Here is a 56,601-nt window from a genome sequence, read left to right on the forward strand (position 1 = left end):
ACCAGAGAGTCTATTAAAGAGCTTATATCCCATAGAAGCCACTGACAAGAAAAAAGTCCCCATATGCTCCAAAATATTTATAGCAACTTTTTTGGTGATAGCTAAAGAATTTGAAATAAAGTAGATTCCCATCATTTGGAGAATGGTCAAATAAACTGCAGCATATGAATATAATGGAATATTTCTGTACAGTAAGAAATGATATATGTGATGAATTCAAGGAAGCTTAGAAAGATTTTCATGAAAGGATGCTGAGTGAAATAAGCAGAGAACAAGAAAATAATATACACAAGAGCTGTAACAATATAAATGGAAAGAACAATGATTAGGGAAAGGAGGGAAAGGGATACCATGGAATCCTGTGATAGTATAAGAAATACAAAAAAAAAAAAGAAAATAATTCTGACCTTGTAGACCCCATCCTCTCCCAAAAAAAGGGATCTCAGTCCCACTCTCCCAGGAATCTATGGACTACACTTTAGAGAACTGCTGATATAATTGTTATTTTTAGTCCCAAGTAATTATGTGGAAGCTTGGAGCACAGGGGATAGGGCTTGCTTCTGGTAATGTGTGACTCATTGATGATTGGCTTGTATTGTGATATAACAAAAAGTCCCATTTTTTGCTGTGGAACCAGATAAGCTGGTGATTCAGTACATGTAATAAAGGGAATGAACAAAAATTTAGAATAATTTCCTGTTGGACATTTCCACATAGAAATCTGAGATATCTCAAACTTACATAATGATGCTTACATGTGGTGAGACCCTATATGTAGTGAAAGATGTCCCCTCATTTGTGGCAAAATGGAAATTATAGAATACACACTAGACACAAACTTTTTTTTTATTATAACTTTTCATTTACACGATATATGCATGGGTAATTTTTCAGAATTGACAATTGCAAAACCTTTGTTTCAATTTTTCCCCTCCTTCTCCCACTCCCTCCCCCAGATGGCAGTTAGAACGATACATGTTAAATATGTTAAAGTATATGTTAAATATAATATATGTATAAATGTCCATACAGTTATTTTTCTGTACAAAAAGAATCGGACTTTGAAATAGTGTACAATTAACCTGTGAAGGAAATCAAAAATGCAGACAGACAAAAATAGAGAGATTGGGAATTCTATGTAGGGGTTCATAGTCATCTCCCAGAGTTCTTTCGCTGGGTGTAGCTGGTTCAATTCATTACTGCTCTGTTGGAAGTGATTTGGTTCATCTCATTGTTGAAGAGGACCACGTACATCAGAATTGATCATCATATAGTATTGTTGTTGAAGTATATAATGATCTCCTGGTACTGCTCATTTCACTCAGCATCAGTTCATGTAAGTCTCTCCAGGACTTTCTGAAATAATCCTGCTGGTCATTTCTTATAGAACAATAATATTCTATAACATTCATGTACCACAATTTATTTAGCATTCTCCAATTGATGGGCATCCACTCAGTTTCCAATTCTTGCCACTACAAAGAGGGCTGCCACAAACATTCTTGCTCATACAGCCCTTTCCCTTCTTTAGTATCTCTTTGGGGTATAAGCCCAGTAGAAACACTGCTGGTTCAAAGGGTATGCACAGTTTGATAATTTTTTGAGCATAGTTCCAAATTGCTTTCCAGAATGGCTGGATGGATTCACAATTCCATCAACAATGTATTAGTATCCCAGTTTTTCCACATCCCCTCCAACATTCCACATGATCTTTCCCTGTCATTCTAACCAATCTGATAGGTATGTAGTGGTATCTCAGAGTTGTCTTAATTTGCATTTCTCTGATTAATAATGACTTGGAGCACCTTTTCATATGATAAGAAATAGTTCAATTTCTTTATCTGAGAATTGTCTGTTCATATCCTTTGACCATTTGTCAATTGGAAAATGGCTTGATTTCTTATAAATTAGAGTCAATTCTCTATATATTTTGGAAAGGAGGCTTTTATCAGAACCTTTGACTGTAAAAATGTTTTCCCAGTGTATTGTTTCCCTTCTAATCTTGTCTGCATTAGTTACAAAAACTTTTCAATTTGATATAATCAAAATTTTCTATTTTGTGATCAATAATGATCTCTAGTTCTTCTTTAGTCATAAATTCCTTCCTCCTACACAAGTCTGAGAGGTAAACTACCATAAAAATTTCTTAGGCAAAAAGGGGTCATGAGTAGAAAATGTTTAAGAAACCTTGTACTAGACCAGGGGTTCTCAAACTTTTTAAATAGGGGGCCAGTTCACTATCCTTCAGACTGTTGGAGGGCTGGACTATAGTAAAAACAAAAACTTTGTTTTGTGGGCCTTTAAATAAAGAAACTTCATAGCCCTGGGTGAGAGGGATAAACATCCTCAGTTGCTGCATCTAGCCCGCGGGCCATAGTTTGAAGACCCCTGTGACAATACAGAATGAAAGCTCTTCCATTGAGAATGAGATAGCTTAGTTAAGAGAAAAATTCTGGATCTTTCATCCAAGGTGAATTTTCCTAAAGTCTCTAGTATAGCAAGTTAGAGATAGAAAACAAAGACTGTCTGCTCTTATCATGTTTCCCCAGAATCTTCCTTAAGTAACCTAAAGTTGGATTGGTCTCTTCTATCTTCCATCCCCAAAATGGAAACTAGAAGAATCTGTTGTGACTTGAGACTCAAAGAGGACTTTAAAGAACACTACAAAAGGTTGGAGTTTTCTTAATTTCATTAACTCTATCTCACCCCTCATGTAGAGAAGGGCATTCATCTCCACTAAGGAAGAGTGTCCCATATCACTGAGCTTTGGAACTGGGCATAACTTAACACATCCAAAATGGCACTCATTTTTCTGTTCCCTTTTTATATCACTAATCAACCATTCTCTCAGTCAGGCTTCAAATTCCCCAGTTCGAATCAGCCAGACCATTACAATTTTTCTTGCTCATAATTGTTTTTTCTACTTCTCATTTCTGCCACTTCTACTCTCGTCTGTATTTGATCATGTCACTGGTTTACAGTGGTCCTGTGACTACTTTTCTTTTCAAATTAATTTTCTTTTCTCCCTCCCTTCTAGCCAAACTTTTTGGGGGCAGCCATTAAACTGGCTCACTCAGGGTTTCCTAAAAGTCTTTTCTACTCCTGTATGTTTGCTGGTAGTGGTCTCTGTCTATCATGCTCACATCTGCCTATCAAAATCCTACTTGTCTTTCAAGTTTTAAGCTCAAAGTCACCTTTTTTCTATGTAATGCTTCCCCACCTCAGCTAGAAGTCACTTGGGATTTCAGAGAAGAGCAGAATATTCCATATGAAGAGATCAGCACTAATCAAATTGGGAATTAGAGAACAAGAAACTGGCCTGACTTGAGTACAGGCTTCTTATTATGAGGTACAAAAGGAAATAGAGGAGAATGAGTAAAAGTGGGCTCAAATTATTATTATCATTAATAATAACTTCTCATATTTGTGGATCACTGTAAGTTTTATATAATACTTTCCTCACAATGACCCAGGGAAGTAAGTTGGATAACTATTTTTACCATCCTCATTTTTCAGATGAAAAAACTGACCCTCATGCTATAGATGTTCTTGCCATTTTGCTCCTGAAACTGACTTTGGGATAGGGAAGGGACAGGGGATTGATAGGGTTGGTTTGTGACAGAAGCAGTGGACAGAGATCTGATAATGAGAATTAAAACAAGGACTAGAACCAGGTACAGTTTATCCTAAGCCTGACCAGCACTGGAAGGTGAATTCAGACAGAATGGTTTAAAAAATATGGTTTATTACTTTAGATTGGAAATCTCAATAGCTGGTGAGGAGACCAGTAGTTGTATTCTTTTCTTTTCCTTGCCTACTCCATTTTCCCTTTGCTTTCAGTTTCAGTCCAGGACCCAGGATTGGATTCTGGACATTAACAACCACCTCCCTTTCCACAAGCTGAGAGCATGGGAGGAAGTTATGGGACTCCAAAAAGAGACAGTCAATGTAGGCAGTTTTGAAGAGAATGATTTTTGGCAGCAGAAAAAAAGAATTAACCATGGGTTCAATAATAAGCGTTTCAATTAGGAAGTATAGCTATGGAGCCAAGGAACAAGGCCAAGAAGGCTAGCTATGGAATATTGAAGGAATACTATACTAAAGGGGGAATAGCATGAGGATATCATGAAAAGGAAAGGACATGGGGCCCCATATTACCTGAGGCATGAATTGCATTAACTACATATATTCCTTATCTCTGTGTTCACTATTAGTGTATTCTATGTAAGGGCCTATTCTGTATATGTGGGAATGTATCCCAGTTTTATGGAGTAGTGTTTTATAGCTGCTGTTCCTACTTAATGCCTTTGTTTTGAGCTAATTAAGTTTGTTGGCTGCTTAGTAAAACTAAGTAGATTCTACAGAGTACTTTTGAACCAATTACCCATCCAAGGGACTCAATCTTTGTATATGAGTTGAGGGAATGGTTCCCAAAGTGGGTGTCACATATAAATATAGAATAGGGCTTATGAGTTAAGAATGACTTTTACATTTTTAATACAATAAAATTTTACTTAAAAATTTAAAAAAAAATTGCTCTCAGGGCCTACAAAAGTAAGCAGGAGACTATTTGGTTCAGAGGCCATAATTTGCTGATCAAAACCTGATAAAAGAGACGTGTAGATTTGTGATTTTAGGTAATACAATGGACTTGGTATGGGAGACTTGAAGTAAGAAAGACCTAAGTTCAAATCTAGCTTTAGATACTTAGCTGTGCTGCCTCAAGTTTCCTCATTTGTAAAATGAGGGTAATTATAGCATCTACCTCACAGGATTGTTGTGAAAAAACAAATGAGTTAATAGAGTAATAAAGCCCTTTATAAGCCTTAAAACTACTACATAAATGTTAGCTATGTCTATATGTTTGAAAGGGATTTTAAAAACCATTTACTCCAATCTCTTCCTTTTAGAAATGAAGAGGTAAAATTATTTGCTCAAGGTCACATAACAGTACAGTCAGTACTCAAAGCTAGATCCTTTTACTTATAGTACAGCATCATTTCCCTGTACCAAGTTGTCACTTAAGAGTATGCTGCCTGGATGATTTCAGAAAGGCCTGGAGAGACTTGCATGAAAATGAAATGAGCAGGAGATCATTATATACTTCAACAACAATACTATATGATGATCAATTCTTTTTTTAATTTAAATTTAATTTTATTTAATAATAACTTTGTATTGACAGAATCCATGCCAGGGTAATTTTTTACAACATTATCCCTTGCACTCGCTTATGTTTTGTTTTTTCCCCTCCCTCCCTCCACCCCCCTCCCCAAGATGGCAAGCAGTCCTATATATGTTAAATATGTTGCAGTATATCCTAGATACAATACATATTTGCAGAACCGAACAGTTCTCCTGTTGCACAGGGAGAATTGGATTCAGAAGGTAAAAATAACTCGGGAAGAAAATCAAAAATGCAAATAGTTCACATTCGTTTCCCAATGTTCCTTCTTTGGGTGTAGCTGTTTCTATCCATCATTTATCCATTGAAACTCAGTTAGGTCTCTTTGTCATAGAAATCCACTTCCATCAGAATACATCCTCATACAATATCTTTGTCGAAGTGTATAATGATCTCCTGGTTCTGCTCATATGATGATCAATTCTAATGGACATGGCCATCTCCAGCAATGAGATGAACCAAATCAGTTCCAATAGAGCAGTAATGAATTGAACCAGCTACACCCAGTGAAAGAACTCTGGGAGATGACTAAGAACCATTACATTGAATTCCCAATCCCTCTATTTTTGTCCGCCTGCATTTTTGATTTCCTTCACAGGCTAATAGTACACTATTTCAAAGTCCAATTCTTTTTGTACAGCAAAATAACTGTTAGGACATGTATATTTATATTGTGTTTAATTTATACTTTAACATATTTAACATGTATTAGTTAACCTGCCATGGGGGGAGGGGATAGGGGAAGGAGGAGAAAAATTGAAACAAAAAGTTTGGTAATTGTCAATGTTGTAAAATTACCCATGCATATAACTTGTAAATAAAAAGCTATAATAAATAAATAAATCAAATAAATAAATAATGATTTAAAAAAAGAGTATGCTGCCTGAGGTAGTTTCTAAACACTTGTGGCCAACCCTGTTGGTTTAGGGGATTACTTTGAAGGAATTATGTCAATGGGAAATTGTGGTAGTTTAAGGCAATTCCTGTTACTTTGTGAAAAATTATGCTAAGAAATTTCTCAGATAGGGAGTGGGGCCCTAGAGCTACAGGTTTTCCTATTTTTGATAATTCTGAGCAATAAGAAATTAGTCTAGAGTTTGCAACCCAGTCAGCAAAATTTTTTTTTTTTTTTTTGCTCTATGTGTAATTTTATCATTTACTAAAGATAAAAGCAAATATGCATGATAATGAGATGGATGTACTTATTTTGACATAAAAAATTAAATCGTGGCAGTAAAAGATAATTTGATATCTTTTACTATTGCCAAACTTTTCACAACCCCCACATTCAGTTACCCACAATTTAAGAAATTTTGAGTTAAACTATCATCATCACTTTGACTACAATATCCCCTTGTTCACTGATGGAGGTATCAGGAACAGAAAAGACTTGGGAATAGTAGTGACCTCCATTACCATCTGCTCTGCTACCCTAAGGACCATGGGACCTTTTCATCTGACTTCCCTCTAAAACCTTCCATATGTGCTGTCTCCCTCATTAAAATGTGAACTCCTTGAGGGCAGGAAATGTCTTACTTTTCTATTTGTATCTCCACCTATTAGTTAGTACTTTGCACATACTATGTGCTTAATTAATGCTTCATTCATTTATTTCTAGAGTTCTTAAAACCATTTCATTCAAGTTTTAATTATCAATGTTTTCATAAATCAGTAACTTAAAAACAATCAAAAATACTCTATGTAACAAATAAAGATAGTGTAACAGATATGTGCAGATAATCAGCACTATATAGTTCCATAGCAAAGTAACATTCTCATGTAAATGAAAATGTCAATAACTGTACAATGCACACCAATAATGAACATACAAAAAAGTTAAGTAATATTCGGGAACTCTATCTGACATGCAAATCAGCAACACATCACTAATTATATGCAGCTTACTGGATTATTAACAAAAAACATTCACAAGCATCCTAACAGTATAGGCATCTGACAGAAGAAATGCCAAATTTCTTTTTCTAAATTTTTTTCTAAAAATATATTAAAAATCTGAAGAGAGAGAAAGTTTCCAGAAAAATTACAAAAATTAAAAGTAACATTCAGTTTATGTTGGTCATGTCATTCACAACCTACTCAAAACTAAAATCAAAATATATCTGGCAAGATAGAGGTTATAAAGGAATATAATATTTGTTTTGTCCACTAGATGGAGATCTATGCATCACAAGGGCAAATTAACATGCAATTTATCACCAACCAAATGGTTTCATCAGCTGTGTCTTAAAAGATATTTTAAAAAATCTTCCTCTCTACATGCCAGCTTGCCACCCTGCCACCCTGCCAAGAGTCAAGGCATTAGGTAGCAGGTTAAAAACCACAGTGACTAGATTTTGACTCTAAACTAAGGACTGATCAATCAAGACACATTTATTTTTTTTTTTTTTAATTTTTTTATTTAATAATTACATTATATTTACACTCATTTCTGTTCCGATTTTTTTTTCCCCTCCCTCCCTCCACCCCCTCCCCTAGATGGCAAGCAGTCCTTTATATGTTGGATATGTTGCAGTATATCCTAGATACAATATATGTTTGCAGAACCGAACTGTTCTCTTGTTGCGTAGGGAGAATTGGATTCAGAAGGTATAAATAATCCGGGAAGAGAAACAAAAATGCAGATAGTTCACATTCGTTTCCCAGTGTTCTTTCTTTGGGTGTAGCTGCTTTTGTCCGTCATTTATCAATTGAAACTCAGGTCTCTTTGTCAAAGAAATCCACTTCCATCAAAATATGTCCTCATACAATATCGTTGTCGAAGTGTATAATGATCTCCTGGTTCTGCTCATTTCACTTAGCATCAGTTCATGTAGGTCTCTCCAAGCCTCTCTGTATTCATCCTGCTGGTCATTTCTTACAGAACAATAATATTCCATAACATTCATATACCACAATTTACCCAGCCATTCTCCAATTGATGGGCATCCATTCATTTTCCAGTTTCTAGCCACTACAAACAGGGCTGCTACAAACATTTTGGCACATACAGGTCCCTTTCCCTTCTTTAGTATTTCTTTGGGATATAAGCCCAATAGAAACACTGCTGGATCAAAGGATATGCACATTTTGATAATTTTTTGGGCATAATTCCAGATTGCTCTCCAGAATGGTTGGATTCGTTCACAACTCCACCAACAATGCATCAATGTCCCCGTTTTCCCGCATCCCCTCCAACATTCATCATTGTTTTTTCCTGTCATCTTAGCCAATCTGACAGGTGTGTAGTGGTATCTCAGAGTTGTCTTAATTTGCATTTCTCTGATCAATAATGATTTGGAACACTCTTTCATATGAGTGGTAATAGTTTCAATCTCATCCTCTGAAAATTGTCTGTTCATATCCTTTGACCATTTATCAATTGGAGAATGGCTTGATTTCTTATAAATTTGAGTCAGTTCTCTATATATTTTGGAAATGAGGCCTTTATCAGAACCTTTAACTGTGAAAATGTTTTCCCAGTTTGTTGCTTCCCTTCTAATCTTGTTTGCATTAGTTTTATTTGTACAAAGGCTTTTTAATTTGATGTAATCGAAATTTTCTATTCTGTGGTCAGTAATGGTCTCTAGTTCATCTTTGGTCACAAATTTCTTTCTCCTCCACAAGTCTGAGAGATAAACTATTCTATGTTCCTCTAATTTATTTATAGTCTCGTTCTTTATGCCTAGGTCATAGACCCATTTTGATCTTATCTTGGTATATGGTGTTAAGTGTGGGTCCATGCCTAATTTCTGCCATACTAATTTCCAATTATCCCAGCAGTTTTTATCAAATATTGAATTCTTTTCCCAGAAGTTAGGGGCTTTGGGTTTGTCAAACACTAGATTGCTATAGTTGACTATTCTGTTCAAGACACATTTATTAAGTGATACCATGTTCAAAGAGGAAATGCTAGCCACTGGGTAAAATAATAATCCAAATAGATAAGAGGCAATGCATACAATAAAAAAAAATTTTGATAAAAAAAAGAAAAATTCATATAAGAAACCTACAGGTTTTAGTGGGATAAGCTTGCAATATGTATTAATAATGCTATATATTTCTAGTATAGCCTGTCACTAGATATCTGTATCTACTGAAGACCAATCCATTTATTCCTTTGCTTTTTAATGTTTTTAAACATAAACGAATACTATATTTTGTCAAATGCCTTTTTTTGTATGTTGACACAATCATTTAATTTGTATCGCTTTGTTATTAATATGGTCTATTATGCCCATAATTGTCCTAATAATATTGAACTAGCCTTGCATCCTTAGTACAAATCTAATTAAAATAATCCTTTTAATATGTTGTGGGAGCCTCTTTGCTAATATTTTATTCAATATTTTTGCATTAATATTAATACATATGTGCTGCTGAATAATGGTAGAAAGAATATATGCATCAGTTCTGATTAGGTCCACCTCAAACTCATATTTCATAACCTCAATTGCTGCCAGGCAATCCTACTTATCAACTTTCTATTCCACTCCCTTTAGTTGCTCTTCCAAACCTTTTCCTCCCATTTCAAACCTAAATGGCTCTTCCCCATTCTCTCAGTTGAGAATTTTGCTTCATATTTTACAGAAAAAAATTGCGGCCATTTGCTGTGAATGCTCTTTTCTCCCCACTTCCCAATCTCCTATCATTCAGGTGCCTTCTGCCATTTTCTCTTTCACCTGTCTCATATGATGAAGTAGCCTTTCTTCTTATCAAGGCTAATCCCATTCCATCTGATAGCCTCCAACAGTATCTTCCAACAGATTGCCCCCTCATTCATCCCTACTCTTTCATTTATGTTCAATCTCTCCCTCTTTACTCATTTCCTGCTGCCTGGAAGCATGCCCATGTCTTTTGTGGTGGTGGTTGTTCTTTTTAAAAACTTTTAAATAGTATTTTATTTTTTCAAATACACCTAGAAGATAGTTTTCAACATTCGTTTTTGTAAGACTTTGTGTTCCAAATTTTTCTTCCTCCTTCCCTTATCTCCTCCCATCCCAAGACAGCAAGCAATCTGATAGATGTAAATATGTGCAATTCTTTTCAGTAGTGCAAGAAAAATCAGACCAAAAGGGGAAAAAACCATCAAAGAAAAGAAACCAACCAACCAACAAGGTGAAAAGGTATGTTTCAATCCACATTCAGTCTCTCTTGTTCTTTCTCTGAATGCAGATAGTATTTTCCACCCCAAATCTATTGTTATTGCACTTTTGAGAAGAGCCCAGTTGATCATCACATAATCTTACTATTACTATGAATAATTTTCTCTTGGTTCTGTTCACTTCACCCAACATCAATTCATGTAAGTCTCCAGGCTTTTCTGAAATCAGTCTGCTCAGGGGCATCTAGATGGCACAGTGGATAGAGCACTAGCCCTGAATTCAGGAGAACCTGAGTTCAAATGTGGCCTCAGATGCCAAATATGTTCTAATTGTGTGACCCTGGGCAAGTCACTTAACCCCAATTGCTTCAGCAAAAAAAAAAAAAAAAAAAAAGGAGAGAGAGAGAGAAAGCAATTCGGACTGTTCTTCATTTCTTGTAGAATAATATTTCATAATATTTATATACCATAACTTATTCAGCCATTCCCAACTGGTGGGCATCCACTCAGTTTCCAGTGCCTTGCTATCCCAAAAAAGATTGACACAAACATTTTTGCACATGTGGGTCCCTTTACCTCTTTTATGATCTCTTTAGCATACAGACCCAGTAGTGAGAGTACTGTATTAAAAGATATGCAAAGTTTTATAAAATCCTTTAGACAGAGTTCCAAATTAAACATGCCCAAGTCTTGAAAAAAACCTTCACTTGATCCTTACATCTACTCTATTAGTTCTATACCTTTTCTGCTCTTTGTAGCAAACTCCTCAAAGAGATCATCTATAATAGTTGCCTCCACTTACTCTTTTTTCACTCTCTCCTTAACCCTTTTCAATCTGACTTCTGATCTTACCATTCCACTGAAATCACTTTCAACAAAGTTATCAATGATCTTTTAGTTTCCAAATCTAATGTATTATTAATTATGGAGAAAGCACCTTTCCAGTTAATAAAGTTATTATGGATCTTAGAACACCTGCTTTGACTGCTCAGAAGCTTTTCCACCCCATCCCTTTTTCTGGCTTACTACTAGGTTCTCAGTGCTTCAAATTGTTGAGTTTGTCACATAAGCAATAAATTTGTACTATATTCACGTGAGCAAAGCAATGTTAACTGGCCAGGATGTGGAACTATCCCCTTTTATTATATTGTTCAATCATATCCAACTCTTTGTGACCCCATAGACCATACTGTTTATGGAATTTTATTGTCAAAGCTAGTAGAGGGGTTTGCCATTTAGAAAGTATCTGAGGCTGCTATAACCCAGGTCTTCCTGACTCCTGACCTAGCATTCTATCCATCAAACTATCTAGCTGCCCTCTCTTCTCATGATTTAGAAATATGCATTAAGATAGAGTCAGAATCAATAAACATTTATTATAAACCATTATATGCTGTAGATACAAAGAAAGGCAAAAAAAACTGTATCCACCCTCAAGGAGCTACCAGTCTAATGGTATCCATTAAACTGAGGTCCTATGTGCTCCTAATTCCTGGAGTTTTCACTGGCTGGCCCATGTGTCTAGAACATTCTCTCTCCTCATCTCTATCTTGCAACTTCTCTGTCTTCCTTCAATAATTAACTAAAATTCCACCTTCTATAAGAAGCCTTTCCTAGTCCTCCTTAATATTCATCCTTTCCTTCTGAGATCACCCTGCCATTTATCCTCTTGTATACCTTGTTTGTACAAAGTTGTTTGCATATTATCTACTTCCACTATTCTGAAGTCCTTGTTGCCTTTTTTTGTATCCCTAACATTTAACACAGTACCTGGCATGTAATAGGTACTTAATAAATGCTAGTTGATTGACTGTAAAGTTTATTAGGTAATGTCAGATTGTTACCAATATCACTGCCTCTCTCTCTTTTTTAAGAGATTCGTTTTTTCCTTTTTTTTTATTTAATAGTATTTTTTTCCAGTTACATGTAAAGATAATTTTCAACATTCAGCTTTGTAAGATTTTGAATTCCAATTTTTTTTTCTCTCCCTTCTTTCCTGCCCAAGACAACAAGCAATTTGGTATGTTATACATATACCTCCTGAAAGAGACCCCAAAATTAAAACCCCAAGCAATACTGGCAAAACTGTTGGACCAAGGAAAAAAATATTACAAGCAGCCAAAAACAAGCAATTCAAATGTCAAGGAGCCACAATAAGGATTATTCAGGACTTAGCAGCCCTGGAATCTAATGTTCCAAAAGGAGAAGGAACTTGTAATGTAGCCAAGAATAAATTAGCCTGCTAAACTGAGCATTTTCTTTCAAGGAAGAAGATGGACATTCAATGAAACTGATAAATTCTATTTATTTTTGATGAAAAGACCAGAGCTAAACAAAAAAAAAATTGACCTCCAAATACAAAACTCAAGAGAAGCATAAAAAATGTTAAACATATTTATATTGGTCATGTTGTAAAAAAAGAATCAGAACAAAAGGGGAAAACCACAAGAAAGGATAAAAACTAAAAACAAAACAAAAAAGGTAAAAATAGTATGCTTTGATCTGAATTCAGACTTTAGAGTTCTTTCTTTGTATGTGGATAGAATTTTCCATCACTAGTCTCTTGGAATTGGAACAGTGCATTGTTGAGAAGAATTAAATCTATCATAGCTGATCATCACATAATACAATGTTCTCCTGATTCTTTTCACTTTATTCAGCATCAGTTCATGTAAGTCTTTCCAGGATTTTCTGAAATCCTCCTTCCAACAGGGATTCTTAACTTAGAGATCCACAAGCTTTTTTTTTTTTTAATTTATTTTGTTAACTATAATTCAGTATCATTGGTTTCCTTTGGATTCTGACGTGTTTTATTTAAAAACATTGTTTGGAGAAAAGGTCTGTAGGCTTCAACAGACTTCCAGAGAAATTTAGGATGTGCAAAAAGCTCAAGAACTCTCAATTCACTGTTTTTCATGATGCTTTCTCTTCCTTGGGAGACTTAGTAGAGACAGGTTCCTGAACTACTGCAAATGCAGTTGGAAGCTCAACCCAAAGCAGAGGATGAGATTGGGGATTGAGTTTAATTGCTGCAATAGATGAAGCCATTCCAGGGGACTGTGGCAGGGTTTGATTGTGGAGCTGGAGCTGAAGTGGCTCTGCTTTAAGTTGTCATTTTTAATCCATCCCATCCTCCTCCCCAAGTTCTTCTCATCAACTTTATATCCTTGAGAGCAAGATCATGGTTAAGGACTTTGCCCATCTAAATACACATTTTTGGCTCACCATCAGGAAGATATGCTTCCTTTTTTCAATTCAGTTTTCTCTTTCAGTGCCTTAACCATGTGCCTTAACCATGTCCTCAAGGGTTCTGGCAGTCTTTTAGCCCTACTGATAGGGTAGTAATTTGCAGATAGGATTGGTAACAGTCTCCCTGAAGATCAGCCTCTTCATGAGGCTGCTCAGGCTTTCTCCCCAAGGCACAGAGCATACCAGGCAGATATGAGTGAGCATCCTTTCACCAGGACAGAAAGCAGGTGCTCACTGATCCAATGAAATTAGTCCAGTGGTTGCAATAGAGCAGGGATTCTTGACTGGGAGTTTGTAAACTTTTTTTTTTTTCCCTGAGGCAGTTGGGATTAAGTGACTTGCCAGGGTCACACAGCCAGAAAGTATTATATGTCTGAGACCAGATTTGAACTCAGTTCCTCCTGATTTCAGGACTGGTGCTCTATCCACTACACCAAGTAGCTGCCCCAAACTTTTTTTTTTTTAATTTAATGAAGTGATGCAAAGCAATTCCAATAGACTTGTGATGGAGAGAGCCATCCGTATCCAGAGAGAGAACTATGAAGAATGAATGTGGCTCAAAGCAGAGTATTTTCTCTTTAAAAAAAAAAAAACCCACCAACAAAAATTAAAAATAAAAAAAATTTGGAAAATCGTATTTTAATATGAGTGTTTTTTTATGTTTTATCTTATGTATTTGAAAACATTATTCTGAAAAGGCATCCATAGGTTTCATTGGATTCTCAAAGTTCTGTAGCACAAAAACAGGGTGAAAAACTTGAGACATAAAAGTCTTCTTTTTCCAGGATGATATGGAAAACTCCTCAGAAAAGACTTGGGGATCAAGAGGAATAACTGTTTAAAAGTTCTTTTTTAAATTTGTTTTTATTCTGAAATTAACAAACAGGCATTTCCATAAATAGAAAAAAAAGGTTATACATGAAATAATCTTTATAATATACATTAGTTTACACTTATTTTTAAGTCTATAATAAGTTCTACTTGTAATTGTCCTGTTTATATTGTGTTTTCCTTTCTAAGGATATCACAGTAACAAGTCAATTTCTGCTTGGTTTTTGAGTTTGAGTACACTAAGTTCAAAACCAGCCTGAGATACTTACTAATTCTGAAACTTTGGGCAAATTGCTTAACCTCTGACCTCTTTCCTTATCCAAAAAATGAGATAAAATAGCACCTATCAATCTTGGTATAAAAATACAGTGAGATATTTGTAAGTTCTATGTAAACCATAAAGTTCTGTACAAATGCTAGTTTGTTGTTGTTCAGTCATTTTTTTCAGTCACATCCAACTCTTCATAACTCCATTTAGACTTTGCTTGGTAAAGATACTGGAATGATTTGTCATTTCCTTCTCCAGCTCATTTCACAGATGAGGAAACTAAGGGAAACAGGTTAAGTGACTTGCCTAGTATTATATAACTAGTGTCAGATTTGAATATAGGAAAATGAATCTCCTGGACTCTAGCACCCGCACTCTCTCTACTGCATCACCCTACTGCCTCCAAACCTATAATCTTACTATTACTATTATTATTATATCACCCTCCTGTGCTTCCTTGTCATTGTACTTTCTTTTGGCTAGCAGGCTAGGGAACATCTACCTGGGTAGAAGATGAATGTCAATATCAAGGTAATAATCTTCTAGCTATCTTACTACAGAAGATACTGATCTGTGATGAAGACTGGTGACTACTTCAGAAATGTCATCAATTATACTATGGTCCTGGCTAATTTTTGTCTTTCTCAAAACAGGTGCCTCCCCCCAAAAATGTATTCTTATTTCTAGTTATTCTGAACATTAGATATTCCTGGTGCTATTATTACTAATTTCACCAACTTACCACTGTAAATTGCCCTTTGACAACACTGCCACATAAACCAAATTGTTAAGATCTTGAGGCTCAGATCCCAAAAGAAGGAGGCAAAGTCTGAGATTTCTGATCTTTGTTCTCTCTTCTATATTTGATCAGTTCAGTACTAGAATCCATCAAGAGATCATTACATTGCTTATTATCTTTTTTTGCTATCTTTTTGGTTTTATTATTCTTTTACCTATACTAATGTCCTCTGCCTATGTCAGGTTTTTCACATCCCTCACACTGGGATTGATTTGCAATGGCCCTATGGCCATTTATGTGATGGAAAATTCTTGAAAAGAGTTTTAACCTCTTGCCACCAAGGGGTGGGATGTGATAGGAACAGCATCTATTCTACATAGGTTAGGCTAATTTTTTTCATGAAAAAAATGATTTTTGACACTTTTTAAGATTTGGGAACTAAGGTTTGAACCTTATTGCAGCTACCTGGTTACATATATCTAAAAGCCCAGCACACAAGGAGTTGGAAATGCCTCTAACTTGACAGACTTCCCATTGCCATGCAACTCAACATATTCAACATACCCTTCTGACTGAATATGTCACTTGTGACAAATGTGGATAGCTATGCCTATTTGTACCAATGCTATGTCCTTGCTGAATATTCTTTTTAATCCTGAATATAAAACACTGAACTAGCCTGAATAAGATATGGTCCAGAGTATTCCACTATTAGAATATTAATTTCAGTTAGAATCTCCCCACAGTACTCAGCATAGTTCTCTGAATACAAGTAAAACATTTAAACATTTGATGCTGTTAGTACAATGAATAGGATCCTAATAGGTAAGAAGTTAAAAGTAAGAGCATAATGTGAAAGAATACTTTACAGAGAGAGAAACAGCACTCAAACTTCCCCAAACAACTCTGGGGCACAGGGTAAAAATTCAGGGTAGCAAAAGCTGGGGAATATCTATAAATGTTGTTCCCTTCCAACCTGAGTTATTCCCTCATAACATGTAGCCTGGAGATTGTTCTGGACTTTGCCAGCAGTCAGCAAAGCATCATCAGAGAAAGGGAAAAGAGAAAGGAGGTGACCCAGAGTTACTAGGAAGGCCAGGGTTGATCCGCGTTGGACAGATACTAAATTGGGGCCTTTGTCCCACTAAAGCCATTCACACAATGGGATTATGTTGCTATGCTGAGCTGGCATCCCATGGACCCAGAGCTGAGCTGCAGATCATAGGGGAGGGAACCTGGTATGGACAGAGGGTCCCTTTATTCAAGAACTATCCCACTGGCTCTTGTCCTTCCCATCTCTGGCTTCTCTGAAGGATGTAGATTATATTCCTTGCTGTAAATTGGTTTTTAAGGAGGCATCAGCCTCAGATAGACTATTCTGCCCTTTGAAACTAATGGGGTCATTTGCATAAAGTGGGATACTCTGTACTTTGGGGGATATCCTGACCCACTTTATCAAGCAACGTAAAAGAAATTTTCCTAATCTGCTTGGTGGATATAGTCTAACCAATTTATACACTCACTCTCACTTATACCCCCATATCAACTCCTAAAACAAATGAATCGAGAACTAGAGATATTTTTAAAAGGGTTTTAGAAAGCATTTTGCTTAATCCTTTTAGAGATTAAATAATGGCCAGAGAGGCCCAAGGTTGTCCATCTCTGAAATGATAGAAATAGGTCTTTTGATTTCAAGTCCAGCACTCTTGTCATGACAGCATCAGTTCATGCTTGTTCTGCCTTATTTAAAGCTTGCTAGGAAGGATGATCAGATCATGGAATCAGTAGATTCCGGGTTTGAATCTTGCCTCTTCCACTTAATACAATTACCTTAATCTTCCTGACCCTCAGTATTCTTAACTATAAAAAAGGAATGATATATTTAATTCACATTGGATTACTTGCTGTCTAAGAGAGGGAGAAAAATATAAAATATAAGATTTTGCAAGAATAAATCTTAAAAGCTATCTTTGCATGTATTGAAGTTAGGAAGACCTGATTTCAAATCCAGTTTCAGATATTTACTCAATGTGTGATCCTGAACAAATTACTTAACACCAATTACATACAAAACGACTTATAATACCTGTATAACCTACCTAATCAATTAAGGTAACAAATCTAATGTTCTTGGGAAACTTTGAAGTACTATGCATATAAATGTTAAGTTCCTATAATCATTCATCTGGGCACTGGGGAGATTCACACAGACACACTACTCATCTCTCATCTATTCCCTACTTCTGCAATGGTTTTTCAGTCTTTTATGGGGTGAAAAAGAAATTACTTTGGCAAGCTTTATAGACCATGGACTTATGACCTCTATTGCTTTTTTTAACCTTTTCACTTTTAGATTCAGGGGGCTAGTCAGTTACCAATGTGGCCCTGGGACTTACTCAGATCCAGGTTGTTGGTGAGAAGAGATGGCCCTTCAAGGTCTATTTTATCACCAAGTAATCAGCTTCAAAAAAGGGATAGAGAAGATTAGGTAGAGCTCTCTTTCCAATTCTCCCTTAGAGACCATTCTTCAAATTCTCCCAGGAGAGTAGGGGGCTGACAGAGTAAAGGAGGGAGGGGTAAGATTGGGGAAAGAAGCAATAGTGTCCTGGGGAAGTAAAAATCCAAGCCAGAGGAAAGAGGAGGGGGCTAAGAGATTGTGATGAAGGGGGAGAATATGGTTCTTTTCTATTGGCTGAAGGAAAAGAGATAAATTAGTGTCAGAGATTAGCTCAGACTTGTCTGTCTACCCCTCTGTCTCTGACTGTAGTATCTGAAGTACTTGGCTTCCAATTTCCCCAATCCATTGATCGCTAGACCATCTACACATAAAAGAAGATTCTTTGATTTGGAGAGGAGAGACCAACAGAGAGACCCCAAACCTCAAAGGCAGAATGATAATCTGGGAGGTAAGATGAGTGTGTTGGGGGAATGAGACCCAATAATTCTATCTTTCTCATAAAGCAAAGACTCTTAACTTGGGGTCTGTAAACTTGTTTTTGTTTTAATAGTCTGATAATTATATTTTAATAGAATTAATTTTCTTTGAAATTTTATATATTTTATATGGTTAAAAACATTACTTCAGGTAGGAGTCCATAGAATTCCCTAGAGTGTCAAACACAAAAGGCTTGTTTTAGAGAGCACAAATATCCCTGGTTTTCTCCATTTTTAAGTTTGGATCCAGCATGGTGATATCACTTTCTCTGGCCACCCACCATAATGCATTAACTAAATAGCTATACATCTCTTTCCAGATCTGAGAAGCCAGAAGTTCTGCAAGGCAGTGTTGGCTGAAAGCCTGGGAACCCTAATCTTTGCAGGGGTAGTGCTTGGGGCCTCTTGCCCTAGCAGGGGGTCTGTTCCCCAGATCCCTTACAGTCAGTCATGGCAGGAGAGCTGGTGGTAGTGGCCCTAGTGCAGATTTTGGGGGAGGTCAGTGGAGCTCAAACGAACCCAGCTCTGACCTTGGCACTACTTTGTGCCCTCCGGCTTGATCTGTTTCAGGGAGCTGCCTTCATACTGGCACAAAGCATAGGTGCCATTCTGGCCTATTCCATTTTCTACCTGGCACTGCCTCAGACTGCTGTAATTCAGCTTGTAACCAGGGTGAGTTGCAGTCTCTTCCCTGCTCCATTTCCGATTAACTAGTAACAAGCAGGGCAGAAGGGATGTGCAGGGCTTGAGAGACCTGGATGGGGAAAAAGGGAAGAGAGAAAGGAATAAGAAAAGATCTTTTAAAAAATTATTAAACAGCATATTAATGCATAAATAAATATTTATATAAAAATTTATGTAGTCAACGTCTTTGACAAATTAGCTTCAGGTTGTCTACGGAGGGCTCTTTGGAGCACAAAATTTGGAATTTAGGATAAAGAAACCATATACCCAAATACATACATACACAAATATGTCCTAGTTTCCTAATTCTAAACATTCTTGGTCTCCTCCAAGTAAGCAGTGGAAATCATGTAGGCCAAGCCCTGGGTATGGAATTTTTCTTCACTTTCCAGCTAATTCTCACTATATTTGCTGTTACTGACCAAGAATAACAGAGAGAGACAGCTGGGCTGGGCAGTCTGGCTGTGGGGTTTTCAGTGGCAGCGCACATTAGCTGTGGTAAGAGGATCCCCACTTTCATACTTCTTCCTATTTTTAGGACCCTTAGAGGAGTCTAAGCAGAACTTAATGAGAAAGTTGAGCTTGTTCTTAATAGAGTTAACCTGTGAAAACAATAAAAATGCAAACAATATGCAAATATATGCAATAATTTCAAATGAACACCTGTGTGAGCTTTTGAGTCTGAAGTTCTAATGATGTTTTTAGATCTTATTTTTATTTGACCTGTTGTTTTATTATCATCTTCATTCCTCCCCCAATCTCAGTAAGCCATCCCTTGTAATAGACATAAAAGAAAGAAGGAGAAAAAAAAAAAAGCATTTGGGTAAAACCAGCCAACACAGCAACTCTTGACTGTATATGCAAATATTACATACACCTGGTCCTTCACCTTAACAAAGAGGAGAGGGAAAGTTGGTTTTTTTTCTTTTTGTTCTTTTTGCCTTTTTTTTCCCCCTAAGGCTGAGTTTGGTTATTATCTGATGTCTTTTGAAAAGAAGAATATATAGTTGAGCATAGAGGCTGATGGGAGGAGTGGCTGTAGGGTACAGTGATCAAGCTCTAGGGTTCTTGTTAATGCTTGATAGAGAATAAAAAGGAGCAAAGGACAAATCTGCCCATTCTCCTTTAGGGCCAGAAAGATTGGAGTCTCCAGCCTGCCTCCATACTCTTTGTCAATACTCTTCCTGTTACTGGTTTTGTGCAGGGCCGGTTTCTGGAGGCAGCATGAATCCCACCAGGTCTTTGGGTCCTGCTGTGGTGACTGGGTTCTGAGACCACCACTGGGTGAGAAGACCTAAGACAGGGGTCCTCAAACTTTTTTAAATAGGGGGCCAGTTCACTGATCCTCAGACTGTTGGAGGGCTGGACTATAGTAAAAACAAAAACTTTGTTTTGTGGGCCTTTACATAAAGAAACTTCATAGCCCTGGGTGAGGGGAATAAATGTCCTCAGCTGCCACATCTGGCCCGCGGGCCGTAGTTTGAGTACCCCTGAAAGAGACTGGGTGCTTGAAGCAGAATGGTGGGGTACAAAATTAGGGTTTAGAGATCCTGTCTCTTGGAGAGGTTCCAAGGAGTGGCGTGACCTTCACAAGGTCACTTGGTCCTTTACAGGACCATAGGATTATAGACTTAGAGATGGCAGGGACCTTAGATGCCATCTCATCCATTTCCCCCAGATGACACCCAGTTAAGTCAAAATGCTTATTGTAGTAACAGTAGATTATTAAACAGTCTGTTAGAGAGGCCTGAATTCAAATGTTGCCCATTCACTATGTGACCTTGCACAAATCCCTTAACTTCTACTTGTCTTAGTTTCCTCAACTGTAAAAGGGGGATTATAATAGCACCAACCTCACAAGGTTGTAAGATCAGATATTTGTAAAGCACTTAGCATTGTGCCTGGCACATAGGGGGTGCCATATAAATGTTGCTAGCTTTCTCCTTCGAACGAATAAGCTCTTTTTTCCATTGCATCATATTGCTCCTCTGGCCCTCAAACTCAATAATCCTTTCCATTTCATAGAAGGATTCTGGGATCTCTAATACGCTCTTTCTCTGGGAATTCTCTATTCTTTCTCCCCCCTCCCCGCCCTGTTCCAGTGTTCCAGTTGGCTTACCTTCGAGATCTTGTGTGTCATTCCTGGATCATTCTTGACTCTCCTGTCCCTTTCCCCACAGTGGATTCGATTAGCTTGGTCCTAACCTCCATACATCAAGTCAAGAAGAATGCCTACTAGTGCCAGGCACTGAACTAAGTGTGAGGGAAGAAAAGAAAGGGCCAAACCATCCTGCGCTCTCAAGGAACTAACAATTCAATGTGATTGTGTAAATCCCAACCATCTCTTCTCTTCTCTTCTGACAGGTATGTTGGATAGGACCCACCCTCGGTGCCATTCTTGCAGGCCTCTCCTTTGAATTTCTCTTCTCATCAGGAGCTTCAGGGAAAAATTGTCATCTGTGTAACCTGTTGTGATGTGGAAATGGTGGAGGCTGCCAATATGCCCCACTCCTCTACCTCTATTGCCACACAGCACCACCACCATGCCCTAAGTCCCACCCTGAGTCTCCCCCTTGCCAGTCTCCTCCTATCCCATCTCTCTCCCCTTGATCAGGCTTCCCAAACCACCCCCAGAGCCCTTCCTCAGAACGTAGGTAGTATGGCACTGTCTGGATCTGGTGTTCACAATTTGTTTTTCTAGATGACCTCTAGATCCTTCTACAGTATTGTGACTCAGTTTCCCTCCTTCTACCACCTAGTATTATTGAAGTCTTGAGTTAGGATAGAGGAAAAATATGTTGCTTTTAAGGTAAAATTACCAATATTTCACCTCTGGCAGAACCTGCCCTGGCTCAACTTCCTCCCCCTGAAAAGCACCCCCATGGTGCTAGAGGCCAGACTGAGGTTTGGAATGGAGGGGGCAGAGGCAGACCAGGGCTCAGAGAAAGACCATACACAGCAAAAATCATTCTGTTCCAGGCCTGCAGGGTTCACAGATTCCAGCCTTGGCCAGCCAATAACAGTGGATCCTCTAATCCTCCTGGATGGGGCAATTCACTCCTTTAGACACCCTCCCTGCCATCCCCCAATTCTCACCCCCAATTTCTGAAGCTGGCTGACTCAGAGTAGCCCTGAGGCCCCCAAGAACACTGCCTTTGACCCCAAGTATTTCCCCTGATCATATCACAAGCAGAATTTAGCAGCATTCATCTATCTGACATCATGTCAGGGCCCTGAACCTCCAATTTAAGGCCCAAAGCTCCCCTCTTCCCTCCCTTCCCAGAATCTCCCCAATCCCCAACCCTTCTCTATTGATTCTCCTTATCTCTCCACTGGGAGGAGGGGGGGAGGGGAAGAGAAGGAAGCAGCTTTATAAGGGGTGGACAGTGGCTGCGGCCCTCCTCAGCAGTGATGGGGTTAAGAGGCTGGGCCAGCAGCCTTTTGTCTGCCCCTCCCCATGGATTAAGAGCTCTTCTATAAAGGAAGCTGTCCAGTGGGGCCAGGCCAGGGGGGTAGCAGGGACCCAGGAACTGTATCTCCCCTGTTCCCCCCGTTCCCCCCTTGCAATGTGGGAACTTCGCTCAGCCTCCTTCTGGAGGGCCATTTTTGCCGAATTTTTCGCCACCCTCTTTTATGTCTTCTTTGGGCTGGGAGCCTCCCTACGCTGGACCCCCGGCCCCATACACGTCCTACAGGTGGCTGTGGCCTTTGGACTGGCCCTGGCCACGTTGGTGCAGGCAGTAGGCCATGTCAGCGGAGCCCATGTCAACCCAGCCGTCACCTTCGCTTTCCTCGTGGGCTCCCAGATGTCCCTGCTCCGGGCCCTCTGCTACATTGTAGCCCAGTTGCTGGGGGCTGTGGCTGGGGCTGCTGTGCTGTACAGTGTTACCCCCGCAGCTGTCCGTGGGAACCTGGCGCTCAACACGGTAATGGCCACAAGGAGCTGTAAGGGCACTAGAGATCCACATTCCTTGCCTTTGGCTGGGGAAGCTGGGGTGCAGAGGGGAGAGGAGCCTCAGTCGGGAAGTTTGGACGGGGTCGCGGAGAGAAAAGGTCATGTTTTTTCACCAGCAGCTAGAGCAGAGTGTGGTACAGGAACCCTGGGACCAACATTACTCCTAGCTTGTTGTGTAGCTTTGGATTTCAGTGATAAGCGGGCATAATTATACCCATACATCCCCTCTGGAGTATCGCTGAAGATAAAATAAAATCATGAATACTAGTATCTGAGTGGTTCATAGCCTCCATCATCCCCTGGGAGGATGCAAACTATTATTAACATTCTTTCCAAGGAGGGGTGGGGTGGGGGATGGGGCAGTGCTGCTGGGCCCTTCACAACAGATCTCCTCTCTTCTCCCTGCCCAGCTACACCCTGGGGTGAGCGTGGGTCAGGCCACTATCGTGGAGATCTTCTTGACCCTTCAGTTTGTGCTCTGCATCTTTGCCACGTTTGATGAGAGGAGGAATGGACGCTTGGGTTCTGTGGCATTAGCTATTGGTGTCTCTCTCACCTTGGGGCATCTATTTGGGGTAAGCTGTGGGTGGGGTAAGGAAAACCCCATGTTCAAGGGTGGCCAGGGCCCTGAAACCTTCCCAATCCCCAGAAGAATTTTCTGAATTTGGAAATCTCCTACAAGTCCACATATTGATTTCTTGACCTTGGTGGGGCGGGGGGAGGAAACAGGTATACCTCATTTTACATCTAGAATAGGTATCCATTAAACAGGGGCAATGGAGGTATGCTGACTTTCAGTTTATACATGTCACCAGGTTTGACTCCAATGACCTGAACAGTGACCATCACTCTCAATTCCCTCACAACAGCTGCCTTGCCCCCATCTTACCCTCACTTTGTCAGCTATAGGGAAACTCAGTCAAATCAGAGTGGGGACAAATGGTGGTGGTGTGGTGGTAGAGGGGAGATTGTGGGGGTTTCTATTACAGCCGTGTCTCTTGCAGATGTATTATACAGGTGCAGGCATGAACCCTGCTCGATCCTTTGCTCCTGCTATCCTCACCAGGAACTTCAGCAACCACTGGGTAAGGGAGAGGGATGGACAAGTCCAGTACACGGAGGTGGGTAAGGTCCAGGGGTGCAGAGTTTAGTTCCCACCTTCCATCAGCAGCCTCACCTGAGCAGGCCTCTGAGAGGGACTGTCCATTTGTAAACAGTAACAATCCAATCTTGATGTTACAATGAGAGTTAATTACATGCTTTAAAATTTGGGTCACAGATTTGGAATTAGTCCAAACATTAGTCCAGACCTCTTATTTTACTGATAAGGACACTAAAGCAAAGAGGACATACATATTGTACCTAAAGTTACATAAGTATTTGGTGGCAAAGTCAAGGAAATGAATATAGAATCTGACCATCAACTTATCCCTCTTTTCACACAAGCTGCCCCTCAGGTCACCTGGCCAACTGTGTACTGAGAAACTATGACAGAGATACAACTAAAGATGAAGAAAATGTTTCCTTATCTTCAAAGAATTAATGGTCTTTTGGGAAATATAATATACACAAACTCAAAAAAAGTTTTCAGCATGAAAATATGAATTTACAAACTTACATAGATGCTGAAATGATAAGGCTTAAAGAATTAATTGAAGTGGGAAAAGTCATCAGGAAAGGAAACATGGCCTCTCTGACCTCAGGTTCTCTATCTCAGTTTTCTCTAAGTGAAGATGGTGACCTCCTTATGGGAGAAAGATATAAAAGGATCTGACAGTCTCTGGAATATAAAGTGAGAAAACTCTCAGCTTGCTCGTATTATCCTCTTCTCTCTCCAGAGACTCTGGGACAACTGGAAGGGACAGTGCTGCTGAAGCATCTTAAGCTGGGTTTTGAAGAACAATGAAGTGTCTAGTGGGGAAAAAAGTGGTTCCATTTAGGTCATGTCCAGTTTCACACCCTAATTCCAGAGGGTCTACATTACAGAATGTCTGTTGGGTTAGGGTTCGGGAGAGTGACCTCTTCTCCATTGTCCTCCCCTTCTTGAATCACATCTTGTTTCCTCTACTTACAGGTGTACTGGGTAGGACCGATCATCGGGGGATCTCTAGGTGGCCTCCTCTATGACTTCCTCCTCTTTCCCCGGATCAAGAGTGTGTCAGAGAGACTAACTATCCTCAAGGGTATCAGGCCCAATGACTCTGATGGGCAACCAGAGGTCACTGGGGAGCCTGTTGAGCTAAAGACCCAAGCCCTATAGGGGCCTCAATAGGACTGAAGTGGACAAAGGCTGTTTTGTTTTGGTGGCAGGGGGAAAGCCAGTCCCCAGGGGGATGGGGGGCATGTACCTCTTTATTTTTTTATTTATTTGTGGGGGCAAGGTGTTTGTTTTTTTGCTGTGTGAGATCTGGTTAGTGCAGATACCACCCCCCACCATGCCATGGTTACATGCTTGTGCATATGTATGTGGATGTGTGTGGCTATGTATCTGCTTGTGTTTAGGGGCATGAAAGTTGGGGGAAGGAAATGGGGCTGGGTTTGTATGTTACCCTATGCTTCTCCTGACTCTCCCTACAACCCATTTGGGATATATAAAGGGTAAGGGCAGATCTAGCACCCCTAAATTTTCCCTTTTCATTGTACTGCCAGCTGTGACCCTTGATTTCCAACTATAGGGGTGACGGGGGCTGCTCTGAAAGGTGAGAAAACTTCTGCGAGGCAAAGGATCGTGCATTTCAAGAGGGAGACAGCTATTTAGTCTAGAAGGGAATTTTGGGGTGGAGAAGCTCAGCATCTCTTTTGGGGTGAGGTTGAGACTTTGCAGATGAAAGGAATTCCAAGTAGAGGATGGAACAGAAGCTTCAGACCAAGTTGTAGCTGGACCATGTAAAGCTAAAGAGACATGACAGGTGAAGACAAGAAATTCTCCCCACCTCAGAGCTATTTGCCTGGTGGGTAGGCTGGCTGCTTGGAATGAGAGCATACTCCTCAGGTTTGGGCTATTTTGTAAAGCAGCATAAACCCCTCTACACAAAATGGCTGGGTTGCGTTTTCATTCTGGGACAGGGGTGGGAGGATCCCAGGGCTAGCCTGTGGGAAGTTAAACATTTCCAACACTCCCCCTTTCCTATCCTATGGCAAATAGCATCTCTATCCCAATACAGATAACCTAGGTCTTGGTCAAGAGAAGGAACAGTCAGTGGAATGGGAACAGAAGGAGGAACTCTTCTAGGGGTTCAGCCTACCCAAGTTAAAGGAATCCCTGTGATCTGAGTTACATCAAATCATTCTTCAAATGGCACCTTTCTCTCCCTTTGGTTTCCTGCTTTCACTTCTATAACTCTTTTCTACTTTCTTTCCCTCCACTCTTTCAATAAATATTTTTTTTTGCCTCCTGACTCCCAACAGCAACCTCTTATCCTCTCTACTCAAATGTCTTAATTAGATGGACATTTATACACTATTCTAAGACTTATGCAATTTGTTTCAACAAATCCTCACAACAATTCTAGAGTCATAATCTCACTTTGCAGATGAAGAAAGTGAATCATGGAGAGGTTAAATTACCCAAGATCATAGAGCTAGCAAGTGGCTAAGCTAGACCCCAAAGCTCCTACATCTTCAAATTCAGGATTCTTACCAATATAGGAAAAACTACTTTTTAAAAGTCAAGAATTCAAGCCAAACTTAGAAAAAAAAAGCTTTCTCTATTTTGCAAAATAAACTCAAAAGAGATAGTTCCATAAAAAATGTCATTGATCCCTTCTTTTGTGAGTCTATGTCATAGCCACATGCAGATTTAAATCCGAATCTCCAAATTCATAGATTAGGAAACTGAAGAGCAGAGACAAAAGTTTGTTTGTTTTTTCACATTAAAGAGGTTACGTGATTTTCCCAGTCAATAAACATTTATTAAGCAACTATTACGCTGCAGGCACAGTGCTGAATAATGGGAATACAAAGAAAGGTAAAGAGTACACAGTTGAACAGAGAAAACCATATGAAAACAACTGTGCACAAACAAGATACAAGCACGATAAAATGGACATAATCAGCCGAGGAAAAGCACCATAATTAAAAGATGGGGTAAAGATTTCTTATGGAGGGTAGGATTTTAACTGGACCTTGAAGGAAGCCAGGGAAATCAGGAGGCTGTGAGGGAACAGCCTGCATATATCGGGGACAGCCAGTGAAAATTCCCTGAATCAGGAGAGGGAGTTTCTTAACAGCAAGGAGACCAGTGTCCCTGCATCGCAGACTTAGGGATGAGAGGCAAGGAAAGTGATGACAGGGAAAGATATGCGAAGCCTAAAGATTAAGTGACATATACTATGTAACCTTCTAAGGCTGTATTCGCACTCAGCGAATATTTCCGGACCACAAGTAAAGGGCTCAATCCACTCCGCCGCCCACCGACAACTGGTATAAGCTCTCATTTTACCATTCTGGATTTAAGCTCAGGCCCACAACTAGCTCTCATTTAAGCCAATAACTCCGCTTGCTCCTCCCTGTCCCACTACCCCTAATCCTCCAAACAAACCAAAAAATAAAAATTAAAAAAATTCAAGGATAAATCAAAGCAAACTTGGCTCATCGTGGAGAGCGCCCCTCCTGAGAACTGCGCGTCAGTTTCAGCCCACACGCAGCAGTAGCAGACGCTCGCGGCGGGCCGTACCATTCCTCCAAAGCGATGACTAGTCTGGCCCCGCCCCTTCCCCCTCCAGTAAATGGATGATCCCGCCTTGTCCAGTGGCGGGAAAAAGCGCCGGTCAAGTGGGCACCGGGAGCTGGCTCCTCCTCTGGAGCTGCAGGATCCGGAGTGAAGTGGTGAGTGCGTACGCGCGCCGGCGGCGGCGGGCACGCGATAGAAGTGCGCTCGGACTTCTCGATGCCCTTCCTGAGACTGGGGAGTGGAGGGAGAATTATCACCATAAACTACCGCTTTACTACAATTTCTTTACTTGGGTGCATAGTGGGGCAGGTTCGCGCATGCGCGGCGGTGTGCGGTCCGTCCAGCTGGCGCTCTACCGTGGGCGGGAGGACATTCGCGCTTGCGCGGAAGCCTGTGGTCGATCTTTTTCCTTCTAGTCTCTCTCTGCTGAGGAGCAGGGGAGAAATCCGGGAGAATGATGAGAGCAAGCTAGTTTATTTCTTGACCTTGGTGGGAAAAGTTTGGAGGAGCAAAGGTGAACCCCAGAAATCCATAGTCTGTTTTCTCTTGTCCCAGGAGCTTTAAAGTGCCTGCTTGTGAGCCAGGTCAGTTCCTGGGACTGAGGAGAAGTCTCATAGCCCAGTAGGCGCCTACTATAAGCCTCCAACTATATGCTAAACCTCTGGGAATGCAAAGAAAGGCAAGACACCCCCTGACTTCCAGGAGCGTACAGTCTAAGCGGGGAGGACAGCGTGCCAACAACACTACAGGATATAGAGAGGGTCAAACTGAAAATAATAAAATAGAAGACCCTAGCACTAAGGGGAGTGAGGGAAGAAAGGTTTAAGAAAGATTTCTTGTTGTAGGTGGGATTTTAGTTTAATAAGCGCTTATTTGTTAAGCATTTATATGCATGGGGCACAATCAGTGAAAATTCCCTGAATCAGGCGAGGGAGCCTTAACAGCAAGGAGACCAGTGTCCCTGGAAAGAAGATTGGGGCTGGGAGGTGAGGAAGATGATGGTGACAGTATAAAACTTGTCTCACTTCCTCCAGATTCAGATTAAGGATTTATAGACATTTTGGAGGGGTCCCTGCAGGAACATCTGATCACACTCCTTTCTCTTTTAGTCCTCATCTTTTTGCTAAACTCAGTCTCCCTATAACATTACTGTTTATTATTGTGTAACTTCGCTTTTATCATGCCATTCTCCTGTGGGAAAAAATTTCAGTGGATACACAATCCAAACTCCTTAACATAAGTATTCAAAGATGAAACATTGTAGAGTGAAAGGAAGCTGAATTTATGGTAGAGAACTTGGATTGTCCCCTGACTCTCCTGTATGTCTTAGAGTTACTAACTTACTCTCTATTTCCTTACCTATAAAGTATTTGGATTAAACTAAAAGACCCTCCCAGCTCTAAATCAGTGATTTTATGAGGAACCACCATAATCCGGCTTAACTTTACTTTCTTATATTCTCTTGTTTCCTTATACCTTCTGCCCCAAGCAGACCTTTTTTTCCCAACAACTTTACCATTTAAAATCTTTGCTGTTGCAATCTGCCCTTGTTCAAAATCCACCTGATCCTGTGTTAAGACTTCCTTGATCATTTCAATTAGAAGTGATCTCTCCCTCCTGAACTCCTATAGCAAATATTGTCAACAACTCACTTTTGTTTTAGTTATCTTTTCATGGTTGTACATATTTTATACTTCCAAGTAGGCAAAAATAAATATCTTCATTATTAACAGTAGAGTTCTTTTAATCTTGGAAATGGGTTTTATGAAAATAGCAGCCAGGATCAGTGAAAGAGGATAGCTTTTTCTCATTGCTGACTTCTGTCTTGAAAGATTGGGAAGGTAGTCCTCTCATGAAAATTGTTGCTTAGGAACCTTAAATAACCCTTTGGAGCAAATGGGACCTGAGTATCTGTAGAGTTGGTAGAGAAGAGTTATATTTAACTAGATTAGAAAAGTAGGAGGTGTTCAGGGCTTGAAGTGCTTTAAATGCCAAATAGAGGAGTTTATGTATGATTCTAGAGGTAATAGAGAACCACTGAAGTTTATTGAATTGGGGGAAAGAGGTGCATGTTGATATATGACTTATGTTTTAGGAAAACTCACTTGTGAGAGTGGTATTGAGCAAAGTTTCTTAAACTTAACATTCATGACTCCTTTTGGCCAAGAAATTTTTACATGACTTTGAGTATATGGGTATATAAAAATAGGTACACAAATCAAACATTTACTCATCATAACTCATAGTTTTGTGACCCCCATATTGGGGGTCATGACCCATAGTTTAAGAAGCATTCTTGTAGAGAATGGAACAGAGCGGGGAGCAAGGGAAGCTACTGTAGTAAACAGGCACAAATTATTAGAGCTAGAACTGAGGCAATGGTTATTTGAATGGAGAAGATGTATCCCAGAGATGTTACAGCAGTAGAAATAAGATTTGGCTAGAATGGTAGTTATACATGAAACGGGAGAAGACAGATTAGACTGAAAAGGGTGGGTTGGGGTCAGAGAAGGGAAAGCTTTTAGTATTAAGCTGAAGAGCCTGGATTTTACACTAAAGTCAACAAGTAGCCACTCAAGGTTAGAGACAGGTTGAGTATAGATCCTTGTCCCATGTAGTAAATGGCAATTCTACTGGACTTTGACATATTCACTGAGAAGGAAGCTGGGACATTGAAACCCTGCCTAGCAGTAGTGAAAGGTTCACTTGTGAAGCTCCAAGTATGGAGAGCAATGTGAAAGATAGTTTCAAACAGAAAAAAACAGAATTGTGCATCTGTCTGTCGTCTGTCCTTTTCAACCTTTGTGAGTGCTAGAGAAGCAGAGACATGGATGATAAAAAATTTTTATAGGGGAAACCTCATTCTTTTCTGATATCTAGTATCTAGATACCAGAGGAAACCTCTGATCTTCATAAAAACATAGAAGGACTAGATTATTTCAAAAGCTTTCATTTAAATTGGGTGATAAAAGAGTCACTCAAGATGCAAGAGCAAGAATCTGCTAAAAGACAGAAACTTAAATTCCTGACTTTTAAAAAGAGGGATGAGAGATGATCAGGATTCATCTATACCTGAACTGGGAGAATTATAGGAAGATTAATTGTTGCCTGCTTGTCTTGTGTCCTGCTATATCCTTACTGTTCTTGCATAGAAATGGGGATAAATAATAGCACCTATTTCACAGGGTTGTTGTGAGGACCAAAGGAGATAATATTTGTGATTTTTTGTTGTTTTTGTGCCATAATAAATATTTATCCTTTCTTCCTTCCCTTTTTCTAGATCTATGATCCATTCTGTGAATCAGTATATAAACTTAAAAGGAGAGATTGCTTCACTAAAAGATAAAATAAAACCGCCTTCTTCAGTGCCTACCACATAGTAGATATTTAATAAATGCTTGCTGATTGGTTGATGGTAACATACCAAGAGGAGAGATTTTGTATGGAGACTTATTTTTAAAAATGTAATAGGATTTTATTTTTCTAAATATATGTAAATATTTTTGTAAAACTTTCTGTTCTAAATTTTTCTCCCTCCCTCTCTTTCATGCTTCCTCCCCAAGATAGCAAGCAATCTGATTTAGGTTAAATATGTGCTATTCTTTTAAATATATTAACATATTTGTCATGCTGTGCAAAAAAAAAAAATCAGACCAAAAGAAAAAAAAAAAAAACATGAGAAAGAAAGAAGCAAATAAACAAACAAAAAAGGTGAAAATACTATACTTTGATCTACATTCAGTCTCCATAGTTCTCTCTCTGGATACAAATGGCTGTGTCCATCACAAGTCTATTGGAATTGCTTTGAATCATTACATTATTGAGAAGATCCAAATCCATCACAGTTGATCATCATATGATCTTGTTATTGTTGTGCACAATGTTCTCCTGGTTCTGCTCACTTCACTCAGTGTCAGTTCATATAAATTTTTCCAGGCTTTTCTGAAAGCAGCTTGCAATACATTTCTTATAGAATGAGACATTCCATTACTTTCATAACTTATGAAGACTGATTTCAAGGCGGTGTTATATGGAGGACAGAGCTCTACACTTAAAGTTGGGAAGACCTGGATTCAGATCCTACCTCATATACTTCCTACCTGGCCCTGTGCATGTCACCTATTTACTCTGGCCTTCAGTTTCCTTGTCTGAGAGGAGGGAGCTGGATTTCTTAGGTGATCCTTTCTACCCTTAGAATTAATAACTAGTACATACATACATTTATTATATGACAGGCACTCTGTTGAGTGCTTTACACACATTCTCTCCTTTGATTCTCAAAACAACCCTAGGAAATAGCTACTATTATTATTCCCATTTTACAGTTGAGGAAACTGATCTAGAAATTATATGACTTGCCACACAGAAATTATATGACTTGCCCAGAGTCACCCAGATAGTATCTGAGGCTGGATTTGAATTCCAGTCTTTATGATACTGGGCCTGACTCTATCCATTGCTCTACCCAGCTATCTCTACAATTTAAGACTATTTTTATTCTTGGCTTCTTGCTGCTGTATTGGAGGTGATGAAACTAATGTGACTTTGATTCTTTTTCACCCAAGAAAGTTGTAAAGATAACACCTCACATTTATCTAATTATTACAGTTACAAAAACATAAGGAAGCTCATACAACCAGAGTTATCCTGTCGTGAAGAAACTTAGACTCAGTAGCTTATTTGTGGTTGCTCAGCCAATAAACGGCAGAGCCAGGACCCAGACCTGGGTATTCTGAGTCCTGGTCCAGTGTTCACAGAAAACCCAGCCCAGCCCCAGTGGCCAGTCAAGATATAGGTGCTCAGACAATGATGAATGAGATGAAGGGTAGGAAGCTGGCGGGACAGCAGTCACTGAACGCTCCCTCTGCAGACTGGCCAGGAGGGAGGGTATGGTCTGAGTCCTAAATATTCATCCCCCTTAGATGAAAAGGCTATCATTTTTTTCTCTACTCAGGTCTCCCCATTATCAATTGGTCTCCTCTCTCTCCCAGCTCAGCTATTGATTTATAGACTTGCACATGATGAACTGTGAACTTCTAGCTACGTGCAGTGCCCTTGGGTATCTTGAAGGAGATATTTACCACAAAGAGCCAGATTGCTTAGGTAAGGACCCTTAGGTACTAAATAAATAAGTTTGGGGACTTTATTTCCTTAGCTTGTCTCAAATGGGAATTAAGTGAGAACTTAAGTGGAATCCTTGCCCCCAGCTCCCAGGGAGATCTTTTATTCCCTCTACAGAGAGTGTGAAGGATTTGATCCGCTACCTGAAGTATGAGGATGAGACCCATGATGTGCGGCAGCAATTAGGAGCAGCCCAGATCCTCCAAGGGGACCTTCTGCCCATCCTCATCCAGCACCGCCAGGACAAGCCGCTCTTTGATGCTGTTATCAGGTTGGTTCCTCATGGCACTTTTGTCGCCAGCCTATAGCCTCCTTTGGAAGGAAGGTTAGCATGGGTATAAGCCAGTGGTCCCGTTTTGGTGGGTAAGGGAGCCTCATAGATTTTCCTTTATTTCCTCATCAGACTTATGGTCAACCTGACACAACCTGCCCTGCTCTGCTTTGGCAAAGTTCCTCAGGATCCCAGCTTCCGGCATCATTTCCTGCAAGTGTTAAGCTACCTACAAGCCTACAAAGAAGTGAGGCTTGAGAATTGTGGGGTTGTGCTTAAGGTGGTAAGATAAAGGACTTGTTCTATGTATTTTGGCTTACATCCGTGCCTTTTCCCTTCTTGCCCTAGGCCTTTGCCAATGAGAAGGTCTTTGGGGTTCTCAGTGAGACACTCTATGAACTATTGCAGCTGGTAAGTGAGCTATGTGTCCTGGACCTTTGCTGTGCTCACAGTTCCAAAGTGGACATGCCTAGAAGATACGAGTCCCAGAGGCTTGGTGCTTTCTTTCAGGATTATTATATTCTAATCCTCTATATTTATCTAAATCTTGTGCTCCTTGGAATCCTTTGTTCAGTTGGCCCAACTCTTTGTGACCCCATTGGGAATTTTTCTTGGTGGAGATACTAGAGTTGTTTGCCATTTCCTTCTCTAGCTCATTTTATAAATGAGGAAACTGAGGCAAACAGGGTTAAGTGACTTGCCCAGGGTCACCCAGCTAGTAAGTCTGAGGCCGGATTTGAACTTAGTAGGATGAAGCTTCCTGACTCTGGGCCTGGGACTCTGCACTACACCACTTCACTGTCCCTAGAATCCTTTCCCATCTCTCTAACCCTTATGATAACAGCTAATATTTATGCAGTGTTTTAAGACTTGCCAAGCACTTTCCATGTTATCTCATTTTGAGTCTCATAATAATTCTGATATGATAACCCTTCCCTTCACAGATGAGGAAACTGGAGCTTGGAGATAGAAAGACTTAGTACCAGGGCTGCTCATACAGCTAGTAGTTGTCACACCCAGGTCTTTTCCCATCCTCCCAAGCCAGTTTCAGGTGAGTTCCACAAGGTAAGCAAGCCACTTTCCATGTATATTTACAGGGCTGGGAGGAGCGTCAGGAAGAAGACAACTTGCTAATTGAGCGGATTCTTTTGCTGGTTAGAAACATTCTCCATGTCCCAGCTGACCCAGATCAAGAAAAGGTGAGTGTCTAGAGATAATAAAAGATAAAGGACTGCCCTCCTCCCTCACATTCCCAAGAAAACAAGGCATTTGGGTAAAGTCGCCAGCCCCTGTTTTGGCCCTCCTTCTCCCAACCATGCTTGCCAAGGTGTAGGGAACCTGGGAGCAGCGCTAAGGGGCTCTCTCTCTGGGGCAGAACGTCGATGACGAAGCCAGTGTCCACGACCAACTGCTCTGGGCCTTACACCTCAGTGGCTTCGACGACTTGATGCTCTTCTTGGCTAGCTCTGCATCTGAACAGCAATGGAGTCTACACGTGCTAGAAATTGTTTCCCTCATATTCCGGGATCAGGTGAGGTCCAAGCCCTGCCCTCGTACCTGCTCTGACTTGGCTACTGGGTTGCTGGCTGCTCATCCTTAGCCCAGAACCCTCAGAAATCCCTTTGACTCCCCCAGAATCCCGAGCAGCTGGCCGTGGCCGGGCAAGCACGCTCAGCACGTGAGCAGAATGCTGACATGGCCGAGCTGGAAGTTCTGCGGCAGAGGGAGATGGCAGAGAAGAAGAACCGGGCCCTTCAGCGGAGCAGCAGGTGAGCTACTCTCGTCTGTCACTGGTTTGTCAGGGGCTCATTCTCAACCTCATAGGCTGGGGGTATCTGTTGAGGTGGCTCTTGGCAGAGTTTCTTCAAGATGGTGGGAGACAGAGAACCATTTGGGAAGTATGAGATGGTAGAAGAGACTTCAGAGAAAAGGAAAAGTCACACTGAACTGTCTGCTTTCCATAGACATTCTCGTTTTGGAGGATCCTACGTTATCCAGGGGCTGAAATCCATTGGAGACAGGGATGTTGTCTTTCATAAAAGTCTACATAATGTAAGTAAAAGTGTGGTAAGTTCTCTGTGCAGCTATCTTGCTCATCTAAGAGTCTGGCACTAGGAAGAGAAAAATGTCCTGGGAGTCCCTGCAGAGGATGGACCAAGGATATACTTGGAAGGAGGTGCTATGAATGACACTGAGATCCTTTCCAGCTCTGCCTTTATGATCTTATAACTCTCTCCTAACTCCTTCTCTAGTTTCAAACTTATAGCCCAGATGTGGGTAAAGATACTCGCTATGTGCCCCGACGCCGTCAGCTGGCCCAGGAGCCCGCCCTCCAGCGCCGTTCAGCCCTTAATGTGCGCCTTTTCCTGCGAGACTTTTGCTCCGAGTTTCTGGAGAACTGCTATAACCGCCTCATGGGCCTAGTCAAGGTAAACTTTGGGAAGACTTTAGGAGGGTTAGGAGAGACTTAAGGGATGGAATGAAAACATAGGGGGATGGAGGTTAAGAAAAGAGATGGGAAAGGTGGAAAAGAAATGAGTATCAGGAACTTGGGCAGCCTGGTGACTCAGTGAATAGAGTCCTGGGCCTTGCATGAGGAAGATTTATCTCCCTTACTTCAAATCTGGCCTCAGACATTTAGTAGTCATGTGACTCTGGAGAAGTCACCGACTCCTGTTTGCCTCAGTTCTCTCTTCTGTAAAATGACCTAGAGAAGGAATTGGCAAACTATTCCAGTATTCCTGCCAAGAAAACCCCAAACGAAGACATGAAGAGTCAGAAATAATTGAAAATGACTAAACAACAAAATTAGGAACTCATGGAAATTTGCTTCAAGGATATAGATATGGATATAGATGAGGAAAAGCCCCGAGAGTATCTCTGACACATGGGAAATGGGGTGGCAAGAGATGATAGAACATTATAACAAGAAATAGGAGCGGTGAGGAAAAGACAAGTTTGACAAGGATGATCCTGAAAGGTGTATAAGGAGGTATGGAAGACCTTGGAAGACCAAGAGAGACGGGATCTTGGGGGCTCTCAATTATCATGTAGATTCCTGGGTAAAACACAGACTGGTAAAGTGCTTGATAGTTTCTCCTGATGGAGTATCCTCTTCCCTGGCTTAGGACCACCTGCTCCGGGAGAAGGCACAGCAGCATGATGAGACTTACTATCTGTGGGCATTGGCCTTCTTCATGACCTTCAACCGTGCCTCCAATTTTCGGCCTAGCTTGGTTTCTGAGACTCTCAGTGTCCGAACTTTCCACTTCATTGAACAGAACCTCACTAATTACTATGAGATGATGCTAACTGATAGGAAAGAAGCTGTCTCTTGGGGTCGCCGGTAAGTTACATGGCAAGAATTTCTTTCTGATCATTCTGAATCCCCAGGTTCTGGCTGCATGACCCTTAGGACAGCATTCCACTTTGCTTTGATTCAGGTCATCTGGACAGGGAGCTTAGGGGTAGGATGGGGGCAGCCTGCTGCTGGTCTTCCCACTTCTAGTTGTCCGAAGTTTGTTGCCAGACTCCTACATCTTCTGTTTCATTTTGTGCCCTTCTTCTCAAACCCTGTAGAATGCACCTAGCCTTAAAGGCCTATCAGGAACTTCTGGCCACAGTGAACAAGATGGACACATCTGAGGATGAAGCAGTGAGAGAGAGTAGCCGCATCATTAAGAGTAAGGGAGATCTTATCCCTAGCCTTCTCTATCACTTCAGCAGCATCTTACTCTGTCATCTCTATTTCTTATCCTTCCTTCTTCAGCACTGTAGAAGTCTTCAGGCCAGTCCCCCTCTTCTCTTTGTTTCTTTCTAGATAATGTCTTCTACATAATGGAGTACAGAGAATTATTCCTGACTCTCTTTCGAAAATTTGATGAGACACGCCAGCCCCGCTCCTATCTTCGTGACCTGGTGGAGACAACTCATCTCTTCCTTAAGATGCTGGAGCGTTTCTGCCGAAGCCGTGGAAATCTAATAGTGCAGGTATCGGAGACTGGGAGGGCAGTGGTCTGGAAGTATTTTTGCTAATTTTTTTCCTTCAAAAAAGGTTTTTAAATTATAACATAGAACAACATCAGCAAATTTGTACATTTCCATACACGAAGCAACCTAAAAAAATAGGGATTCTACATGGAACCATGAATCTATCATATATAGCTTATTCTTTTTAATATATTATGAGCCAAATGGCAGTTCTAACATTAGTAGTACCTGCTTGTTTGTGAACTCTACTTTGGTCTCTTCTGTATTTTTTCAGCATTTCATTGCTGCTTTTTTTTTTTTTTTTTTTTTTTTTTTTTTTGCATCATTCTCATTATCCTCTACCTGACACTTTGTTCTCTTCCACTTTCTTCCCATGTAACAAAAGTATAGTCAAGCAAATCAAATTGCTTTAGTAATGAAAATGTATCTTCTGTACCTGCACCTCAAGCCTTCATCTCTGCATCTAGAGATGTTTGGCATATTTCATCAGACTTTTGGAATTGTGATTAATTTGTCCATTAATCAAAATTCTTTTCTTTCAGAGTTGTTCTCTTTTAAAATGTTGTGGCTATTGTGTAATTAGTTCTCTCGATTCTACTTTTCATTGTGTATTAGTTCATTTAAGTCTTTCCAGATTTCTCTTGAATCTCCTAAAAAAGGAGCTCTTCCTTCTTAACTTTCTCTGTGGTATAATTGTATGGGTGATGTCTTTTGATTTGTGCATAAATTGGATTTAAGTGAGAGAGTTGCACGAGGTTGTCAGCCTCATTCTCTGTTCTAAAGCCATCACTATCCAGTGGTAGGACAAAGTAAACACTACTAGTGATGACTCGAGAAGACCTGGGTGTCTTCGGTGTCTACCCAGTTTCTAAGCGTCCCACAGCACTGCACGTACCTTCGTGGCTTTTGGAACAAATTGTTCTCATCTGCCCATTCCTCCAAGGAAAGTCTTTACATGCTTAAGTCACCAGAGGGTTTGAGACCCCTTGGTAGTTTAACCTGTCTGCCAAAACAATTTATTGGGCATGGCCGTTGTACATGCTTCAGATTCTTGGAGCCACAGCTGAGAGTTAGGTGGATCAGGTAGACACCAAAGGTGGAAAGCAGTCCTGTAAAGGCAATGGTTTGGTTGACCATTAAATTCCCTTCCAGTTGTCATGACTAAGATTTTAACAAGGATAAACTGAGGCAGATCTCTATGCCAGACAACATATATTAACAGGGGCATGCTACCTGTCTCATGAGACTAAGAAGTACTCTTTGTTTGAATCCAGATATGAGATAGTGACCCAGACTTTTGGACAGCAAACCAGACATCCTTGAAGGACACCTTGGTGCCTTAATGGTATCAGGCCCAGACATCCATGTTTTCTTACACATTCTCTAAAGTCTCTGAGGCAGGAGAGAGCTGGATTTTAAAATTTAACCCATTACAGGCCAGCTGAACTGTGAACTTACCTCAAAGACAAAGAACCATGACTTAGACACTTATAGGAGGAAATCAATTACTTATAAATAGGATCAATAAGAAAATAATACATGGCTTTTTGTGGTGGCAAAAAAATTGGAAATGTAAATTATGAGAAAGCTACCAAAGGTTCTTGAATATTTGAATGATATAATCGGTTCACTTGGAAGATGATACAATCAGTAGTGAATAAGATAGATTGGGAAAGAAACTGGAGGTGGGGAGCCTAGGTTTAAGGTGAGAACTATTAAATGCCTGGATTAAGACATTGGCAGTGAGAATAATAATAATTATTATTATAACAATTTATGTAGCATTTTAAGATTTGAAATGTGCTTTTATGTCCATTTTCTCATTTGTTCCTTCACACTAGTGTTTAGATAGTACAGAGATGGTGTTATTTTCATCTTATATATGAAAATTCTGAAATTTGAGGAGGGGATTGCATTTCTTAAGTATGTCATCCAGCTTGTAAGTCTCAGAAGTAGGATTCACATTTAGGCCTTCCTGACTGAGCCTGATCCTCCAGTTAGGATGAAGTTCTGCCCCCTCTAATGGAAAAGAAGAAAGGATATATAGAAGCTATATTGGAGTATTAAATCCATTGGATTTAGAAATTGTTTGAATGGGCAAGTGGGTCACAAATGAGAAATATCAGAGAGGATTCCATAGTTTGAAGCACATGTGAGAGAGACTATTGATGCCATAACAAGAATAGGGATGTTTAAAGGAAGAACAGGTTCTAAGTCAAAGATGTTCAGGTGTGCAGGCTATGAATCTTGAGGCTCAGATAAGCTAGTGGAACTGTGTAGGAGGCTGCTAGAAATGCAGGCCTGAAGCTGGAGAGAACCTTGCAGAAGAGATAGATTGGGGGCCATTTGCATCAAGTTGGCTGCTGAAAGCCACAGAGAGATGGGCCAAGGCAGAGTCTGAGAGAATAGTTACACTTTAGAGCATGAAAAAAGAGAGTGGACTTCACAAATGCAGGGGTTTGTGCTGAAATTTTGCTGTAACATTTTGTTATAGTGTGAGATACTTTGTCAAGAAGGCCCATTAAAACCAAAGAACCAGATGAATCTAAATATAATAATGCATTTTTCCCGATAGAGCTCCAGGAATGTTCATTCCTTAAGAGGAGAGAATTGTTTTTAGAATGACCCCCATGATTGTGTTGGTATATGGAACTTCCAGTGAAGAAACTCCTTTCACTTATGCAGATTGGCATCTTTCCTACTACGTAGTTGTAGAGTTGTCCAGAAAGAAACATGACTCATCCAGAGTCATGCAAACAATATTGGTGTGTGAGAGATGAAATTAGAACACAGGTTTTCCTGACTTCAAGGTTGCCTGTCAATCCACTGTGTCACATTATCTTTTGATGTTATAATAAATATTATAATGAATTTTGATATATTGTAATAATGTAATATTGTATATCACAAAATCTACATAGCAAATTGTGCAAAGTACTTTGTATAAGTAGTTGATTATTCCTCACATTAACCCAATTAAGGTAGGGACTAATATTTGAGTCTAAGATGATATAACTTGCCCAGGATCACATAGCTAATAAATGCCAGAGAAGGTATTTGGACCCTAGTTTTCTTGACTCCAATCCAGCAAGCAATCCACTATACCTCTATTTAATATGAACTCCAGGCAGCTAGTATGTATTATGTCCCATTTACATACAATACAACTGATCTACCAATGGAAGTCTCTCACTCCCTAGAGGAACAGGAGACTAATGATAAGGAAAGAATGCCAACCATTGCCACGAGAAGGGAGAGTTGGCCACCATGGGTATCCTGCTGACTTTTACCTCCAGCAACTTTATGCTCACAGCATTTCTTCCTCCATAGAACAAAAGAAGGAGAAGGAAGAAGAAAAAGAAGGCACACACTCAGTCCCCAGCCACTGCTGGTCAAGTTCCCTACAGCCCAGAGGATGCGGAGGATGTGTGGCCATCCCTTGCTGAGCAGCTGAAGCATTGTGCCCAGGTAGGTACCTCCAACAATAGGAGAAAGATAGGTAGACCCAGAAAACATTCTCCTCTTTGCCTTCACAACCTTGTCCTTTTCTAGAATTCTGAGCTCACTCTGGACTCTGTGGTTCCCTTTGATGCGGCTTCAGAGGTACCAGTAGAAGAGCAGCGGACAGAAGCTATGGTGCGGATCCAGGACAGTCTCCTGTCTGGTCAGGCCGCTGAGGCCCTGGCCCTTCTTCGGTCAGCCAGGTTAGAGCCTTGTCTCTTCATCTTTCTGGGCTTGCAAATTCCAGATGCTTAGCCTCTTGGGAGATCTCTGTGGAGAGACACCCACACAGCTCTACTGCCGGTAGCTCTGGTAGCCTTTTCTGGTCTGAAACCAAGTCAGAGTCTTTGAAACTGTGTCCTGGAAACAAGATCCCCTACCATTTTTATTTTAATTTTTAAATATATGTAAACCTTAATTGCTTTCATGGACAACAAATGGAGTAATTCTGTTAATGCTAAATCCTTCCAGATACCATGTCTGGTTCTCTAAGCTGAATCTCTACTTTTCCTTTTATTTTCCAGAGAAGTATGGCCAGAAGGGGATATATTTGGTTCCCCAGATTTTTCCTTAGATGAAGAAATTGAACTTCTAAGACAGATATTCTCTGCCCCACTTCCCCGTGAGTATCTGGCTTCTTCATATCCTCTTATCTAGGTATAGAAGGAATGAATGGATGAAAAAGAGTTAAGAACTGGTGACTCCTCATCTTGCCCCCTGCTGTTTCCCTCACTGTTTATAGGGCAGCAGGAGCCTGAAGAACAAGGTGGGGAGGAAGAAGAAGAAGAGGAGGAAGAGGAAGAAGAGGAGTTGCAAGCCGTCCAAGTTTTAGAGAAGGAGTTTAACTTCCTAGACTACTTGAGAAGGTGAGAGAAAAATGGGAGATGGGAGAAATTGTCTCTGTGGCTACAAGGAGAGGGGAGGAGAGGATCTGACTTCTGAAATCTTCTTTCTCCTCCTTCTTTGCATTCGACTATAGATTTGCCTGTTCAGCTGTTGTCAAAGCCTATGTACTACTACTGCAGAACTACCAGAAGAACACTCCCCATACCAATCACTGTGTGGTTAAGATGCTACACCGACTGGCCCATGATCTCAAAATGGAAGCCTTGCTCTTCCAGATCTCTCTCTTCAGTCTCTTTAATCGGATATTTAGTGACCCTGCTTCTGGAGCCTATAAAGTAAGAGGAAACTGAGCCAGGTGGAAATGGAGGGAGCCACAGACTAGGGTGAAGGCAGAGGAATGAAGATGTCAGTGAAGAAAAAGGAGAATGATGGGAGAGGGGCTGGGTGGGAAAAAAGAACTAGAAAGGTAAGGAAAACAGTTTCCAGAGTTGAACTGAGGAAAAAAGGAACTGGTTGTTGAGAAAGCTGCTGGTCTGGGGGGAAGATGGGGGAGCCTTATAACAAGTGTCTGATCCTTTCCTTTTCTAATTCTCTTTTCTCCCAGGAATTGGTCACATTTGCCAGATATGTGCTGGCCAAGTTCTTTGCATTAACTGAAGTCAATCGCAAGGCCTTTGTGGAACTTCTCTTCTGGAAGAACACAGCTGTTGTGCGGGAGATGACTGAGGGCTATGGTTCCCTGGATGCTGAGTAAGTGTCAGCAAGGGAAATGATCAAGGGAGGATAGAGAGGATTGAGCAGCTGTGAGACAGAGGGGAAACTGTGCTCCTGGGGAAACTGTATTGCCAGCCTACCTCAAGATAACTCTGAGAATTCATGTGAATGTGACTGTCACAGTGAAAATGCAGGACAAAGCTGTACCCTTGTCCTTGGAATCATCTTGGCTGGACTGCTTTCTTCTCATGGTTTTCTTTGCCCTTTGTTCTCCCATGTTCTCTTGATCCATTTACCTCCATCTGAAATACCCCCAGCTCCTGAGGTAGCCATGGCAGAAAAATACTGCTTATTTATATCCTTCACTGCATATAGGGAAAGGAGGGCAGACAGGCAGACCCAGCGCCACTCCTCTCAGATCTTATTTGGCTCATTTTCCTGCCTACTTATTCTTCTCTTTTCTGGGTCTGGTAGGGGACTCCAAACTCTTACTTCTCTCATGGAGACCAGCAATTCCATTTGTTCCCCTCCTAACCTGTTCTAGGTCTTCTAACCGAAAACCCTCCAAGTGGAGCCCGGAGGAGGAGAAACAGCTACAAGAATTGTATCTGGCCTACAAAGATATAGAAGGTAATGTGAGAGCTTAGGTATAATCACCCAACCAGCATCTTTTGAGTATGTCCCAGTCACTGGACATGCAAAGACAAAAATCAAACAGTGCTGGGGAGACTGGGAGGGAAAGGAAGGGGAGAAGATGGGGATATGCACACAAAATCAACACCAAGTAATTTTGAGGAGGACAGAAGGGCTAGCTGGGGTGGGTGGATCAAGAAAGGCTTTCCATGAATATAAACTACTTGCATGTTTGTTTTTCTTCCCGGGTTATTTATACCTTCTTAATCCAATTCTCCCTGTGCAACAAGAAAACTGTTCGGTTCTGCATATGTAGGGATGTAGGGAAGGAGGAGAAAAATCGGAACAGAAGTGAGTGTAAGGGATAATGCTGTAAAAAATTACCCTGGCATGGATTCTGTCAATAAAAAGTTATTTAAAAAAAAAAAAAAGAAAAAGAAAAAGAAAGGCTTTCCATAGCAAATGCTTGAGCTGAGCTTGGAGGAAAAGTAGCCATTCTAAGATGTGGTGGTGAGAAGGAAGTGAAATCCAAGACAGAGAAAACTATGTAAGATTTAGCAAAAAGGCTGGTTTGGATAGAATCCACCAGGGGCAGTAACATGTCTGGAAAGGTAGCTTGAGTTTGGCTTGGGAAGAGGTGTAAATACCAGACAGCAGATTTTGTGTTTGACCCTGGAGGTAAAGGGAACCACTGGAGTTTACCAAGCAAGAGAGCAACATGCTTTGGGAAAATCCCTCTGGCATCTGTGCGGAGGATTAGAGAGAGATGAGGAGATCAATGAGAAAGCTTTCTCAGTGGTCCCAGTGAGACATGATAGAGACTTCAACAAAAGTTCTCTTTGTATGAATAAAGAGAAGGGGAAAGATATGAGACGATGTAGAAGTACTTCACAGAGCTTGGAAACTGATTGGATATGTGGGATGAGTGGGGAGAGGCAAGTCCAGCTTGGGTCCAAAGTTGTGAATATGGGAGACTAGTTGGGGGAAGAGATAGTGAATTATCTTTTGGATAGATTGAATATAAGTTGCTTGTGAGACACTCATTTTCAAATGTCCAGGAGGCAATTGGGAATACAAGACTTGAAGCTTAAGAGAGACAAAGGCTGGAAATATAGCTCTGGAAGTCATCTGCAAGGAAATTAAGAAGGGATAAGGAGAGTCGAGAAGAGGGCCCAGGATAGATCCTCAGGTTACACTCAATGGGAATGATCTATTAATCATGATCTAGCAAAAGGGATTGAGAAATGATCCAAGAAAGATCTTTGAAAATCATGAGGCAGCTTGACATAGTGGAAAGAATGCCACTATGGAATCAAAAGATTCAACTTTGAAATCCAAGCCCTGCCATTAAGTACCTCCTAGCTTAGGGCATTTCACTTGATTCCCCTAGGTTTCAGTTGTCAAAAAAAGGAGCTGAACCTTTGCATTCTTTTTCAGTAAAATAAATGATCATGGCCAATGAGCTCTAGATCTCCTTTCACCCACCTGTTCTTCCTTTCTCCCTAGGAGAGGATGTGATAGATGCCATCTTGACCCGCCTGAAGACTACGACTCATTCTCGAAAACAAGTCATTCAAAAGTTGGTTCGACTTGGACTGGCTGACAGTGTCAAGGATTTCCAAAGACAAAGGCAGGCATCCTTAGGGAATTAGGAATTTTCTTTCCCACTTTAGCTCTCATTTCCTCCACTGATCTTGGTTTTCTTCCAAACAGGAAGGGGACACGCTTGGTTTTATGGACCGAAGAGCAAGAATTAGAACTTCAGCGACTCTTTGAAGAGTTCCAGGGTTCTGATGGTGAGGTGATGGCTTGGGAATGGTCTCTGAAAGATGAGGAGGGGGAGGGAAGGACATAATCTGATTCTTTCTGCCACTACTTTTCATCTCTCTCACTAGTTTCATTATTCTTTTAAAAAATTTTATGAGTCAATTATCTCAACCAGTGCAAATTTAATTACCAGTAAATACATATAATTTGAATTAATTACATTTTCAAGAAAACAAACTTTAACAGCATGTCTAGTTATCTACTTTGTGTCCTCTTTATTTTCTTCCATCTTTGTACCTTGAAAGTTTTGTTATACTTACATTGTGTGTTCTTCTAATTCTACTTTTTTCTATTTCTATATTTTGTATTTAATCATCTTTTACCACTTTTAATGGCATAATAGCATTCATAATGCAGTGGAAAGTGCTTTGGAGGGAGAATCTCTGCTCTCCCATTCCTTCCTGTGAGATTGTGGGCAAGTTATTCTTTAATCTATAAAAAGAAAAGCTTAAAATAAATAATCTCTGAGGTTTCTTTTAGCAATAAATGTATACTGTTCCACTATGTTGATGTATCATAAGTTTATTCAGCTGTTTCTTAATTATTAGATATGAAGATTGTTTCCAGCTTTGAATACTATGGATAAAACATGAAATCTTTCCTTCTATCATTAGATTAAAATAAAAATAGTGCCATTTATTAAGCACTGATTAGGTGTGAGTGCTGGAGATACAAATAGAAAAATAAGGTTATCAGTTTCAACAAAATATATTCAGTGTTTCCACGTTCAAGCTACTATTAGCTTATTACTATAGGGAGAAGAAGTAGATCTTAGTTAAACCCAACTTTGGCCTCAAAGAACTTATAGTCTAGAAAAAGAATATCCCATACACGTAAACATAATACAGAATGATGCATATTAAATGCCTCATATAGGTTCAAAATAGCATTCTTTATAAAAAATGAAGAAAAAGTTGTTATTCATCATCATAATTGCTAACATTTGTATAGCATTACAGGGTTGGAAGAATGCTTTTCATGAATTATTTCATTTGATCTTCACAACAATTCTAAAAGGCAGGTGCTATGATTATCTCTGTTTTTCAGGTGGGGATATTGAGTTTGAGAGATGGTAATATGGAATTTGCATCTTACACTTCCTAACTTCCAAGTTCTTTCCACTGAACCAAGCTGCCTATTATTTACAGGGCATCAGGAAAGGCTTAATGGAAGAAATGGCATATGATTAGGCTTTAAATGATAGGTAGGAATGCAATGAGTAAATACATTCAAGGTATGGAGACAGCATGAACAAAACCATGGGAAAATACAAGTCATGTTTGGGGAAACAAAAGTAGTCCCTTTTGGCATGTAATGAATGGTATGAGGGTAAGCCATAAAGTAGGGTAGATTGTTGAAGGCCTTGAATACCAGATCAAGGAATTTGAACTTTATTTCAGTGGAGACTAGGAACTTTTTGGAATAGAAGGGGATATAGTAGCAGATAAAGCAGTGGGCCTAGAGTCAGGAAAATTTGAGTCTGAATCCAACCTCTGGCACCTCCTAACTATGTGAACTTGAACAAGTCAGTTAACCTCTGTTTCCCTTGTTTCCTCAATTGTAAAATGGGGAGAAGAACAGTACCTACCTCGTAGGCTTGTTTTGAGGATCAAATAATACATTATTTAGGATTTGGGGGGGGGGTTTGTTTTTTCAAGGGCAGAATTCTCTTTATTTTTTTTAAATAACAGCTTTTTAGTTTTCAAAGTACATGCAAAGTTTTCAACATTCACCCTTGAAAAACCTTGTATTCATATTTTTTTTCTTCTCTACCCTCTTCTTCTAGACAGTTATCTAAAATAGGTTAAACATGAGCAATTCTTCTAAACATATTTCCACATTGAACGGATCTAGCCATTCTGGAGAGCAATTTATAACTATGCTCAAAAAGTTATCAAAATGTGCATACCCTTTGATCCAGCGGTGTTTCTACTGGGGTTATATCCCAAAGAGATCTTAAAGGAGGAAACCGGACCTCCATGTACAAAAATGTTTGTGGCAGCCCTTTTGTATTGGCAAGAAACTGGAAATTGGAGAGTGGTTGAATAAGTTATGGCATATGAATATTATGGAATATTATTGTTTTGTAAGAAATGATTAGCAGGATGGTTTTAGAGAGGCTTGGAGAAACTTACAGGAACTAATGCTAAGTGAAATGAGCAGAACCAGGATATCATTGTACACAGCAATAAGAAGATTATATGATGATCAATTCTGATGGACATGATTCTTTCTAACAATGAAATGACTGAGGCCAGTTCCAATGATCTTGTGATGAAGAGAGCCATCTACATCCAAAAAGAGAACTGTGGGAACTGAGTGTGGGCAACAAGATAGCATTTTCACTCTTTTTTTATTGTTGTTTGCTTGCATTTTGTTTTCTTTCTCATTTTTTCCTTTTTGATTTGATTTTTCTTGTGCAGCAAGATAACTATAAATTTATACACATATATTGGATTTAACATGTATTTTAACATATATTGGATTACTTGCCATCTAGGAGAGCAAGTGGGGGGAAGGATGGGAAAAATTGGAATACAAGGTTTTACAAGGATCAATGCTGAAAAATTATCCATGCATTATGTTTTGAAAATAAAAACCTTTAATTTAAAAAAAAGTTTCCCACATTTATCATGCTACATAAGAAAAATCAGATCAAAAAGGGGAGAAAAAAATCGAAAGGAAAAAACCAACCAAGCAAACAACAACAAAGGTGAAAATATGTTGTGATCCATGTTCAGTCCCCATAGTCTTCTCTCTGGATGCAGATGGCTCTCTCCATCACAAGTCTTTTGGAATTGGCCTCATTGTTGAAAAGAGCTGAGTCCATCACAGTTGATCATCACATAATCTTGTTGCTGCTGTGTATAATGTTCTTTTGGTTCTACTCAGTTCACTTAGCATCAGTAAGTCTCTTTTTTGAAATCCTCTAGCTGATCATTTTTTATAGAATAATAATATTCTGTTACATTTGTATACCATAACTTATTCAGCCATTTTCCAACCAATGGGCATCCACTCAATTTCTAGTTACTTGCCACTACAAAAAAGGGCAGCTACAAACATTTTTGCATATGTGAGTCCTTTTCTCTTTTATGATCTCTTTGCAATGTAGAGCCAGTGGAGACATTGCTGGATCAAAGTGTATGCACAGTTTTATAGCCTGGGCATAGTTTCAAATTGCTCTCTAGAATGTTTGGATCAGTTTAACTCTACCAATAATGTATTAGTGTCCCAGTCTTCCCACATCCCCTCTAGGTTTATCATTATTTTTTCTTGTCATCTTAGCCAATTTGAGAGGTGTAAAGTGGTATCATAGAATTGTCTTAATTTGCATTTTTCTAATCAATAGTGATTTTTTCATATGACTAGAAATGGTCTTTAATTCTTTCATCTGAAAATTGTCTGTTCTTATCCTTTGATCATTTATCAATTGGACAATGACTTGTATTCTTTTTATAATTTTGAGTCAGTTCTTTGTATATTTTAGAAATGAGGCCTTTGTCAGAAACCTTGAATGTAAAAATTTTTTCCCACTTTTCTGCTTCCCTTCTAATCTTAGCTGCATTGGATTTGTTTATACAAAACCTTTTAAATTTAATATAATCAAAATTATCCATTTTGCATTTCATAGTGTTTTCTAGTTCTTCTTTGGCCACAAATTCTTTCTCCACAAATCTGAGAGAGAAATTATTTCTTGTTCTCTTAATTTGCTTATAGTGTCACTTTATGTGTTTAAATCATAAACCCATTTCAACCTTATTTTGGAATAGGGTATTAGGTATTGGACCATGCCTAATTTCTGCTGTATTATTTTCTAATTTTCCCAGTAATTTTCATCAGATAGTGATAGAAGCTGGAGTTGTGGGGTTTATCAAACACTAGATTACTATAATCATTTACTTTTATATCTTGTGACCCTAATCTGTTCCATTGATCCTACTACTCTTGTTTCTTAGCCAATACCAAATGGTTTAATATATACTTTATAATATACTTTTAGATCTGGTACAACGAGGCTACTACACCTTTGTTTGCATTTTTTTTGTTAGTTCCCTTGAAATTCTTGACCTTTTGTTTATCCAAATGAATTTTGATACTATTTTTTCTAGCTCTATAAAATAATATCTTGGCAGTTTGATTGGTATTGATTAAATAGATTTAGGTAGAATTGTCATTTTTACTATATTAGCTCAGTCTACTTATGAGCAATCAATATTCTTCCAATTGTTTAGATTTAACTTTATTTTTGTAAAAAGTGTTTTGTAATTGTGCTCATATTGTTCCTGGATTTGTCTTGACAAGTAGACTCTCAAATATTTTGTATTATCTAAAATTATTTTAAGTGGAATTTCTTTTTCTATCTCTTGCTGCTCATCTTTGTTGTTAATACATAGATGCCAACCCCATTCATTGATCTCTTCTTCTCTATTTTATGCAAGTAAGCATCTAAAGATATAAAACTTCCCCTAAGAATACTGCTTTGTCTGCATCCCATAAATTTTGGTATGTTGTGTCATTATTGTCATTTTCTTGGATGAAATTATTGATTGTGTCTGTGATTTATTGTTTTTCCCACTCATTCTTTAGGATTAATGTGTATTTAGTTTCCAATTAATTTTTTGTCTATTTTCCCCTGACTCTTTATTACATGTAATTTTTATTGTATCATGAACTGAAAAGGATGCATTTACTATTTCTGCCTTTCTGCATTTGATTGTGTGCTTATATGTGGTAATTTATGGTCAATATACTACTGAGAAAAAAATTATATAACTTTCTTTCCCCATTCAGTTTTCTCCAAAAGTCTATCATTCCTAACTTTTCTAAAATTCTATTTACCTTCTTAACTTCTTTCTTGTTTATTTTGTGGTTCAATGTATCTAGTTCTGATAGAGGGAAGTTGAGATTCCTCTACTAGTATAGTCTTGCTGTGTATTTCTTCAAGCAGCTTTCTTACCTTCTCCTCTTGGTATTTGGATGCTATATAACTTGGTGCATATATGTTTAGTATCGATATTTCTTCATTATCTATGGTACCTTTTAGCAAGGTGTACTTTGCTTCCTTATCTCTTTTAATTAGATCTATTTTTACTTTTGTTTGATCTGCTTTAAATGTCTTTCTTGTAAACAACATATTGTAGGATTCTGGCTTTTAATCCAGTCTGCTATCTGCTTCCGTTTTATGGGAGTGTTCATCCCATTCACATGCTCAGTTAAAATTAATAACTATTTCTTGCCATCTTTTTTTCCCCCAAGTTATATTTTTCTCTTTCCTTTCCCCCTTTCCCTCCTCACTAGTGTTTTGCTTCTGATCACCATTTTCCTTAATCTGCCTTCCCTTTTATTCAGGCCCTTTCCCCTTTCTTATCCCATTCTCTTTCTACTTCTGCCCTCCCTTCTATTAGCCTCCCCATTTCCTTCCCTATAGGGTGAGATAAGTTTCTATGTCAAAGTAAATATGTATGATATTCCTTCTTTGAGCTAAATCTGATGAACTTAAGGTTCAAACAATGCTCATCGCTCTCCCTTCTTTCCCTCAGCTATAATAGGTCTTTTTTTTGCCTCTTCATCTGATGTAATTTACTTCATTTCACCTCCCCTTTCTTCTTCTTCCCATTTAATCCCTTTTCCCTCCTAGTTTCCTTTTTATATCCTCACATTAAAGTCAAGTAAAGTCATCCTCTAAGTATACCCTAGCAAAGATTCAGTTCTCAAGAGTTACACTTATCAATCTTCTCTCTCAGATTTGTGGAGAAAGAATTTGTGGCCAAAGAAGAACTAGAAAACACTATGAAATGCAAAATGGATGTATATTATACATTTTTCACTTTAAAAAAAAAGGGTTTTTTTCCTTCCTTTTTTAACTTTCTTATGCTTCTCTTGAGATCTGTTCAGCTCTCATCTTTTCATCAAAAATAATTGAAAATCCTCTATTTCATTGACTGTCCATCTTTTCTCCTGAAAGACAATAGTTTTGCTGGGTAATTGATTCTTGGCTGTAATCCAAGCTCCTTTGCCCTTTGGAATATCATAATCCAGACCCTTTGATCCTTTAAATAGAAGCTATTAGGTCCTGGGTAATCCTGATTGTGGCTCCTCAGGATTTGAATTGTTTCTTTCTGGCTGCTTGAAATATTTTCTCCTTGATCTGATAATTCTGGAATTTAGCTCCAGTATTCCTTGGTGTTTTAATTTTGAGGTCTCTTTCAGGGGAGTGATCAGTGGATTCTTTCAATGGCTATTTTACTCTCTAGTTCTAGGATATTAGGGCAGTTTCCTTGATGATTTCTTGAAAAATGTTATCCAGGGTCTTGTTTTCATCACTGTTTTCAGGTAGTACAATAATTCTTAAATTGTCTCTCCTAGATCTGTTTTTTTTCCCAGTGAAGTATTTTACATTTTCTTATCTTTTTTTGGTTTTGTTTGATTCTTGATGTTTCATTGAATCATTCACTTCCATTTCTCCAATTATAATGTTTAGTGAATTGTTTTCTTCATTTAGCTTTTGCATTTGGTCAATTTGTGCTTTTAAAGGAGTTATTTTATTCATTGGATTTTTTTTTTTCCATTTCACCAGTTCTATTTTTTAAGGGGTTGTTTTCTTCAGACGATTTCTGTGTCTCCCTTTCTAAACTCTCTTACTAAGTTCTCTTTTCCTTTCCCCATTTTTCTTCTAACTCTCTTTTAAGATCCTTTTTGAATTTTCCTAAGAGAGCTTTTTGAGTTGGAGACCAGTTCATATTCCCCTTTGAGACTTCATCTGAAGTCATTTTGCCTTTTAGTGCCTTCAGGGTTTGAGTTCTGTTCTTCCCTTCTCCATCCATAATAACTATCTATAATCAGAGCTCTTTTTACTTTTTTATTTATTTTCAAAGGGAGCATAGGGGAGATTGTCCCGAGCTTCCTCTAGAGGGCAATAGCAGCTTCATGCTGCTTCCCCACTGGGCTGGATGGGCCTGGCCAAGTCCTGCTTGTTATGTTGGGTTCAAGGGCTCACTATTTGCCTTCTGTGCTTGTGCTGGAGGTCTCACAGCTAGTCTGCTGATCCGCTGGCTTCTGAACTAAGACAGTGTAGCCAATGCTACTGTACTTTGGCTAAAAGTCCTCCTGCTCTCAGGGCCTCTCCACCCTGGGTTTCCCTATGCTGCAGCTTCGCTGAGCTGTGTGTGTGTGTGTATGTGTGTGTGTGTGTGTGTGTGTGTGTGTGTGTGTGTGTGTGTGTGTGTGTGTGTGTGTGTGTGTCCCATACCTGACTGAGACAGACCTTTCCTGAAGTCCTTTCAAGATATCTTCTGCTGGAAATTTGTTACACTCCAAACATTTGTGGGTCCTCTCACTCCAAAATCCATTCAGAGATTTGATCTAATGTTGATTCTGAGGGAAGCAGGAAGAGTTCAAGGCAAAATCCTGTGTACTCTCTGTCATCTTGGCTTTGCCCCACCATGAAATACTATTTGTAAAAATTGTTTAGCACAATGCCTGGCATATAGTATGTGCTTTAAAATAACAATAACAAAAAAAAATCTTCCAAAATATACACATTAGGAAGAACAAGTAGCTGGATGAAGAATGGACTGAAGATGGAGGAGACAGAGAAGAATTATCTAAAAGAGGCTATTTCAGGAGTCTAGAAGAGTAGTAATGGAAGTGTGTGTTTAGTTCTAGGAATAAGAAAAAAAAATGTGAACAGAAAGAGAAGATGGGGGGGACAGAATAGGAGAACATAGGAGTTATAAAATTTGGAAATCAGTTGGATACAAGAAATAAGGGAAAGGAAACAGCTAAACAAAACATCAAATTTGCAAATGTGGGAGAGTGGGTAAATACTGTTGATTGAAATAGTGAAATCAGAAAGGGGAATTTAGGAGGAAAGATTTGGGAAAGAATGCTCAGTTTGGGATTGGTAGAATTTGTGATTCATTTTTTGCTAGAGAAGGCCAGCGGGTTTGGCCTGAGGGCCACAAGTAGAGATGAGGGATTGGCCTTATCAGGGAGTACACATACCAGAGGGAAGGAAGAGTCTAGGTGATGATACTGGGAAAAGGCAAGAATGGAGTTAGGGGTATTAGGGAGAGGGTGGTCTCCTCAGATGGCTTCAGTCTTCTCTGTAAAGTAAGGACATAAGTCAGCTTGTCTGAGATATGGTCAGGGTGCAGGTGAGAAGAAAAAGTTTGGAAGAGTGAATGTGGAAAGACGGATTAGAAGGATTATTCAGAAGCAGGTGGAGCTCATTTTCTGCATTTTGGGAAGCAGCAGGATCTGGTCAGTGTCTTCTAACAATTATCTGGTCTCATTCTCTAACATCTGGTGCCCCTCGATCACTCTACCTCTGTCCCTTTCTACAGATGTCCTGGGTAACATCATGAAGAACATCACAGCTAAGCGCTCACGGGCCCGGATAGTAGAGAAACTTCTGTCCTTGGGGCTAGTTGCAGAGCGGCGGGAGCTGTACAAGAAGCGCCGGAGGAAGCCTGCGACTGCCAGTCTTGTAAGCACATCTTGGTACTGCTTCCACTTGAGCCCTCTTCATTTCATTCTTGGCTATTCCCACATCTTCCAGTGAGGAGGGCAGGATCAGAAGGTCCGACTTAGTACTCTCAAGCTGCCTCTACTCCTTATGTTCTAGCCCAACTTATGCCTGCTTCCTTCCAGCTGGATGGAAAGGATCCTCTGAAGGACTCTGACCAGGAGGATCCGGAGGAAGAAGAAGAGGAGGATCAATTGCTGGAGGAGGATAGTGAGGAGGATGAAGAAGGCCCAGGGGCTGAAGCAGCTCAAGGCACCCCAGGCCACATATCCCAAAGCCTTAGGCAGATCCTGCAAGACGAAGGTGAGGAGACCAGGAGCAAGGGTTTGGGGTTAGAGAGACTGGGGTGGAGGACCCCCAGATCATCATTTTCCCTTTACCTCCTCAGACTTCTCTGCCCCTATCCAGTGGCTCCAGAACTGCCTGATTCGAATAGCTGAAGACCGGGAGGAAGATGGTGAGTGGGAAAGGTTGGGGGATTTGAGGAGGAAGGGACTGAAGCCTTCCAGGAACATGATCAGGGACTAGAACAAAGAGGGGACAGGCTTTCTCCCTCATCTAGGTCTGTCCCTTCTGTTCCTAGGCTGCAGCCAGGCAGTGCCCTTGGTGCCTCTGACAGAGGAGAACGAAGATGCAATGGAGAATCGGGATTTCCAGAAGCTGTTGAGAAAGCTGGGGATTCGGCCTCCAGCCTCAGAACAGGTGAGCTTCATGGCCCATTGGAGGACCAGACTGGGGACTGGTGGTTTTCTTGTCCTCCCCATTGCAACTTTTGGCCTTGACTTCCCTGATCACTTAGGAATCTTTCTGGAGAGTTCCAGCCAAGTTGAGTCCTGCACTGCTGCGGAGGGCGGCAGCTTCTTTGAGTCAAACAGGGCCTGAGATACAGTCTGCAGACTGCCCAGAGCAGGGGCCCAGGAAGGAGAAGCCTGCACAAGCCCCAGGATCCCCTGTGACGGCCAAAAAACGGAAGATTGCTCTAGAATCAACAGGTAACAGGTCTGGGAGTAGGGGACTGGCTGGGGGCACTAAAGCAGCAGGCAGAGCCTCATCCTTACTGGTGCTCCTCATTGGGTCATTTCAGAGGGAAAAACTGAGGAGGAGCCATCGAGTTCTGAGTCCCAGAAGCTACAACTACTAGACAGTGATGAGGAGCAGAAGGATGAAAATGAAAACAAAGGTTGGGTGGAGAGGGTCTGTGTGTGTCTGTCTAGGCATAATATTTTCCTCTTATTCTTATTTTTAATTACACTGTGTCTGTGCTTTGGGATAATACCTTCCTTCTGTTTTCCTTCTCTATGACTGTGTGTGTGTTTGTGTGTCTAAGTGTAAAATACCTCTCTCTTGTTCTCTTTCTCCATTACCCTATGCATGTGTGTCTGTATGTAATAGCCTCCCTCCTATTCTTCCTCTTTGTCACCATCCTCAATTATCCTGACCATTTTCCTTCTCTTCAAATCTCATAGATACTGATCCAGACTCCCCTGAGCCCCCAAGGAGCCACAAGAGGAGAAGGTTTCTGATTGAGGATGAAGATGACTAAGAAGCTGCTTTGATGTGACATGGGAGGGTGTCCCAGCACTGGTTCCCACAGCTACCTTCCAGGAGCAGCTCCGAATTGCTGGGGCAGACTGGCAAAGGGGACAGTGGGTGTGTCCTTTGTTCCAGTTTCCTAGGGTAACAGGCTCTGCCCTTTTCTTGTCCTTGGTTATCTGCCTTGGCCCAGCTTTGGAACTTTGGGGTGGGAGTAAGAAGGGCAATTTATAGATACTTCTTGTTTTGTGCTTTATTATAAAATTAAAGCATTAAATAAAAACCTGCTTCTGTTGGCCTGAATCTCAACACCTTTTACTCTTTGTCCAGGCTTCCACATATATCTTAGTTGAAGTGACAGTGACACTGTCAGGGTCTTTCTGTTCCATGCATACCCAGCTCTCAGGGAGTCCAGGGACCCTGAATCCAATGAAGCTCACCATGACTGTTGGCAGGAGGGGGAATGATGTTACAGGACACAGTGACAGAGAAAGAGAAAAGGCATTTGTCACTATAGCAACAAGGGCAAAGGTCCAAGTCCAGCCTGCAGAGAAGGAACTAAGCCATATCTTTTTTGACCTCTTGAACCATCTGCTTCCCACAATCTACTGACTTTAGCTTTTGTAGGAGCTAGGAGCACAGAAAAATAGGCAGTTAGACCTAAGAGAGTCATTTCTCAAGCTTTTTTTTTTTTTTTTCTCCAGAGACAGGCTTTTCTCATAAATCCTCAGGGATGATACAATGAGTGGAACAAGTCTCAGGTGCAAGTCCCAGGAGAGATGGGATAAGAACAGAGCCTAACTATGACCTGGCAAAATTTTATCTTGCCATTTCCTTATCTGACCCTACTTGACTCCCTACCTTTTATTTTTCTTCAGCAGGACTGCCTCAACCACCATCCTTCTGGCCCAGATTCAGCTTTGTTTTGCTATATCTTACTATATCAACTGATTATCACTACAATGAAAGCCATAATAGAGACTCTCACCTCTCCTCCTGTCTCTTTCCAATAATATGCTGGTGACATTCTCTAGCCAACCCCAATCCCCAAAGTAGGATCTCCTATTTGAATTTCCCAATTTGGATCCTTGATCTGACACAAAGTGGCATGAGTTGTGACTAAGGAGGAGGTTTTTTTGTTGTTGTTTGCACCGTGGCTTGAATTTTTTTGACTAAGAGGGAAGGAAACCATTGAGACTTTGGTCCTTGGATTCTAAGATGTTGGCCAGGCTTGATATGACCCTACTCTATAGCTCCTAGGCAAATTTCAATTGAACTAGGGAGTATTCATTGGTTACCTGTCCTTCCAGAGGACTCATGAATCTGAGTAGATGATTTATCAAATCAAACTGCAGGCGTGTGAGTTTATCTTGTTTCAGTTCCCATAGATCCCAAAACCCATTTCTGGTCTTTTATCTTTCCATCCTACCCAAGAGTTTTCATCTGAGGCTTGAAGTATCATATAATGTCTTAAAATTTCCTGAATTAAAGACTATGATAATGTGCCAAGCTGATCAAAAAGTCCTGGCCAAGCCTTCTCTAACACACACACACACACACACACACACACACACACACACACACACACACTCTCCCTACATTCCCTCTAAGACTTGCAGCTGACAGCCTTGGTGAAGAATACAGTCCGTTTATTTTCTTAGATGAAATACAGACTATGAAACAAATAACCCGATGAGGATGAGGAAGCAGAAGCTCTAAATAATTTGTAAATTTTTTTTTAATTTTTTAATGAATTTAATTAACTAAAATTAAAAACTAAAAATTAAGTTAACTAAAAATAAAAAATCAACTAAAATTAAAGGATCTAAGAAGCTCTAGAATGGGGAAAGAAATATCCTGGATTCATTGACAACTTATAGTAAATACAGGCTGTTGATTTAAGACCTCATACCTAACCAATTCTGTTTTGTCATTTTTCCCCTTAATTTCCAGACCCTTCTTTTGCCTAGGGCCTCATTCACTCATTAAGCAAATATTGAGCATATACTGAGTATTT

The 56,601-nt window shown here is 40.0% G+C and overlaps 2 protein-coding genes across 4 annotated transcripts; both read left to right on the plus strand.

Annotated features, from left to right (window-relative positions):
- Positions 1–21,370: 21,370 nt before the first annotated feature.
- Positions 21,371–25,982, plus strand: MIP (major intrinsic protein of lens fiber). Its single transcript, XM_052001785.1, has 4 exons — positions 21,371–22,917; positions 23,357–23,521; positions 23,951–24,031; positions 25,021–25,982. Exons 1-4 carry the CDS (start codon positions 22,558–22,560, stop codon positions 25,204–25,206), a joined length of 792 nt encoding a protein of 263 aa, XP_051857745.1. The 5' UTR covers positions 21,371–22,557; the 3' UTR covers positions 25,207–25,982.
- A 1,704-nt stretch (positions 25,983–27,686) lies between these two features.
- On the plus strand, positions 27,687–54,887 carry TIMELESS (timeless circadian regulator). 3 transcript variants are annotated; one of them, XM_052001099.1, is made up of 29 exons: positions 27,687–27,773; positions 32,573–32,721; positions 32,857–33,010; positions 33,143–33,257; positions 33,359–33,421; positions 34,108–34,209; positions 34,386–34,541; positions 34,646–34,779; positions 34,975–35,062; positions 35,263–35,439; positions 36,139–36,356; positions 36,590–36,693; positions 36,831–37,000; positions 40,331–40,468; positions 40,553–40,704; positions 41,026–41,123; positions 41,244–41,367; positions 41,481–41,682; positions 41,952–42,097; positions 42,606–42,691; positions 44,201–44,324; positions 44,408–44,490; positions 52,870–53,012; positions 53,177–53,354; positions 53,440–53,508; positions 53,635–53,753; positions 53,851–54,043; positions 54,136–54,231; positions 54,518–54,887. In XM_052001099.1, exons 2-29 carry the CDS (start codon positions 32,637–32,639, stop codon positions 54,592–54,594), a joined length of 3,594 nt encoding a protein of 1,197 aa, XP_051857059.1. In that variant the 5' UTR covers positions 27,687–27,773; positions 32,573–32,636; the 3' UTR covers positions 54,595–54,887. The 3 variants fall into 3 exon arrangements, with proteins under 3 accessions (XP_051857059.1, XP_051857060.1, XP_051857058.1); XM_052001100.1 differs by having other exon boundaries at positions 27,703–27,773; positions 32,610–32,721; XM_052001098.1 differs by lacking the exon at positions 27,687–27,773 and having other exon boundaries at positions 29,453–32,721.
- Positions 54,888–56,601: the final 1,714 nt, after the last annotated feature.

The sequence above is a fragment of the Antechinus flavipes genome, chromosome 5, assembly GCF_016432865.1.
Source record: "Antechinus flavipes isolate AdamAnt ecotype Samford, QLD, Australia chromosome 5, AdamAnt_v2, whole genome shotgun sequence".
Classification (NCBI taxonomy): domain Eukaryota; kingdom Metazoa; phylum Chordata; class Mammalia; order Dasyuromorphia; family Dasyuridae; genus Antechinus; species Antechinus flavipes.

What these genes read in the sequence shown, in the direction of transcription:
- MIP (XM_052001785.1), top strand. Translation starts at nt 22,558, where the DNA reads ATGTGGGAACTTCGCTCAGCCTCCTTCTGGAGGGCCATTTTTGCCGAA. An exon ending in GGAACCTGGCGCTCAACACG is followed by an intron (nt 22,918 to 23,356) that starts GTAATGGCCACA and finishes CTCCCTGCCCAG; the next exon opens with CTACACCCTGGGGTGAGCGT. An exon ending in CCTTGGGGCATCTATTTGGG is followed by an intron (nt 23,522 to 23,950) that starts GTAAGCTGTGGG and finishes TGTCTCTTGCAG; the next exon opens with ATGTATTATACAGGTGCAGG.
- TIMELESS (XM_052001099.1), top strand. Translation starts at nt 32,637, where the DNA reads ATGATGAACTGTGAACTTCTAGCTACGTGCAGTGCCCTTGGGTATCTT. An exon ending in TATGGTTCCCTGGATGCTGA is followed by an intron (nt 42,098 to 42,605) that starts GTAAGTGTCAGC and finishes AACCTGTTCTAG; the next exon opens with GTCTTCTAACCGAAAACCCT. An exon ending in GCAGATCCTGCAAGACGAAG is followed by an intron (nt 53,355 to 53,439) that starts GTGAGGAGACCA and finishes TTACCTCCTCAG; the next exon opens with ACTTCTCTGCCCCTATCCAG.